This window comes from Cyprinodon tularosa, unplaced genomic scaffold, assembly GCF_016077235.1.
Source record: "Cyprinodon tularosa strain WSP-4 unplaced genomic scaffold, ASM1607723v1 ctg1112, whole genome shotgun sequence".
Lineage (NCBI taxonomy): Eukaryota > Metazoa > Chordata > Actinopteri > Cyprinodontiformes > Cyprinodontidae > Cyprinodon > Cyprinodon tularosa.
The window spans coordinates 1-69,353 of record NW_024037908.1 but is presented as its reverse complement, the minus strand read 5'-3'; the positions used below and the strand labels follow the sequence as shown (position 1 = coordinate 69,353).

The 69,353-nt window shown below is 43.1% G+C and overlaps 5 protein-coding genes across 15 annotated transcripts; 1 reads left to right on the top strand and 4 right to left on the bottom strand.

Annotated features, from left to right (window-relative positions):
- On the bottom strand, positions 1 to 12,044 carry LOC119792232. 2 transcript variants are annotated; one of them, XM_038298792.1, is made up of 8 exons: positions 11,751 to 12,044; positions 10,009 to 10,089; positions 9,811 to 9,907; positions 9,626 to 9,740; positions 9,525 to 9,546; positions 9,369 to 9,446; positions 3,566 to 3,747; positions 1 to 1,974 (listed from the first exon to the last, which is right to left on the bottom strand). In XM_038298792.1, exons 4-8 carry the CDS (start codon positions 9,737 to 9,739, stop codon positions 1,141 to 1,143), a joined length of 1,230 nt encoding a protein of 409 aa, XP_038154720.1. In that variant the 5' UTR covers position 9,740; positions 9,811 to 9,907; positions 10,009 to 10,089; positions 11,751 to 12,044; the 3' UTR covers positions 1 to 1,140. The 2 variants fall into 2 exon arrangements, with proteins under 2 accessions (XP_038154720.1, XP_038154729.1); XM_038298801.1 differs by lacking the exon at positions 11,751 to 12,044 and having other exon boundaries at positions 3,617 to 3,747; positions 10,009 to 11,194.
- Positions 12,045 to 17,922: 5,878 nt separating this feature from the next.
- Positions 17,923 to 23,414, bottom strand: tyw3 (tRNA-yW synthesizing protein 3 homolog (S. cerevisiae)). Of its 2 annotated transcripts, XM_038298784.1 has the most exons (8): positions 23,165 to 23,414; positions 20,652 to 20,732; positions 20,482 to 20,580; positions 20,341 to 20,412; positions 18,951 to 19,084; positions 18,682 to 18,875; positions 18,482 to 18,633; positions 17,923 to 18,394 (listed from the first exon to the last, which is right to left on the bottom strand). In XM_038298784.1, exons 1-6 carry the CDS (start codon positions 23,330 to 23,332, stop codon positions 18,686 to 18,688), a joined length of 744 nt encoding a protein of 247 aa, XP_038154712.1. In that variant the 5' UTR covers positions 23,333 to 23,414; the 3' UTR covers positions 17,923 to 18,394; positions 18,482 to 18,633; positions 18,682 to 18,685. The 2 variants fall into 2 exon arrangements, with proteins under 2 accessions (XP_038154712.1, XP_038154702.1); XM_038298774.1 differs by having other exon boundaries at positions 18,482 to 18,875; positions 23,165 to 23,411.
- A 231-nt stretch (positions 23,415 to 23,645) lies between these two features.
- tmem68 (transmembrane protein 68) lies at positions 23,646 to 32,917 on the top strand. The gene is made up of 9 exons (XM_038298758.1): positions 23,646 to 23,798; positions 24,260 to 24,363; positions 27,187 to 27,360; positions 27,520 to 27,619; positions 30,255 to 30,422; positions 31,087 to 31,280; positions 32,006 to 32,066; positions 32,570 to 32,709; positions 32,781 to 32,917. Exons 2-9 carry the CDS (start codon positions 24,304 to 24,306, stop codon positions 32,895 to 32,897), a joined length of 1,014 nt encoding a protein of 337 aa, XP_038154686.1. The 5' UTR covers positions 23,646 to 23,798; positions 24,260 to 24,303; the 3' UTR covers positions 32,898 to 32,917.
- Positions 32,918 to 35,159: 2,242 nt separating this feature from the next.
- cunh5orf22 (chromosome unknown C5orf22 homolog) lies at positions 35,160 to 44,203 on the bottom strand. Of its 2 annotated transcripts, XM_038298710.1 has the most exons (11): positions 44,064 to 44,203; positions 43,202 to 43,347; positions 42,608 to 42,757; positions 41,066 to 41,187; positions 39,141 to 39,421; positions 38,835 to 38,897; positions 38,636 to 38,757; positions 36,065 to 36,131; positions 35,579 to 35,718; positions 35,364 to 35,510; positions 35,160 to 35,321 (listed from the first exon to the last, which is right to left on the bottom strand). In XM_038298710.1, exons 1-11 carry the CDS (start codon positions 44,130 to 44,132, stop codon positions 35,255 to 35,257), a joined length of 1,374 nt encoding a protein of 457 aa, XP_038154638.1. In that variant the 5' UTR covers positions 44,133 to 44,203; the 3' UTR covers positions 35,160 to 35,254. The 2 variants fall into 2 exon arrangements, with proteins under 2 accessions (XP_038154638.1, XP_038154627.1); XM_038298699.1 differs by having other exon boundaries at positions 35,160 to 35,510.
- A 6,989-nt stretch (positions 44,204 to 51,192) lies between these two features.
- On the bottom strand, positions 51,193 to 56,628 carry LOC119792195 (piggyBac transposable element-derived protein 3-like). 8 transcript variants are annotated; one of them, XR_005281957.1, is made up of 5 exons: positions 54,018 to 54,262; positions 53,711 to 53,761; positions 52,215 to 52,284; positions 52,019 to 52,131; positions 51,193 to 51,946 (listed from the first exon to the last, which is right to left on the bottom strand). XR_005281957.1 is itself a non-coding variant. In XM_038298727.1 (2 exons), the coding sequence occupies exons 1-2, from the start codon at positions 55,151 to 55,153 to the stop codon at positions 54,203 to 54,205; spliced, it is 843 nt and encodes a 280-aa protein (XP_038154655.1). In that variant the 5' UTR covers positions 55,154 to 55,455; the 3' UTR covers positions 53,785 to 54,202. The 8 variants fall into 8 exon arrangements, 1 of the variants encoding a protein (XP_038154655.1); XR_005281960.1 differs by having other exon boundaries at positions 51,193 to 51,943; XR_005281961.1 differs by having other exon boundaries at positions 52,019 to 52,076.
- Positions 56,629 to 69,353: the final 12,725 nt, after the last annotated feature.

The window sequence follows — 69,353 nt, the reverse complement described above, 5'->3', positions numbered from 1 at the left end:
AAAACTTTTAAAAAGATTTTATTATACCACCAATCATTGACAATTTCAAAAGGAACCTAAATGGGCGAAAAAAAAACAAGAAAATCAATTGCAAAAAAAATCAGATTGTTACTAACCGTACTTCCGCACTCCACCAGTAGGTGGTGACATGTTCACATGAAGTCTCATAACCTGTGGGGATGTTAAAGCAATTTGGCCAAACGGTTCAATGCCTCATGAGGCTTCATCTCACCATCTCTAGTGAAGAGGGTGATTTGTTCGCAGAGTTTTTGTGATCTGTTAAGATCACATTAATTATATATAGCCATATAGGCTATACTCATACTTACACTTGGAGCTAGGGGAAAGTAGACTAGTACAAAGAGGCAGCAGAAAGTAAACAAGAAATACATACAAACCCAAATAGAACTAGAAAACAACTAGAATGACACTAAATTAAAATAAAAAAATGACCTAGAATGACTTAAATCAAAGTTTAACCGAAAACTCAATTAGAAACTTAAACAGAACCAAAAAGCCCACAAAGGGCAGAAGATGACAAAAAGAAAATCTACAACGATAGTTTTATTTCTACACGAACAATAGAATTAGAAAACTAAACATATGAAAAGATGTAAAAATGTAAATGTTGGTAGGATGAAGTATGTTTATCAACAGATAAGCAGTAGAATTATTTATTATTATCCATCTTGAGTTCATGTCTTTTGTGTTTTCTGTCTTTCTCCCTTGTCCTGTCTGTTGATTTAACTGTATGAAATAAACTAAACCAAAATGTGAGTTTTCCATCATATTGTGATGGATTGTGAACACTGCAGTTTTCCACATTTAAACTTTGTGGCACAATGAATACATTTTTTTTTTCTCTGTCTCTGATTCTTCGTGTTCCAGTGAAAAACAGATCTTTTATCAAGTTGCATGATGTTCATTTTAGGGACTGGCTGTTTTAACTGGAAGCATCCTCCCTTTGTGTGCTGGACCCATCGGGTTTGGTAGACATGGTGATAAAACATTCATTCAAGCCTTCCTTGGGTTTGTAGAACAATGTGTCTACCAATAAAATAATGTAATGAGCAAAGAGGCTCATGGCACCATGTGACTCATTAGAATGAAGCAACTGAGAGTTAAATCAGAGCCACGCAGTCAGGCCACCGTACAGCAGAGCTTCTGTTTTTCTTTAAGGTTTCTGACACCTGGCTCCACCTTCTTCTCTGACCAACGCCCTCCCTGGTTTCTTTTTGATGGGCATCTTTCTGAAACCTGGTTAACCTTCTTCCCCTCTTCACTATGGTCTTCGATTTTGACCAGTTCCGCCTTTAGGGTTCCCTCACACTCCTGAAGCTGCCCGCTATCATCCTGAGCTGTGTGGAAACCCATGAAGATGGCTGTGATTGGCTCAGAGCTCTCTGCGGAGTGGAGGATGGTGTAAGGCTGGTCTTCGGCGCACAGAGGGGAGGGCAGCCTGCTGCAGTGGGCGGGGTCACTGTACAGAGCAGTCCAACGGTTGCAGCCGCTCTCTGGTCGGATGCTTGATGTGTAGTAGCAGTAAAACTTGCTTTTGTCAACAGAAGGAAGAAATCCCGCTGTGTTGTGGCACAACTCTGTCCGACAGACTGTCCCATCGCGTCTGCTTCTGTGGGGAATAGCAGGTCCATCTTTGAAGATGCAGCCGCAGCTTCTCATCTCACACAGTCTGCTGTGGGAGTCTCTCTGGTCGTCATCATGTGGACAAAGCCCCCAATAGGCTGTTGAGCTGGGACTGTAGCTGTGCTCATCATGGGGTCTCTTCTGCCAGGTTTGCCTGAAGTTAACATTTTTCCCATCTGTCGTTCCTTGGTGGATGTAGTTACCATGATGTCCTCCCTTGGTTTTCTTTCCATCTTGATGATGACATCGACAAAAGCCTGAAAGGTAGTTTTGCTTTTCTGGTTGGCTTCTGGCTGACAGCTCGGTAAAACACCTCTGGACTCCCGAGTCCTAAGAAATATGACAAAGAACAAAGAGCTTCACCACAGGAACCTTTTCCTGGAGTCTGTTTGATATTATCTCTGTCTGCCTGTACACCTGAACAGATTGCAGATGACTGACATCTATTTGCAGTGGGATCAGCAGTTTTTCACTCAGCCCTGTTTGGGTCCTGTAGTGGAAACATGCCTTCAGAAGAGACTAAAGGAGAAAACAAGTTTCCCACTAGAACAGCAACCTGTTGCTGTTCTAGTGGTTCTAGTGGGAATATCCTCGGCTGAAACAAAAAACTTCTCATGCTTACAGTAAAGACATTTCTGTAGTTTGCAGATATTTATGGTAGAAAAACCTGTGTAAATATGTGAAACTAAAGCCTGTCTACAGGGTATGATTGTGTGCTGATTAAGATCCACTGGTTCTTCATGTTTCACACCATCAGGAAGTCTTATTGCTACATCTGTACTTCACATAGCAAATCAGTTGGGGACATAGATGCTTCTTTGCTTTAAGCTACATTAGAGTGATCATATTGTGGTTTGGTTTTATGTTTTTTGGCAGCAAATCATTTGATAATATAGTATTTTCCTCAAGGATGTGTTTGCATGGAAACATCAAACCTGCCAACGTGCTGAAGGGGATGCATGTCACACTGATGGAGTTAGCAAAAACATGCAAACTATCTCCAGCAGGTGGCTTTGACCAATTTATTTTAGTTTGTCATTAATCTGTCAGTTTTATTCACTTTAACAAGTGATGTGCTGCAGAACCGCACAGGAAGTGCATAAAACTGGTCCAAAGGTCATTAAGGTTTTTTTTTTTTGGAAAGAGGTGTAAGTAAGTAGGTATTATTTCAATATCAATGTCACATTTATTTATATAACACATTAAAAACAGGTATAAAACTGCACCAAAGTGCTTTACAGGAAAGACAACAACACCAATTAACAAAACAGAATGTGAAAAACTGCCTCAATTAAAAGCCAAAGAATAATAATAAGTTTTAAGAAGCGATTTAAAATTATCCAGGCTGTGGGCGGATTTAATTTGAAGAGGCAAATTGTTCCACAGAATTGGAGCAACAACAGAGAAAGCCTGATTTCCTCTCCTCTTAAGTCGAGTCAGAGGAACCGTCAGTAATAGTTGATTATTTGAACGTAGACTTCTCCACACAGACTGGAATTTTAAAAGGTCTCTAAGATAAGGAGGAGCTAATCCATTTAAGACCTTATAAGTTAATAAAAGAATCTTAAAATCTATTCGGTAAAAGACAGGCAGCCAATGTAAAGAGGCCATTAGGCCTTATATGGTCATGCTTCCTGGTTCCTGTAAGAAGCCGAGCCGCTGCGTTCTGGATCAATTGAAGTCGCTGCATCTGTGATTTATTCATGCCTCTATATAATGAATTGCAATAATCCAACCGGGATGTAATGAAAGCATGGATAAGTCCTTCAAAGTCCTTAAAACAAAAATAAGATTTAAGTTTTGCTAAAATCCGCAGGTGATAAAAACGTGATCTAACAACAGAGCTAACTTGATTATCTAGGTATGACAGCTTTGCAAACCAACAGTATGTGTCAGTATAGAAGAATCAGAAGCAATTTACCAGAACAGGCTGCTGACTAACAGACTGGACCCTATGGGTTAGGACCAGTACCTGCAGAGGACACCTGCTGTCTTCGTCACAGACCTGGAGCCCAGACTGGAGGCAACGTTCCTCAGCAGAAACATTTCCTCTAGAACCAGTTAACATGTTTTCAGTCACATTGATTTCCACGCCGAACAGAGCTGAAAAAAAAGGAGGTAGAGACATAGTTCAGTTAACCTGGGTTTATTTCACTCAGTTTAACATTCAGTCCAGTTTAGGGCTGCTCAGTGAAGCAGTGGGTAGCACTGCTGCATTGCGGCAAGAAGACTCTGGGTTCGATTCCCGGCCTGGGGTCTTTCTGCATGAAGTTCACATGTTCTCCCTGAGCAAGCGTGGATTCTCTCTGGGTACTCCGGCTTCCTCCCACAGTCCGAAAACATGGCTGTTAGGTTAACTGGCTCCTCTAAATTCTCCTTAGGTGTGAGTGGTTGTCTCTGTGTTGTGCTGTGATGGACTGGAGACCTGTCCAGGGTGGACCCCGCCTCTCACACGTAGACAGCTGGAGATAGACACCAGCATGCCTCACCACCCCAGCAGGAATATAGCATTATGGATTGATGGATGGATTTGTTATTTTGCTAAATGCTCCGTCTGGGCAGGAGGTGAGAAGGAAGGTCCTGAACTTCAATCTAACATCAACAAAGCAGAAGCCTGATATAGGAACCATTGTAACCTAGGCAGGTATGGCAAGCCAAAAGGATCCAAATGGGTAAAATAATTTGATTGTCAGGTTGTGTGGAGGTTTGAAGAGCAACGAAATGCAGAGGCGGAAGCTGAGGCGGTTTCTAGCAGATTTAATAAGAAGTGGTGGCAATAGAAACATAAATCCAGAAATAACTAATTAAGGAAAACAGGAACGGGAAGAAAGGGAAACCAATGGGTTAAGGAGAGAATGAAGAGAATCCAGAGACCAATAACTGCAGAGGAGGAGTATAAATGCCAAACAGAACAATGAATGCAGTAATCAGCTGATAGGAAGCAGGTGATCTTAGCCATGCTAATTCCTGAATACAGGCCCCAGCCAAACAGGGCTAAACCAACAGTTAAGGAGGTCAGAGTTTGGTACGAAGGTGCCATGGAGAAACTCCAGGGCTGCTTTGAATGCTCTGACTGGAACATTTTCAAAGATGCAGCAACCGATGACAACAAGATAAATATAAATATAGACGAGTATGAGTACAGTCCTGGAGGAATAGGGAGGTTCAGAAATCGCTAAAAGCACAGAACTCAGCTTTCAAGTCTTGTGACAGAGAGGTTCTGAGGACATCAAGAGCAAACTTGAACTAAACAGCACTCTAGGAGTGAAAGCTGTTCCACACCAGGGGGAGAAGGCTCTCTGCCACAGGTAACCTTTGAGCATGAGGAAGATCTGTCAATAACGTGAACAAACTAAAATCAATCAGATAGATCAGATTTAAACCAGTCTAGAGCTGTTCCTTTAATTCCAACAAAATATTCAAGTCTTTCTAAAAGAATATTATGATCAACTGGATCAATTGCAGCACTGAGATCCAACAGGACGAGCACAGATACAAGTCCATTATCTGAGGCCATGAGAATATCATTAGTGACTTTCACCAGAGCTGTTTCAGTGCTATGATGAGCTCTAAAGCCAGACTGAAACTCTTCAAAAAGTTCATTATGGTGGAAGTGATTGCACACTTGTTTGGCAACTACTTTCTCGAGAATTTTAGATCAGAAAGGAAGATTGGATATAGGTCTATAATTGACCAAGTCATCTGGGTCAAGAGGCGGTTTCTTAAGCAGAGGTTTAATTCCAGCAACCTTAAAAGCTTTAGGTACATATCCCTGTAACAGAGATAGATTAATCACATCTAGAATGGAGGAGGAGATCAAAGGGAATACCTCCTTAAATAACCTGGTTAAAGGGAATACCTCCTTAAAAAACCTTGTTAAAGGGAATACTTCCTTAAATAACCTGGTTGGAACTGGATCTAACATCCAAGTTGAAGGCTTAGATGAAGAAAATAGTTTTGCTAACTGTGAAAGTTCAACTGGATCAAAGCAGTCTAAACCGGGTTCAGATTCCATGACTACCTCAGATGCTGCCTCACCTTGCAGAGATAAATCAATCGTAGATAGTGGACTGCTAATTATCCTGTTTTGAATAAGATCAATTATCAATTAGAAAGAATCCCATAAAATCATTCCTGCAAAGAGCAGGTGGAATGGACGGTTCAACAGAGCTATGGCTCTGGGTGAGTCTGGCAACTGTATTAAAAAGAAATCTAGGATTATTCTTATTCTCCTCTATTAATGAGGAGAAGTATGCTGCTCTTGCTTTACAAAGGATCCTCTTATACAGCAGTAAACTATTTTTTCAGACTAGGAAGGACTCCCGCAGGCCTGTGGAGCGATATTTTCTCCCCAGTTTCCTAGCATTTTGCTTCAAAGTGCGCAGCTCTGCATTAAACCAAGGAGCAAGCTTTCTATTTTTAACGGTTTTCATTTTCAAAGGAGCTGCATTGTCTAAGGCAGTACGCAGAGAACTAGCAACCCCATCAACAAAATCATCAACCTGTGAAGGGGAATAAGCTAAGCTTTTGCACTCTGCAGCACTGCTCAGCGACACAGAGGAGAGAGAAAGTGAAGCAGATTCTTAAAAATTTATAACTGCACTATCTGATAAAGATCTACTAAAATTGAACCTTCTTTTGGGGGAGGAGAACTCTGTTAAAGTAATCCTGAAGGTTATTAGAAAGTGGTCAGAGAGGACAGGGTTGTGAGGAAATACTGTTATTTCTTCACATTCTATGCCGTATGTCAGCACAAGATCCAAAGTATGAAGATGAGAATGTGTGGGACTATTCACATTTTGAACAAAGCCAATAGTGTCTAAGATAGCATTAAAGGCTGCTCTTAAGCTATCGCCTTCAATGTCAGCATGGATGTCAAAATCTCCCACTATGATGACCCTGTCAGTATTTAATACCAAATCAGAAAGGAACTCTGAAAACTCATCTAAAAATTCAGAGTAGGGACCTGGTGGATGATACAAAGTTACAAAAAGAAGAGGTTTTCTGGCTTTGGAATTTGGATCAGGGAAATTAAGGGTTAAATATTCAAAAGAGTTGCAGGTATTAACTGTTTTGGGAGTAATCAGTAAGTCAGACTGGAAGATTGTTGCTACTCCTCCTCCTCGCCCAGAACTTCTGGGGATGTGAAAATGTAAATAGCTTGAAGGAGTTGCCTCATTTATGCTCACATAATCCTCTTGCTGCAGCCAGGTTTCTGTAAGGCAACATAAGTCAATGTGATTATCACAAATCAAGTCATCAACTAGCAGACTTTTAGAGGAAAGAGATCTTATGTTAAACAGACCGCATTTAATCGTTTTAACTTTTTCCCCAATTGGAGTTATTTTAATTTTAATTAGATTATCAGGATTTACTACTCTGGGAATCTTTGCTAATTTATTAGATTTTGTTTGTGGGCAAGACACCGTCTGGATGGAGTAAAGAGTGGGTAACAGTAGAGAAGCTGCAGAGAGGTCTGTTAAACTAGGACTCTGCTTCCTGGTCTGCACCCTGGGGGGTCAGGGTTTTGGAGGACTAATAAATGTGGCCAGATTCCTAGAAAGAAGAGCTGCACCATCCAAAGTGGGATGGATGCCGTCTCTCCGAATCAGACCAGGCTTTCCCCAGAAGGATTGCCAATTATTAATGTAGCCCACGTTGTTTTCAGGACACCACCTAGACAACCAGCGGTTGAACGACGATATGAGGCTAAACATGTCATCACTGGTCAGATCAGGGAGGGGACCAGAGAAAATTAGAGTCCCATATTGTTTTGGCAAACTTTTTTTTTTAAATTATTATTATTATAGGGAAAATAAATACTATTAGCATTACTGTACATAAGAAGGTTGCATTTTCACCTGCAGTTCCTAGACAGAATATAAAAGATATTAATAAACTAAAGCGCACAAAAACTACTGTGACCTGTTCTATGTTTCAGTTGTATTACTGATTTAGATCCAGTAGAACTTGTATACAGGCTTGATGTTTTAGAAGCAAAAAAGTGAACTTGAAAAAAAAAAAAATTATAATATTTGTTGCAATATCACTATTGAACTGGCCTAACCCCAGAAATATAAATGCATTATATCAATATGTTTTAGTAAACACAGAACCAGTCCGGCTCTCGGTCTACAGGGAACTTGCTTCTCTCGTCCTCAGATTATATGACCCCGACATCCCTGGTTTATAGCATTAACTGTAAGATAAACGTTTCTGGAAAAAAGAACACACACAGAACAACTACATAAGTAAAACATAATGGATTAAAATTAGTAATAAAAAGAAACGGTATACTTCAGGGAGAAGAGAAGAAAAAAAGCAGGGTGTGTGGGGTTTACAATTCTACATCGAAGCAACAAAATCAATAAAAGGTTGCCATTTAGAGTAGAAATTGTTCAAGTTTCCAGTTTTTGTATATATAATTTTGTCCACTTTCAGAAAGGACATGACCTCATTTATCCAGTTTGTGTTAGATGGGGATATAGTTGATTTCCAGTTAAAGAGAAGGTGGCTTCTTGCGATCACAGAGGTAAAAAACTATCACTTCCAAATCTCTTGCGGAGTATTGACTATATTGCTCTGGGAGACCAAAGATACCAGTGTGAGCTGAAGTATCAATAGTTCTTCAAAGTACATCAGACATGGTGTGAAGATAAATTTGCCAGAAATTTGTTAGGGCTGAGCAGATAAAAAACATGTGTGCACATGTGTCTAGTCTTTGAATAATGACATCTGAAATTCACTTTGAACCCTATCAAAGTCAGGCGGGCACATATAGAAGTTTTATGAATGGTTGTCAGAGCTGCCTCCCACCAGTGCTCAAGTTTTGGCAAACTTACACACCGAAGCAACACTAATTTTAGTGACCTCCGATCAGCGTAACCGGGTGTCATTACCACCAGCGTGAATAACAATCTTACTGTATTTAACCTTATCCTTAGCCAGTAGTTTCAGGTAGGATGTGATGTCGCCCGTTCTGGCCCCCGGCAAACATGTGACTATGGTCCCTGGTGTCTCTAATGCCACGTTTCTGACTATGGAGCTGCCAATCACCAGAGTGGGCTTCTCAGTGGGTGTGTCACTGAGTGGGGAAAACTGGTTAGAAACGTGAACGGGTTGGTGGTGACTAGTGGGCAGAGATCCACGACTACGCTTTCTGCGTACAGTTACCCAATCGCCTGGCTGCTCAGGCACTGCTGGAGGACAGCTACGTGGGGGGCCTACTTTAACTCCTGGATGTTCAACAGCCTGAAGCCTGGATTCTAACTCTGACACCCTCGCCTCCAAAGCTACAAAAATACTACACTTATTACACATCCCATTATCACTAAAGGAGGCAGAGGAATAACTGAACATCTGACACAGAGAGCAGGAGAGAGGAGAGGAAGAAGGAAGAGTTGGAAAAGAGTCAAGGGAGGGAGAGAGAGAAGCCATAGTGATGCTAAGCTAGTGCTAGCCTAGGCTAGCTACTCCTTACTACCAGAAATAAAACCGTGTGAAACTGACAAGTGCTCAGTAGAAAAGTGCAGCAGAAGGCGCCACGTTTTAAAGTAGTTCTGGCCAGTTAGAGTTACTTAGATACAGAGATATCAGAAAAAATAACTTCATTCAGATGGAGATAGACTGAGCAACACTGCTCAGTAGTCCAAACAGGAAGTGAACGCGATACATCTCACCAACAGCAGCAGTAGCTCCCTCTAGTGGCAGCAAGTAGTTCTTACTGTTTGCTGGAGTGTTCAGGTTGTTGGCTGATGGGCTGGGAAAGCCTGAGAGATGACTGCCGGTCGGTTCGGGTAATACTATGGGACAGAAAACAGCTGTGAGAATCTGTTCATCTGTACAACATCTGAAGGGTGAAAGAACTAGTCAGGACTTACCAGTCCAGCTGTATCGGGCCTCCTGAAAGACAACCGGATCAGTAACAGAAGGTGACTGAAGCAGTGGCTAGAGGGGGTATCTGTTAAGAAAGGCGGCCCACCTGGATGAGTTCCTCTGGACTTTTCTCCATAGCCTTCAGTCGGGTGAGGATGAGGCTTTCATTGGTGGAAACCATCGCCTCCTGCCTCTCCAGGAAGTCCAGCTCCTTTTCCATCCTGACAGCATGTAAAGGTCATGAGAACACAGTGTGGGTCCAGCTGTGACCAGGCTGCGTGTGAGCTGTACCTGTGGATTTGAGGAACAGAGCTCGGCTCTGCTGCAGATCAGACTGCTGGTGGACGGCTGAGTCCTGCATCAGCCACTGCTCTCTGAGCGCCCTCTTCTGTTCAAACCACACAACACAGGCTTCAGGGAAGGAAGGAGAATTCATACTCCTCCATCCACTGGACAACTGCTTTTATTCAGATGATTACTGAATGAGACCTTTAGGTGTTGAAGTTGAAGTTTTTCTTCTTCCAGTTTTAGTTTCTTTTGACGTATGTCCTCTTGGATGTGATGTTTCACCTGCAGCACCAGACAAGCAGAGGAAGGAGAATTTGTGTAGGACACTAATGCCAAGGGAGAGTCCACACAGAAGAACACCAGATCAGACTGGTTGTTGTTAACGGCAGAACTGGGTAGACTCAGGTCACTTGTATGTCACAGGGTGTGTTCAATTTCAGCAGATTTGTCATCTAAGGACCCGGTCTACCTGGACTGGGTCCTTGGAAGGCTGGAAGAGTTTAGTAATGGATTCAAACAGGTTCAGCCTTTTACAGCTTTCACCGCTGGTGGATGTTAAACTTCTCTAACTATTTTAATTAATTTCAGAGTGAACTATTCACATACTTGGATTTTATTAAACTGAACTTTTAACATTCACCACTGTTCGGTGCCATATCCCTTTTTCCTCTGTGCACAGAGCAGCTGGTTTGCTTGGACTTGCATTGAATCATGGGATACCCAAAGCTACTTAGGATACCTGTCCTCCAAAAGGGCTAAAAGAAGGCTGCATTTGTCGACCGAATAACGAGGAGTCTTTAAATCCAAACAGGCCTTGATGCCACGCTATGACGTAATTGGCCAAAAGATCTGGCCTTTAGAGGACGTAGCCGCTGGATTCAAACTCAGCAACAGTGTTGCTAGTGTTAACCGGATGACCACTAGAGATAGCCTGGAGCCTGGAGCCCCTCACCTTGGACAAGTCAGCCCAGTGTACCAGGGCACTGGTCCAGTTGACCCTCTGAAGCTCCTGTTCACCACCATATGACCTTTAGACGGAGTAAACTTAGAGTAAAATTAAGGTAAACGTAGAGTAGACGTAGAGTAAACAGAGTAGATGTAGAATAGACGTAGAGGAAACGCAGAGTAAACATAGGGTAGATGTAGAGTAAATGTCCTCCGGATCTCCGTACTCTGGACTCCTTCCCTCTTTTCAAATCCAGACTCAAAACTTTCCTGTTCAGACAGTCCTATCCCATCTAGTTCCTACGCATCACTTCAATATTGTTCTCTTCCTTTTCTTCCTTTGGTTTTATCTTACTTCCTGCTGTTTTGTTTTCTGTGGCATCTTATGCTTGTACTTTTTAGCTCCCTGTTTTTAATGTTTTTATCTGCCTGTACAGTGTCCTTGGGTGTTGTGATAAGGCGCTTTCGAATAAAATTTATTATTATTATTATTATTATGTAGAGTAGACGTAAAGTAGACCTAGCGTAAACTTAGAGTAAATGTAGACGTAGAGTAGACATAGAGTAAATGTAGAGTAGACATAGATTAAAAATGGAGTAAACGTAGAGTAGACGGACTTCCGGTTATGGCGTCTTACTGAGGAACAGCTGAGCTCTGAGCTCGAAACAATATCCCCAGTATTTAGATATTTGGACCACCGCTAACATATATTTCATATGAGCAAACTCCCTGGAATAAGCCAGAGACTCAATCCAACCCGCTGGATGCCTACTAAAAAACAATCTAAAAGTGAAAGCAAGCAGAAAAGAAGGGTCCGAAGGCGACGCTAGAAGTGAAGTGGAATCCAAGCTCATGGAGGAGGCTAGCGCTAGCCCCCAGACTTCTGAAACTAACCTCCTGGAAGCAATCCAAGTCTTGAAAAAACACTTTACCTTGCAGCTACGGGAGATTATGACCTCATTAAAGACACAATTGGAGGGTTACTCGAGAGACTTACCTCTGCAGAATCCCGCATTAGTGAACTGGAGGACAGCTTCGCGTCAATAACAAGTAAAGAAACATCCTCTCAAAGAAAATTAAAGGAGCTCTCTCTGAAGGTAAATGAGATTGAAAATAATTCCTGAAGATCCAATCCAAGACTTGTGGGTCTACCTGAGAAAACAGAGCAAGGGGACATTGCGGCTTTTGTACAGACCTGACTGATGGAGATCCTGGGGCGAGACGTATTTCCATCCCCCCCATCATCGAACGCGCTTACAGGCTGCAGGGCCAGAGTGCTCCAGGCGTCCCGCCATGTGTCATCATCATGAAATTTCTAAACTATCAAGATAAGATGGCTGCAGCTCGTCTGAACGGAAAGGTGATGTACTGTCATGTGATGTTCTTCCCTGACCTATCCGCTGAGGGGGTGAAGCAACGGAAACAATACGACCAGGTGAAATCTGAATATAAACTTTGGTCTGATATTCCCAGCAAAGATGAGTATTCTTCACCACGGTAATTGATTCCTTTTCCACACGAGAGGTGGAGGAATTTATATGGAAAACAAAACAACAAACTGACGGGTGACCACACTTACACTCTGGATGGTGTCAGCAAAGTTTAATAAGGATCAATATTCCATTTGATCTTTGTTGCTGGACATTACACATTTTCACCTAGATCTCCCTCATAGCGGTGGGACATAATTTCTAGATACTATGGTTGGAGTTTGCAGTTTAAGGTGGTGGTGTGAATTCTTTGTTTTCTAGGATCAGTAACATAGCCAAGTCACAGAATAGAGGGGAATCTGAGATTCAAATTTGTGGGAAATCTCAGGAAAGTTTCTTGTCTTTATAAATGTTCAGTGTTCTCAAGGTGCGAACACTGAACACTAACCCTAACCCTTCAAGTTGTAATTTGCAAGTTCCTACAGCGGAGACAAAAAGCAGAAAGTAAGGATATATGGACATTAAGTAAATGAGTGCTGAGTCCGCTGTTGATGTGATCTCCAGGAACGTGAGAGGCCTGAGGAAATTGATTAAACTCAAAAGAGTTTTGAATAGACTCAAACAATACCATTCTAAAGTGGTTTTTATCTGAGAAACGCACTTGCTTAAAAACAAAATTGTACAACTAAGAAGAAGATGGCCAGGCCAGGTTTTTTCAAGCTCCTTTTCTCCACATGCTGGGGAGGGGGGGGATATCTTTTTCATAAACCTTTACCTATTTGTATAAAAAAAGACTATCATAGATCCTGCTGGGAGATTCATAATAATCCAAACCTCTGTGATGAACCAAAAATTAATTTTGGTTAACCTGTCCTAATATAGATGATCCTGAGTTCTACAATAATTTGTTTCTCTCCATTACAGCCCTTCACAGTGAGGTGATCCTTGGTGGAGACTAACTGTACTTTAGATCCTAGTCTCAACCTATCATCAGGTTTAGATTTATTGCAGCCTAAAGGTAGACGGGTTATACAACATTTTATGTCAGAATTAAACTTAAAGGGTAACACCTTTTTTTCCCATTGGTTCTTGATTTTCCGTTATTCCATCATGTTCTACTCTCCCATATGAGTTTAGTGTCAACACCAACCTTTCAGCAGATATCCTTCATTTTTTAACATTAAATCCAAATAAGTGTCTTTATTAGGTAAAATGTTTCCTTCATGGAAACATTAATGGAACGGATCTTCTCATGTAAGCTACACAAAAAAGACAAAATTATCGTCTTTGGGTCATTTGGAGATGATGCTTCATCAGCATCATCATCATCACAGACTTTATGACTAAAATGCATCAACAGACAGGTTTGGTGTTTTCATCCTACAGAGGCCAAATGCAGCATCTCATGTCTCCTGTACTTCCATACGTCTGGATGCTCGATGGCACGTGATGCAGCCAAAGCTGTTCTGGGGCACGCTGACAGAAGGGAAGAACACAGGAGCTCTGGAACAAACTGCTCCATGAAGGTGGAGCAGAAAAGCTAAACATTCTCCTTCCTTCTGTTCCGACCTCACCTCCCTTTACCCACTCCTCAGGTGGGGGGGGGCCTTATTCTTTAAATAAAGAAGATGATACATGAGGTGCCACCATTTTTAGAATCACCTCTTGAAACAATACGTACCAACAGCAGAGACGGCTCAAAAACGGCCCTTTTATTTTGACGGGGCTGAGTTTCACCATCTGGTATAGAGCTGTCATTGAATGTATCTGAACTCTCTGGCTAATAGTGTGTCTTTAAGGGCCCAGTATTAGATGGGGGGCCAGTTGGCCCCTGGCCCCTCCTCTGCCTCATATTAATGCATTTGAACCAGCAACAGTTTTAATACATTTTTCACAATAATCCTAATTTGTTAGACGGTTCATGAACTGATTTAAAACTCTGGATGGTTTCTGTCAGAGGAGGCGACCCTCTGATGGCAGCTCAGGGTCGGAGGGGGGGGGGGGGGGGTCCTGATTCAGTCAGTCAGTCCACCAGTACAAACCAGTACAGCCAGCAGGAAAACAGCTTCACCTACAGCAGAGAATGAACACAGAGGGACGTCGTCAGTCCATCCAGTGAGAAGTGGAGCTAATCTGCTTTTAGCCGCTAATCTGTGTTAGCCATCTGCTGGTAGAGCAGATCGAACAGCAGCAGGAGATGCAGGTCAGATCCAGGTCCACTCAGATATGTTTATGCAGCTAAACAGGAAACCTGACCTGTTTTAGTAAAGACCTCAAAGCAAACAAAAGACAAAGACTTGGTGGTTGACCGGTCTGCCTACCTGGAGCCAACGGTTGGAGTCCAGCAGGGAGCCTTAGGTCCCGGCTGCAGGTGATGCTGGGCTGTAATCCAGGTGACAGACAGCCTCTCATTGGCCAATAGAACACCATGTGATCACAGACCTGATCCCAATCCAGCTTCCTGGATTTGAATGTTTTCATTTTAACTCCAAACTTTTTAACCATCAAACTTCATTTGATCAGATATGAATGAATTTAATCCCTTTGTTGGATTTGGAAGAAAAAGTACAAGAGTTTGAACTGAATGCTGCTGGAAACACAGATTATTCCAAAGATTATTCATTAACTTAATTAACACCATTAACACCCAACATTCGATCATCAGTAAAAAAATCTTGGTATAATACTTGATGTCAGGTTGAAATTTGATCGCCAGGTTAGTTCGGTTGTAAAAAACAACTTTTACAAGGTAAGATTTTTTTTTTAACTGAAAGGGAAGCTGCCACAAAAAGATCTGGAGACTTTAATCCTGCTTTTATTAATACTAGATTGGATTACTTAACTCTTTCTATGCTGGCTTGGACCGCTCACTTTCACACCGTCTGCAGTTGGTAGAGAATGCAGCTGCCCGTCTCCTTACTGGCACAGGTAAACGTGACCAGAGATCACCTGTTCTAGCCTCACTGCACTGGTTACCGGTTGTTTTTAGTATAGATTTAAACATTTTATTGTTTGTTTTTAAAGCTCTTAATGGTCTAACCCCCCAGCATTTGACTGAGCTTCTCCAAATCCATCCAGAACACTGAGATCCTCTAATCAGCTGCTAGTGGCGATGCCTAAAACCAGACTTAAAACCAGACCTAAAACCAAAGGTGATCGAGTCTTTATGGCAGATTAGATCAGCAGCTCCTCTGAGGTTTTTAAATCCTCTTTAAAATCACATTTCTTCTCCCTGGCTTTTAATCATGTCTAAGTGGACATTCGGCAAAATTGTATTTTAAATTTTTATTTTATTCTAAAATGTATTTTAATTGAAACATTTATCCTATTTTATTTTATGCGTTTATGTATTTTAGCCTTTAGTTTTTATCTTTTGTTCCTGAACTGTGATTCCTGTGCAGCTCTTTGGTCAGCCCTGGTTGTTGTAAATGTGATTTATAAATAAAGTTTGATTTGAGATAATCTGTGGTTATTGGAAGAATAATCCAGTTTATTAACCCATTACATAGATTACAGGCATGTCTGAAGACATAAAAACCTGGATGACTCTTAACTTTCTGCTTCTGAATGCAGACAAAACAGAAGTTATAGTCTTTGGACCAGAGTCTCTGAAAAAGAAACTGATTAGTCAGTCACTTCATTTGGATGGGATTAAACTGATTTCAGATAATAAAGTAAAAAATCTTGGTGTTATTTTTGATCAGGACCTGTCATTTAAATACCAGATCAAAGAGGTTTCTAGAATTTCCTTCTGTCATCTGAGGAACATTGCAAAAATGAGCAATCTCCTGTCCAGGGGTGATGCTGAGAAACTAGTCCATGCATTTGTTACTTCAAGGCTGGACTATTGTAATTCTTTACTATCAGGAAGTCCACAAACTGTAGTTAAAAGCCTTCAGCTGATCCAAAATGCTGCAGCCAGAGTTCTAATGAAAATTAAAAATCGAGATCATATCTCTCCTATCCTGGCTTCTCTTCATTGGCTTCCTGTTAAATCCAGAATAGAATTTAAAATCCTCCTTCTCACATATAAAGCCTTAAATGGCCAAGCTCCATCTGATATCAGAGATCTGATTGTTCCTTATGTTCCTAACAGAGCACTTCGATCTCAATCTGCAGGTTTACTAGTGGTTCCTAGAATTTCTAAAAGTAGAATGGGAGGCAGATCTTTTAGTTCTCAGGCTCCTCTCCTGTGGAACCAACTACCAGTTTTAGTCCGTGAGGCAGACACCCTGTCTACTTTTAAGGCTAGGCTTAAAACTTTCCTTTTTGATAAAGCTTCTAGTTAGAGTGGCTCAGGTTATCCTGATCTATCTCTATAGTTCTGCTGCTATAGGCTTAGACTGCTGGAGGACATAGGGACCCCTTTTTCATAATTCTGCTTCATTCTATCTCTATTCTCCCACTCTGCAGAATCTGTTAGTTCAATCTCTAACGTTCTGCTCTCTCTGCTTTTTCTCATAGTAGCTTCATCTGGTCTGTTCCTGTTTGGCTGTGACTCCATCCTGGAGAGAAATATCAGCTGTGCTGCTGCCATCAACACCTTTGTTTCTAGATGTTGGAGCTTGGCCTGTTTTCCAGTGTAGTCCTGTTTCTCTGACTGTGACTAACTGGATGTGCTCTCTTCATCCTCTGACATGGGAGCTGGCTCGGAGCTCGTCTGCCTGGCTGTGTGTTTCCTGGACGGGGCCGCCTGTGGAGCTGGTTGCCTTTTGTATCTATGCTTCTTTTTCTATGTCTGCTTCTGTCTCCTTGAACCCCAGTGGGCCTCAGCAGATGGCCGCTCACACTGAACCTGGTTCTGCTGGAGGTTTCTTCCTGTTCAAAGGGAGTTTTTCCTCTCCACTGTCGCTACAAGCATGCTTAGTGTGAGGGATTGCTGAAGAGTCAATGAGTCGATGCAATCAGCTGGTTTTCCTGGTGTGTTGTGAATTGGCACTATACAAATAAATTAAAATTTAGATAAACTTAATTTTAATGGCGAACGCTGAGGAAACCATGTGACATCACCATCACCTCAAAGGGCAGAATAAATGATAAGATATTCATTAAATAATATCTAATATCTTCAGCTCTGATGAAGAAAACAGCAAAGGAGAAAAGAGCGAGCAGCGCCGCAGGATCAGAGGGAGAAATAATCACCATGGAAACATTGAGGGAAAACTTAGAGCCAACAAAGGAAGGAACATCTGGACTCCATAAACCAGAACACCAACAGATCGCAGACCAGGAGGGTTCCAGGACACCTGGCAGTCCTCCCACCACAGTCTGGACCCGGCTGTCTTGTCCAGGTCCAGGTCGGGTTCTGCTCAGCGCTAGGTCACTGCAGTGCGGGTCTGAAGGTCAACTTAGAGTAGTTAACAGCATGAAGGCAGCCGCCAGGATCAGCACCTGCTAGTAAAGCCTGGTTCCTCCAGAGGAACATCTGCTGGCTACTGCAGACCTGAAGGTGGAAGCATCCAGACTCAGCTTCTCTCTGAAATATCTTCCAGAGGGAGGAGGAAGCTCAGCGCTGATTGGTTGCTGCTCATGTGAGGTCATTCAGTGAGATGATGATGCTGCGTTCCTCGTGGGAATCATTGCGGCTCATCAGAGTCATTAGCATCCCGGCTCTGCAGCCTCGGCCACCGGTGCAGAGCTTAGTCTGCAGTGGCAGCAAAGCCACTGGCCGTCATCAGGGAGCTGGACTCCATCCTTCTGGCATTTAATTCCTCTAAAATAATCACAATACTTCTGAAATAGTTTCAAAACATCCACATATTTATTTTTATTCTCTATCACTTTTAAACAGATTTTAAATTTACAACAAAACCCCAAAAAAGGAGAGGTCTATATGATCTAGATCTATGAATAAGAAACAGTGAAGTAAAACGTCCATTAAACTGAAGCCTCCATCAGCAGGTGGGTTTAAAGGAGGAGCCGGTTCTCTCTGCTGCTCTTCTGGACCCAACAGGACCAGCAGGACCGGCTGCAGGTCCAGGACCAGCAGGACCAGGACCAGCAGGACCGGCTGCAATTCCAGGACCAGCAGGACCAGGACCAGCAGGACCGACTGCGATTCCAGGACCAGCAGGACCGACTGCGATTCCAGGACCAGCAGGACCGGCTGCAGGTCCAGGACCAGCAGGACCGGCTGCAGGTCCAGGACCAGCAGGACCGGCTGCAGGTCCAGGACCAACAGGACCTGCTGCAGGTCCAGGACCAACAGGACCTGCTGCAGGTCCAGGACCAACAGGACCGGCTGCAGGTCCAGGACCAACAGGACCAGGACCAGCAGGACCGGCTGCGATTCCAGGACCAGCTGCAGGTCCAGAACCAACAGGACCAGGACCAGCAGGACCGGCTGCGATTCCAGGACCAGCAGGACCGGGTCCAATGTTCAGTCATGTCACTCCTCCTTCAGCATGTCTGTCAGGGACGGTTTGGTCTTAGAGGAACGTTAACCCTCAGCCGTTCACGTGAACAGATCCAGATCCAGGTCACCATGGAAACCCTCACCCGTTCACGTGAACAGATCCAGACAGTCATCCAGATCCAGGTCACCATGGAAACCCTCAGCCTCACGCTGCCGGCTCCTCGGGTTCTGTTCGCTCGCTCCCCGTCCTGCCGTCCTCCCGCTTCGGGGTTCACTGGGACCGTCTGGAACGGCGAGTCTCTCTGCTGACAGGGCTGACTGGAGGTTCTGGTAGAACCTGGAGAGGACGCATCAACAGACTCGGACCTGGACTCAGATTAGATGCTACGGGTTCTTTGGCTAGCGGGCTGACCTCTGTATCCGTCTCAGGTTCTCCTCCATCTTCTGATTGGCCGTCTGCGTCAGGAAGCGGATGTAGTCGTCGTCCACTAGGAGTCTGCCTTCATGGCTCAGAGGAACCTCCAGGCCGTGGGTGCTGCGGACCGCCTGCAGGGGGCGCAGCAGAGCAGAGAGCCAGGAATTACAGGAGAAACGTTTCCTTCAAATGTTTGCAATAGAAAGGCGAACATCCGCCCTGACCCCTACTTAGAGAACCACACGCATCAAGGGGCATTCAAAGACAAAAGGAAAAATTTGAATAAAAATTTTTGAGTTTAAAGTAGCAAATTTCCAAGAACATAATTCATTATTATCATTCATTGGTACTTTCAATGAGGCGGCCATCTTTCTTCTTCCATCGCTAAAGCCCCCCCCCCCCCCCCCATTAATGAGGTCAGGAGCTTCATTTAGCACTTTAACGTCTTTTATAAACTTGCTTGCTCTACAAATGAGCATCTTTACATCTTGCAAAATTGAAACTTTTTCTCCTACATTCGTTTTATTTTCATATTTATGCGCCTTTTTCCTCATAAATTAGTAATCTGGTTAAAATGAGGGTGTTCTGTCAGACCGACATACCCCGTCAGGTCAGCATACCATAGTCTATAGACCTGCTCATCCGTCTATATGAGCCCCTTTGATCCCTTTGGTTTTGTACGAAAAATAGACTTTAAACTTTCTCCAACGGTAACGCGATTCCGTTAGTCAAGTTCAGACTAACTATTTAAGGTCAGATTGGCATACGCTTCAAAACACCAAAAACTAAGTCATGAATTTGTTTTTTCTTCTACAAAACTAAAGGAATAAACGGGTACTGACTAAGTGTATGCCGGTCTGACGGGGTACCTGCAAGGTATGCCGATCTGACAGAACACTGGTTTAAACTAAAAAAATGTAAATTCCATTTTTTCCATCTTTGAAAAATGGAAGAGCAAGTAGGAATCAACTGTCTGAACGATCAGTTAACTATAAAGTCCACTATGTAGTGATGGAAGGGTCAGAGGTCACGGGTCAGAGGTCAGGACACAGAACCAATCCTGCCGTAATCATGAAAACAGCCAGAAATAAACAGACGATTAGTTAACGTCTCCTCTTTGATTTTTTTGCTATTTGATTATTTAAACTAGAAGGTTAAGGTCGTATTTAATTATTTCACTGATTTACTTGCTAACCCAGCAGGGCTCTGATTGGCTGAGGGAAATCTGCTAAGTTTACGCTGAGATCCATTTAGTCCTTCCTGCTGGCTTAGATCTGGAGGAAGTCTGGAGAAATAATCCTGGTTTTAGTTTAAACTGGGTCTAATCTGAAGCTTTATTGTTCCCTGCTTGGAGTGAAGATGGCGTCCCTCTGATGTCTCTGCTTACCGAGATGATCTTTCCTGTCCTGCCGACGGTGATCCCAGAGTTCCTGAAGCCTGAGTTGACGGCAGCCGAGTGCTGGAAGAGGAAGGACACGTCAAAAGACGCCGTGTGACTCGGATGGCTCCATGTTGAAGCACTCCTCACCACCAGCTGAGCGTCCTCCAGCCTCCGGCAGCGGACGTGGAGAACAAAGGGCTCAAACTTCAACACGGCGTCTCGGCTGGACCTGCTCAGAGCGCACATCTGGAAACAAACGCAGCTCAATGTCAGTCTGCATCCCAGCTCCTTCCCAGGAGGCCGAGACTGCTGCTCACCACGTCCTCAGAGGAGCACTTCTGGTGGGACACCAAGAGCCAGACACAGTCCTGCTTGTGGACGTCGCCGCTGCACGCCGCCTGCAGAGGAACAGCTGGAGATCAGTAGAGCTCCTCCTCTCTGCTGCTGTGGAGCCTAACATTAAAAACAGTCTTCCCACATTCTCATTAATATTGAGTTAATTTGAGGCATAAATTCCCAACATTCCTCTCAGAAAGGCTCCAATGACTGTTTCACATCAGAAGGGACGTTTATTATGTCACAGATTCACTATTAAACCAACTTCTCTATAGGGGTGTAAATAGTCATTGTTTCGTATCGATCCAACAGCCAACGATCCGATGCATCGACACGTCTGCAAGAGAATCGATTCATGTTTTTTGTTTTTCTACGGTCGATTTTTAGCCGTTTGCTCCCGGGCGTCATTCTGACTCCCGTGCTGCGGTGGCGCTAAACTTATTTTGCCCTCCTTCCTCGCTGGTTATCCTCAGGTTTTAATAGACTAGGTGGAGTACAACTTTTCTACTTCTGTTATTTGCTGTTGTTTCTCAAATAAAATGCATAACGATGTTACAGCTTTCATTGATTTATTTCAAATTTGAAACATTGTCAAGCCTGTAAGGTAAAAATAAAATGAACCAGTTAATCAGATCGAATCGTATCGCGGTGTGTTCTTGAGTATCGAAAATAATCCAATCGTTGGGTCAGAAAATTGATACTGAATCGAATCGCCATGATGGATGTAATTAACAAACTAACTTCTCTATATTAGCAGGACCTGATTAACAAACTAACTTCTCTACATTAGCAGGATGTGATTAACAAACTAACTTCTCTATATTAGCAGGATGTGATTAACAAACTAACTTCTCTATATTAGCAGGATGTGATTAACAAACTAACTTCTCTACATTAGCAGGATGTGATTAACAAACTAACTTCTCTATATAAGCAGGATGTGATTTACACCCCTACTTCTCTATATTAGTTAATCACTTCCTGCTAATTTCTCTACATTAGAAGAATGTGATTAACAAACTAACTTCTCTATATTAGCAGGAGGTCATTAACAAACTAACTTCTCTATCTTAGCAGGACCTGATTAACAAACTAACTTCTCTATCTTAGCAGGACCTGATTAACAAACTAACTTCTCTGTCTTAGCAGGACTGATTAACAAACTAACTTCTCTATCTTAGCAGGACCTGATTAACAAACTAACTTCTCTATCTTAGCAGGACCTGATTAACAAACTAACTTCTCTATATTAGCAGGAGGTGATTAACAAACTAACTTCTCTATATTAGCAGGACCTGATTAACAAACTAACTTCTCTATATTAGCAGGAGGTGATTAACAAACTAACTTCTCTATATTAGCAGGAGGTGATTAACAAACTAACTTCTCTATCTTAGCAGGACCTGATTAACAAACTAACTTCTCTACATTAGCAGGATGTGATTAACAAACTAACTTTTCTATCTTAGCAGGACCTGATTAACAAACTAACTTCTCTATATTAGCAGGAGGTGATTAACAAACTAACTTCTCTATATTAGCAGGACCTGATTAACAAACTAACTTCTCTATATTAGCAGGAGGTGATTAACAAACTAACTTTTCTATCTTAGCAGGACCTGATTAACAAACTAACTTCTCTATATTAGCAGGAGGTGATTAACAAACTAACTTCTCTATATTAGCAGGATGTGATTAACAAACTAACTTTTCTATCTTAGCAGGACCTGATTAACAAACTAACTTCTCTATATTAGCAGGAGGTGAATAACAAACTAACTTCTCTATATTAGCAGGAGGTGATTAACAAACTAACTTCTCTATATTAGCAGGAGGTGATTAACAAACTAACTTTTCTATCTTAGCAGGACCTGATTAACAAACTAACTTCTCTATCTTAGCGGGACCTGATTAACAAACTAACTTCTCTATCTTAGCAGGACCTGATTAACAAACTAACTTCTCTATATTAGCGGGATGTGATTAACAAACTAACTTCTCTATATTAGCAGGATGTGATTAACAAACTAACTTCTCTATATTAGCAGGATGTGATTAACAAACTAACTTCTCTATATTAGCAGGATGTGATTAACAAACTAACTTCTCTATATTAGCAGGATGTGATTAACAAACTAACTTCTCTATATTAGCAGGATGTGATTAACAAACTAACTTCTCTATCTTAGCAGGACCTGATTAACAAACTAACTTCTCTATATTAGCAGGAGGTGATTAACAAACTAACTTCTCTATATTAGCAGGATGTGATTAACAAACTAACTTCTCTATATTAGCAGGATGTGATTAACAAACTAACTTCTCTATATTAGCGGTGCTTTGATCAGACAACAGAGTTGTACTTATAGCGTCCAGCAGGTGTCGTCGTTTCTCATGTGTCGGACTGGGCCCAGTTCAGCCCAGTTGGGTCGAACTGGTTCTTTAGTTCGTGGATGTTTGAAAGGAGCGTGAGGTAAATGAGCGCGTGCCTGACCCCATCAATGACGATGATCCTTCCGGAACAGGAGCTGGTGGTGAAGAACTGCTCGCAGCCGTTGAGCAGAGAAACCACCGACCGGATGTCCTCATCCACGCTGCCTTTACGGCTCAGGTCCAGTCGGTCCTGGTTCTGGCTCTTGGACCGGCTGAAGGATGCCTCCATTACTGCTGCTTCTTCTTCATGGGTTCTGGAGCGCGATAGTCGGTGTTTAGATGCACTGCCGCCACCTAGTTGTTTAGTCCTAATAACTAACGCTCCTCCTCCTCCTCCTCATCATCATCGTCATCATCATATTGGAACAGAGGCACCCACTCTGGAGCCTTATTCTTCCCATAAGAAAAAAACCCTCCAGAGTTTAGCTGGTTTAGCTGTAAAGCAGTAAAATAATTTCTACTTTTTTCTAAATGTTACATCAGCAACAAACTGACAGCTGATGTTGCTCCTAAGCACTACCAGTAGATGGCGCTATGCAGCTGTGACTTGCTGGCAATTCCCCAATAAAGAGAAGAAGAAGCAGGAGGAGGAGGAAGCGGAAGAAGAAGAAGAAGCAAAGGAGGACTGGGATTTTCTGCCTTTTATCAATGATGGCTGAGCGGCTCCTTTGATCCCTAACATCTGAGTGACGCAGGTGAGGATGACGATGATGAAGGTTTCTGTTTGATGCAGATGGAGCCGATCCGCTCCTCCCAGCTGGCTCTAACTAGTACTCTGTTGCTAACTAGTACTCTCCAAGCTAACTAGCGCTCTGCTGCTAACTAGTACTCTGCTGCTAACTAGTACTCTTAGTTAATATTAAATCAAGGTTAACTTGAATCTATCTATCTATCTATCTATCTATCTATCTATCTATCTATCTATCTATCTATCTATCTATCTATCTATCTATCTATCTATCTATCTATCTATCTATCTATCATCTATCTATCATCTATCTATCTATCTATCTATCTATCTATGAAACATTATTTTTCACCCTATCTGTTTATTTTAGGTATTTATTTCTGTGGTGAATCTCTGACTGAAGCTTCTTTCAGGGTGAGCTGAATGTCTGATCTGATCCGGTTCTGACCCGGTTCTACTTTGCTCCAGGTCACACATGTCTCCACGGTGAGGTCCGGATCAGGCTCAGCAGGATGTCCGGCACTGGGAACCAGTCCTGTCTAATGGGAGCAGAGAACACGGCGTCCTTCCTGGTACAGAGAACGGTTTCTTTTAAACGGTTCTGATCCGCTGATTGAAGACGGTTCTGATCCGCAGACGGTGGAGGATCCAGCTCTCTGGTTCCTCTTCCAACCGTCGATGGATCACATTGTTTCTGCATCTCTGAAGGTTCTGAGGATGAAACCCAGAAGCCCAGCCCTCCAGCAGAGGCTCAGGGTTCTGGGAACGGGTTTGGTTCTGTTGGTTCCGGGTCTGGATGGAATCCAGGAGGAGATCAGCCTGTGGTTCAGCTCAGGTGGTTCTGGCTAGAATCTCTATGGGGTTCTGCTCAGTCCAGTTTGCAGACGGGTCAAACACAGAACCAGCGTGGTCACTGGACCGGCACCGGTTCCTCTGCTAGTCTGGGTCGGTACCAAAGCAGCGGGTCAGCAGAGGGAAGCATGAAGTGGTCTGATATTAGCTGGTAGAACCAGAACCAGCAGAGGACCCACCCACTCTGGGACCAGTCCGGTTCTGTTCTCCTCAGTCCAGTCTGGGTCCGTCTGGTTCCACCCGATGAGTGGAACATCTGCAGCCAATCAGGATGATCTGACTCCATCCTCTCAGCCCCTCCCTCTCACACTTCTTCCTTCCACTAAACTTTCTCCAGTCATGCTGCTCCGTGTCCTCCCTCCCTGAGGACGCTGTCCCTGTCTGTCCCACTGTCTGTCCCTCTGTCCCACTGTCCGACCCGCTGTCTGTCCCTCTGTCCATTTGTCTGTCCCACTGTCTGTCCCTCTGTCCCACTGTCTGTCTCGCTGTCTGTCCATCTCTCTGTCTCGCTGTCTGTCCCGCTGTCCCACTGTCTGTCTCGCTGTCTGTCCATCTCTCTGTCTCGCTGTCTGTCCCTCTGTCCATTTGTCTGTCCCACTGTCCGTCCCGCTGTCTGTCCCTCTGTCCATTTCTCTGTCCCACTGTCCGACCCACTGTCTGTCCCTCTGTCCATTTGTCTGTCCCACTGTCCGTCCCGCTGTCTGTCCCTCTGTCCCACTGTCTGTCTCGCTGTCTGTCCGTCTCGCTGTCTGTCCCGCTGTCTGTCCCACTGTCTGTCTCGCTGTCTGTCCCTCTGTCCATTTGTCTGTCCCACTGTCCGACCCGCTGTCTGTCCCTCTGTCCCACTGTCCGACCCGCTGTCTGTCCCTCTGTCCATCTCTCTGTCTCGCTGTCTGTCTCGCTGTCTGTCCATCTCTCTGTCTCGCTGTCTGTCCTGCTGTCTGTCCCACTGTCTTTCTCGCTGTCTGTCCCTCTGTCTGTCTCGCTGTCTGTCCATCTGTCTCCTGCTGACCTGTCAGTCAGGGATCTGAACCAGCAAACACCAGGAGGATTCTTTCAGGTTTTTTTCAGCGTTTAGCTCAAAGGTTCCAGGTCAGCTTTGATCTTGGTTCCGTGTATAAAGGAACCAGAACCGTGGAGCCATCCGGTTCTGTCCTAGAACGTTGGACGCTATCCAGGGTGTTTCCTTCAGACTTTGACTAGGCCGCTCCTGATGCTTCGGGTCCGAGTCATACTCTGTTCATCTCGGTGTTCTGCAGAATCAGAACCGGGTTTCTCCCTTAATGTGTTCTGTTAGGAAGTTCTGGCTGACCCGGCCCGTTCTGGTCCCGCCCTGCTTTGAACGGACCCGACCCGTTCTTCTTCTGTGATCTCTTTATTCGACGATTAGCTCCAAAGGTTTGGGGCTTCTTAAAGGGTAACTCACCCCTAAACTGTCTCTGCTGACCTTTAATTGGGTCTATTGCGGCTGTTTCAGTGCTTCTTTCTACATTTTCATGTCAGTTTTTTCAGTTATGTGGATGTGGTCTTTAGGCGGGCTCAGTGCTGCCCTCTAAAGGCTGAACAACAGCTATTGCAGAAAAGTCAGAAGCCCAGGCTGTATATCGCTAACGGCGTAGCTCTGAATGACGCCACTATTGTCCTGAGGAAAGATATTTATTAATATCTGATGACTATTAGAGTCTGAGATGTTCTTCAGATGAAGGCTAGTTGATGGAGATGTTCTTCATTACAGACCTTTTTCCAGGAGATCCTGCTTGGATCTGCACTGCAGCATATTTCCTACTGAGGCCTCATGGCTGTTTGCTGATATCTGAATGTTTGAGCCTCAGAGAGATAAAAAGGGAGAGTTCTGACTCCAAACACACCTTAATGGCTGCTGCTGTGTGCAACAGTCAACAAGAACAAGAGTTATCAGAATAACTGAGGCCTGTGATCAGAGACGATCATATAATCTGCTTCAGATATCGAACAGTTTATGACATAATGGAACTGAATGATTCAGATTAGCTAGAATGAATAGAAGGGGTAGAGCGGAGCCGCCTGTGACCCGGCTGCCTGTCACAGCTCCAGTCCGCCGCACGGATGACATCATACTCACTCCGCGGATGTCTGGGGGACAGTGATTGGCCTCCATGTTCTGAATGCTGGCGTACCATAAAGAATAAATGATGAACAGTTTAGTTTGTGCCTTCAAGTCGTTGCCCATAGGAAGACGATACTGGATATAACCTAACGGAATATCTTCAGAACGGCTCCCAATGACACTAAACTCAGATGGGTGAGTAGAACATGATGGAATAACGGAAAATCAAGGACCAATGGAAAAAAAAAAGGTGTTTCCCTTTAAATGAGCATCAGCATCAGCATGAGGGTGAAGGAAGGGGGCGTGGCCTTCTAGCCACAGTTGGATGGTAACGGATCTCAGCATGAACCATTATAATAAGGGTTGCTATGGAAACAAAGTTTGTAACTCGCTCTGCTTGGCGGGGGACGTCCCTCTGCAGACATCGGTGGTCCAGAGTTTCTCTTTCTTCCCACAGGCGTGTTTATTCCATGTGTGGGAGGACTGGGTGGGCCTGGAGCAGCTGGAGGACTACCTGAGCTTCCTGGAATACCTGCTGTGGGTCTTCACGCCTCTGGCCGTGGTTTTCCTGCTTCCCTTCCTGATCGTCATCCTGCTCTACCTTTCCATCCTCTTCCTGCACGTCTACAAGGTGAGGACAGATCCACAGATGTCCACCAGATGGTCTGAATAAAGGCTCTGCAGGCCATCAGAGATCAGCCTCACTAAAGGCCAAAGGTCATATCCTTCACAGGAGGTGGGGGTGGGGGGGCACTGCTTTATGTCTGATGTATTTCTCTGCTTTCATCAGAGGAAGAATCAGCTGAAGGAGGCCTACAGCAACAACCTGTGGGATGGAGCCAGGAAAACCCTCGCCACCCTGTGGGATGGACACGGGGCCATATGGCACGGTGAGACGGAGCCACTCCGGGCCCCTCTGGGCCCCCATAGAGCCACACCGGGTCCCTCTGGGTCCCCACCTCTGGGTCCCCATAGAGCCACACCGGGCCCCTCTGGGTCCCCATAGAGCCACACCGGGTCCCTCTGGGCCCCCACCTCTGGGTCCCCATAGAGCCACACCGGGCCCCTCTGGGTCCCCATAGAGCCACACCGGGTCCCTCTGGGTCCCCATAGAGCCACACCGGGTCCCTCTGGGCCCCCATAGAGTCACACCGGGTCCCTCTGGGCCCCCACCTCTGGGTCCCCACCTCTGGGTCCCCATAGAGCCATACCGGGCCCCTCTGGGTCCCCATAGAGCCACACCGGGTCCCTCTGGGTCCCCACCTCTGGGTCCCCACAGAGCTATACCGGGCCCCTCTGGGTCCCCATAGAGCCACACCGGGTCCCTCTGGGCCCCCATAGAGCCACACCGGGTCCCTCTGGGTCCCCATAGAGCCACACCGGGTCCCTCTGGGCCCCCATAGAGCCACACCGGGTCCCTCTGGGTCCCCATAGAGCCACACTGGGTCCCTCTGGGCCCCCATAGAGTCAGCTTAGAGAGGATGAAGGTGGGACGGAGCCACACCGGGCCCCTCTGGGACCCCATAGAGCCACACCGGGCCCCTCTGGGTCCCCATAGAGCCACACCGGGTCCCTCTGGGCCCCCATAGAGCCACACCGGGTCCCTCTGGGCCCCCATAGAGCCACACCGGGTCCCTCTGGGTCCCCATAGAGCCACACCGGGTCCCTCTGGGCCCCCATAGAGCCACACCGGGGTCCCTCTGGGCCCCCATAGAGCCACACCGGGTCCCTCTGGGCCCCCATAGAGCCACACCGGGTCCCTCTGGGTCCCCATAGAGCCACACCGGGCCCCTCTGGGACCCCATAGAGCCACACCGGGCCCCTCTGGGTCCCCATAGAGCCACACCGGGTCCCTCTGGGCCCCCATAGAGCCACACCGGGTCCCTCTGGGTCCCCATAGAGCCACACCGGGTCCCTCTGGGCCCCCATAGAGCCACACCGGGTCCCTCTGGGCCCCCATAGAGCCACACCGGGTCCCTCTGGGCCCCCATAGAGCCACACCGGGTCCCTCTGGGTCCCGATAGAGCCACACTAGGTCCCTCTGGGTCCCCATAGAGCCACACCGGGCCCCTCTGGGTCCCCATAGAGTCAGCTTAGAGAGGATGAAGGTGGGACGGAGCCACACCGGGCCCCTCTGGGACCCCATAGAGCCACACCGCGTCCCTCTGGGTCCCCATAGAGCCACACCGGGTCCCTCTGGGTCCCCATAGAGCCACACTGGGTCCCTCTGGGCCCCCATAGAGCCACACCGGGTCCCTCTGGGTCCCCATAGAGCCACACCGGGTCCCTCTGGGTCCCCATAGAGCCACACTGGGTCCCTCTGGGCCCCCATAGAGCCACACCGGGTCCCTCTGGGTCCCCATAGAGCCACACCGGGTCCCTCTGGGCCCCCATAGAGCCACACCGGGTCCCTCTGGGTCCCCATAGAGCCACACTGGGTCCCTCTGGGCCCCCATAGAGCCACACCGGGTCCCTCTGGGCCCCCATAGAGCCACACTGGGTCCCTCTGGGCCCCCATAGAGCCACACTGGGTCCCTCTGGGCCCCCATAGAGCCACACTGGGTCCCTCTGGGTCCCCATAGAGCCACACTGGGTCCCTCTGGGCCCCCATAGAGTCAGCTTAGAGAGGATGAAGGTGAGATAATGAGGGACGACTGGAGCCTCCAGCAGTGGAACCAGCTGAGGACATTAAAACAGGTTCACTGTTTCTTTACTGATGGATTTGTTCCACACTGACACCTGCTGGACATTTAAAGTCACTACAGGCAGCCTCTCCGATTGGACGACCCAGAATATGATCTAAGCCATTGTTTACTATAATTTTCATTGGAAAATATGTTATGATGATATTTTTAGATTAAATCCATAAATGTGAACATGTGAATAAGGATGTTTGTGGAGTAGGATTTATTTATTAACTAGAGTAAAAGCAGCAAACTAAGAGTCAGTTTAAATTCAGATCATTTGATTGATGTAACTATTTCTGATACAATAAATGGGATTAATGATGATTGATCAATTATTGAAATAACCCCCCAAACAGCAGGCCTAATTCAGACGTTGGTTTTTTGGCTAAATCTGGGATTTATCCCACTTTAGTCCAATATGAGACGATCTAAAAAATGACGACTTTTCCTCTTTTGTGAATATTGTCTTTTCAGCCTTTTTTTGTTCGGTGGGAATCATTTATTATTCCAGTAAGCAATTAATCGTTAACTGGAGTATATAGGAGTAAATCCTCCTATAGCTGACGGAGCGACTCAGAGCAGCAATTATATCCAGATGGTAAAAAAAAACATTTAGCATTTAAGATCAAAAATGTGTTTCATGTCGATCTGCTCTATAATCAAGAACAAAGTTTTAATTTCACCTGATTTAATTCTGAAAGATTTTCCTTCTTTTATAAAGGGGGGGGGAGTCCGTTCAGGTTAGTGATGCAGGGTTAGGGTTGAAGGTCAGGGTTAGATAAAGTTGTGCTCGTCATGGATGCGTCTCCATTAATGCATCCTGTGACCTTTGCTGCAGGTTATGAGATCCATGGAATGGAGAAGATCCCCAGCAAAGGAGCCGCTCTGATCGTGTATTACCACGGAGCCATTCCCATCGACTACTACTACTTCCTGGCCAACGTCATCCTACAGAAAGGACGCACCTGCCATTCTGTAGCCGACCACTTCCTCTTCAAGATACCAGGTCCTGCAATTAGGCGTCCCGCAGCTGTGGGCGTCCCGCAGCTGTGGGCGTCCCGCAGCTGTGGGCGTCCAGCAGCTGTGGGCGTCCAGCAGCTGTGGGCGTCCAGCAGCTGTGGGCGTCCCGCAGCTGTGGGCGTCCCGCAGCTGTGGGCGTCCAGCAGCTGTGGGCGTCCCGCAGCTGTGGGCGTCCAGCAGCTGTGGGCGTCCAGCAGCTGTGGGCGTCCAGCAGCTGTGGGCGTCCAGCAGCTGTGGGCGTCCAGCAGCTGTGGGCGTCCCACAGCTGTGGGCGTCCCAGCAGCTTTAGGCGTCCCGCAGCTGTGGGCGTCCAGCAGCTTTAGGCGTCCCACAGCTGTGGGCGTCCAGCAGCTTTAGGCGTCCCACAGCTGTGGGCGTCCCACAGCTGTGGGCGTCCAGCAGCTAAAGTATGAAGGACAGATAAAATACACCATAAATGATCTGATGCTCTGATCAGGATCCAGACTGGATCAGACGCTGCAGTGATGATGCTTTCCTCATAGATCAGGGCGTTCTAGATCAGATGTACATGACAGGCAGATTACTTTGGCAGACAGACTAAATCAGATGCTGGTGATGGGAGGAAGCAGCGTTCTGATAATTCCTCCTTCCTGACGGCATTTTGTTTCCATTTTGCTTTCTTCTCCCAGGTTTCAAGTTGCTTTTGGAGGTTTTCTCAGTGATCCACGGTCCTCAGGAAGAGTGCGTCCGCGCCCTGAGGAACGGCCACCTGCTGGGCATTTCTCCCGGAGGGGTGCGAGAGGCTCTGTTTAGCGACGAGACCTATCCCCTGATCTGGGGCAAACGGAACGGCTTCGCCCAGGTAGCCATCGACTCTAAAGTGGTGAGTGACGGTTACCTGAATAACTGGTCGCTATGGTGACGGAAGATGATGCAGATTATTACCTCAACAACATCGACAGTAAACATCAGAACGCTCCTATTTATAGTCCTGCTAAAATCAAAACACTGACCGACCGACACTCTACTGACCACCAACGCTCTGCCGACCGCCGACGCTCTGCCGACCGCCGACGCTCTGCCGACCGCCGACGCTCTACTGACCCACCGACGCTCTGCTGACCCACCGACGCTCTGCTGACCCACCGACGCTCTGCCGACCCACCGACGCTCTGCCGACCCACCGACGCTCTGCCGACCCACCGACGCTCTGCCGACCCACCGACGCTCTGCCGACCCACCGACGCTCTGCCGACCGACCGACGCTCTGCCGACCCCCGACGCTCTGCCGACCGCCGACGCTCTGCCGACCGACCGACGCTCTGCCGACCGACCGACGCTCTGCCGACCGACCGACGCTCTGCCGACCGACCGACGCTCTGCCGACCGACCGACGCTCTACTGACTGTCCTCCAGCTCCACCCTGCTAAGACTATAAAAACCATTCTAAGCTTCTTCTCCTTCTGCATTTCTATTTTTCACATTTGTGTATAATTATTGATAAAAGTGAGACACAATCTGTTGATTCAGTAATTTTGGTCACTTTAATCGTCGATGCATGAATGAAGGGTTGATGATGATGTAACTGCTCTGGTCTTTTTCTTCCAGCCAATAATCCCAATGTTCACCCAGAATCTGCGGGAGGGCTTCAGGTCTCTGGGGACACTCAGTAAGTGAGGAAGGTTTGGTCTGAATGTTCTGTTCTATGCTAACACACCGTAGCTCTCAGGTATGACGATGATCCAGCCTTACGTTGATGAAAGGCTTCCTATAGCTGTTGGGTTGCTGGTTTGAGCCCCAGCCTTTTCCTTTTCTTTCTGGCAAGACCAGTCATCCCAGCATCTACTGCTGGTCAGAGGGCCTGGTCTTTGCATACGGCAGCCTTGTAGCTCTGTAGCCCAGTTTAGGCAACTGGACGAGGCGTTTCTAGAGACGTTTCTCCTCTCATCCAAATGTTGGAGCTTTTCAAGCTAGCTCTGCGTCCCTCTGTCCATATGCTCCATGGCGGGTCAGCTAACCCCAGAATAGCTTTAGCCAGTAGCCTGTGTGTCCATAGCCGCTCTGCTCGGTGCGTCTGTTCCCTCCTGGTTAATAGTGGGACTCCAGCCGCTCCTGCTCTGATGTTACCTTTCTATGTCTGCATCTCTTTATCACCCTCTGCTGTTCCGTCAGGGCTGTTCCGCTGGCTGTACGAAAGGTTTCGTCTGCCTGCGGCTCCAGTTTATGGTGGATTTCCAGTGAAGTTCAGAACCTTCCTCGGTGATCCCATCCCATACGACCCAAACGTCGGTGCTGCTGAGCTAGCACAGAGAGTAAGGGCCTGCTGTGGACTTGGTTATGGATGAAGGTCATCATCATGCTCATCGTGCATTTGGCTGTGCAGGTGCAGCAGGCGGTCCAGTCTCTGATAGACGAGCACCAGCAGATCCCCGGGAGCATCTGGAGGGCCTTGATGGAGAGATTCCACACTAAACCCAAAGAGCAGCAGCATCAGGACTAAAGATGGCAGAAGCGTCAGAAACCAGCGGTGGCCTTACCTCAGACGTGTGAAGCACCATGCACGCTGTCCTGTTGGGGCTCTATCGGTCATTTGTTGATTCCTTTGATTAAATCTAAAAGATGAAGTTATCAGTATAATTTAATGTGTAAATAAGTCTTTGAAATGTATTTATGAACAGTACATGCATGAGCCAGAAACATGAGGACACCTTCCTGTGGTGGAGCCATCCTCTGCTGCTCTGATCGGACTGTAGATCCACTCTGACTCTCGGTGCAGGAAAACTTTATTGCTATTTTTACTGAAGGTCTGGAGCATAAAGAAGCAAGTTTAGATGAAGGTACCATAAACTGATGTTTGTCGTGTTCCAGCTCACTGAACTAACCGTCTGTGGTGTCATTGCTGCTCCTGCAGCCATTCTTCTCATCACTGAGCGTTTATAAAAATACCGGCACAGGATCTGCTTTTCTGTTTTCCTCCTTGCTCTGATGCACAAACCTAATTTATTCCTTTAGCTGCTGTCTTATTATAAATTATATTATGTGGTTCAAAGTGCTGTTGGAAACCAAACTACACACATTCCTTTGAAAACTGCCTTTGAATATTGTAAACTGCTGTTTTCATATTCTGTTATAAACCTTTTTTTTGTTTCGTTTTTTACCCATTGGGGGTTTAAGGGAAGATTAAAAAATGTAAATGACAGAAATCTTGAGACATATTTATATATTTCACAAATAAATGTAGAAATGACAAACCAACGATGCTGACCCAGAGGTGATTGATTGGTGGAACCACCAGCCTTTGAAGAACAGGCTAATCCCAGTTTAACCATTTCCACCCTGATACATGCCGTCAGCAGTGAAACGTTGGCTCATGGAGCTGTAACAGGAAAACATGCATTGTTTTAAGAAAGTCACATGACCAATAAAGGAGCTGTTTCTAACTGACTGATGCACTAAACTGGGTCCATAATTTTCTCTGGTCCCCTCCCTGATCTGACCAGTGATGACATGTTTAGCCTCATGTCATCATTCAACCGCTGGTTGTCTAGGTGGCGTCCTGAAAACAACGTGGGCTACATTAATAATTGGCAATCCTTTTGGGGAAAGCCTGGTCTGATTCGGAGAGACGGCATCCATCCCACTTTGGATGGTGCAGCTCTTCTTTCTAGGAATCTGGCCACATTTATTAGTCCTCCAAAACCCTGACCCCCCAGGGTGCAGACCAGGAAGCAGAGTCCTAGTTTAACAGACCTCTCTGCAGCTTCTCTACTGTTTACACTTTACTCCATCCAGACCAAAATCTAATAAATTAGCAAAGATTCCCAAAGGAGTAAATCCTGATAATCAAAATTAAAATAACTCCAATTGGGGAAAAAGTTAAAACGATTAAATGCGGTCTGTTTAACATCAGATCTCTTTCCTCTAAAAGTCTACTAGTTCATGACTTGATTTGTGATAATCACATTGACTTGTGTTGCCTTACAGAAACCTGGCTGCAGCAAGAGGATTATGTGAGCATAAATGAGGCAACTCCTTCAAGCTATTTAAATTTTCACATCCCCAGAAGTTCTGGGCGAGGAGGAGGAGTAGCAACAATCTTCCAGTCTGACTTACTGATTACTCCCAAAACAGTTAATACCTACAACTCTTTGAACATTTAACCCTTAATTTCCCTGATCCAAGTTGCAAAGCCAGAAAACCTCTTCTTTTTGTAACTTTGTATCGTCCACCAGGTCCTTACTCTGAATGTTTAGATGAGTTTTCAGAGTTCCTTTCTGATTTGGTATTAAATACTGACAGGGTCATCATAGTGGGAGATTTTAACATCCATGACATCACATGAGACCATGGTCTCATTGGTTGGAGAAGCCTTGTGAGTTAACCATGTGATGTGGTGCGTTGCTAACCAAACGAGGGAGGAAAAATACAAATCTTAAATTGTGGTTTATCTACTTACACTAAACAATTTAACAGCTACCCATGTGTTTGTATTGATAGTTATCTAAGGCCATATTTGGATCAACTTGCTGCTCCACCTGTTAAAAGCCACATTTCCATTTCATGTCCATCATCCCATCTATCTTGAATATTAAGACAAAATTGTTGAAATTGTCAGAGATCTTAAATATCAGATAACTTTGTGTTGCTGTTGTATTGGACCTCCCAGACTGGTGGTTTCTGCTTTAGGGTTATACTGGATGGATTCTTAAAACTACATTTATTTACAGCAGACTGTCGGTAAATCAGAGAAAATGACACTGAATCTGTTAAAACAAACTTCCTTTATCAGTTGGCTAGTTTGACCAAAGAAAGGCTGAAGTGAACACCAATAGTTCATGGTACCAGGTTCTGACCCAGTTATGTTGGAGCTGCTAAACCACTGCCATCTCTAAAAGATGCGTCGTTCTGTGAGCTGCTTTCAGATGTCCTTGGCTGGCAGTCCTCAGCGTCTTTGCTGCTTTCAGATGTCCTTGGCTGGCAGTCCTCAGCGTCTTCGCTGCTTTCATAGTCTTTCTGCACATCCAGGTCACCATACAGACCCTCCAGAACAGCCAGAACCCGTTCCTGGACCGAGTCCACCTGCTCAGCTGGGCAGTATTCATCCAGACTGGACCTGTCAGTACAGACAGATGTTTACACTCAGGCCTTCCTACTCGCTACGCTCAGATCAGGGATCCTCACCTGGACATGGTGACCAGTGTGGGTGACGGCAGACGCCTGAGGACCAGCTGCACGGCAGAGATCAGTCCATCGATCTCCTCCTCTGTGCTGATATGATGCGGCAGCTCCATCGAGTCACAGGTGAGTCCTGCCTGGTGAACCTGAGTCACGGCAGGAAAGTTTAGTTTCTAAACTTTAGACTGTTTACAAAGAGCCTTTTATAGCAGCTCGACATTTTCAGATCTTTAGTTCAATTCAACTTAAACATCTCAGATTTTATAGATTTATTTTAAACAAGGGGATCATTTCAAGCATTTCTATCTGCCGCTTGGCTGATTACATCTCACGAGGAATGAAGAAGTTCATCCTGTCAGAAAACCGAAGTGAACTGGACGCCGCGGCAGACTGTACTGGGATCCAGCAGGAAACCAGTGAAAAACACTTTCCATGTCCAAAACCCAGGTGGGAAGGTGAGAAACAGCAGCTTCAGGCTAACAGGAGACTCACCATCTCATAGTCAGGTGAAGAATTTCTTGCCTTCAAACAGGAGACCAGCTGAGTTAAGGAGGACATCCTGAAAGACGAGGAAAAGCAACGAAGCTGATTGTTACTCAGACATGCATGAATGAAAAGAAACACCTCTGATGATCAGAGGAGACGTTGCATCATGCCGGCCCTCTGAGCTGCGGATCTATAAATGCAGGTTAGTGTTCCGGTCCAGACGTTTATTTATTGACCTTCCTTCTGAAGGATCGATTAGAGGCCCAGTCCAAACCTCCTGGTTCATGTTTTCAAAATTCTAGATCAAGTGTGTCAGTGAAAATGGGCCTGGTTAATAGGGGCAGATCTATTCAGCCCATTTCTATAATAAATGTGGGTTAAACTCTTGATCAGCAGGTGTGTTTCTGATCTATGAGCATCTGTTTCTGATTTAATGAAGAGAGTTCGAACCTTAAAGCTGATATTTGTTGGTTTTCTGTTTGGATGACGATCCACTGCTACCTTTAGGCATAAACACGCCTAAGCTCATACATCAGGGAGGAGTTTATGAGAACATGAAACCTAACAGAACTCTGGGAAAACTAATGCCATCTGCAGATATCAACATCCAAATATGTGATCGATGGTGAATCAGTGTGGATCCCTGGTTGGATGAAGAATCTGAATTGTTAGCCGTCAGCAGGCTTCCAGTGTTTGTGGAGAGAAATCAGTTTTGTGTTGTTTTATCCAGTAAATATCTGCTATAAGCTCAAGATTGGAAGCAGCTGAGAAGAAAGAGGTTAAAGTGGATTTCAGCCAGCGTTGCTTTTGGCAGCCATCTTAGATTTAGTCTTACTCTTAGTCTAGTCTTACTCTTAGTCTTCAGGACAAAACTATTGTTGCTTTAGTCATTACGATAGTTTTAGTCGGTTTTAGTCGACTAAAACTTAAAAAAGGTTTCAGTCTAGTTTTATGTTGCAAAAAAAGTGAACCTTTACAATTTGGAATACCAACCAGATTCTGCAGCTCTATCCTAGATGCTACAATAACTGGGTATAGAATTCTGCCGTTCAGTTCATCACTGCTGTTGGGGAGAAAACATTGATTTATAGGATTAGAATAAACTTTATGAATTAATTCCCTACTTTATAAAAATAATGTCTCACAAAAGCTGTGAAAGTAGCAGATCTAGTTCAACACATCATATCGGTTAATATAGCAGATCTAGTTCAATACATCCTATTGGTTAATATAGCAGATCTAGTTCAATACATCCTATTGGTTCATATAGCAGACAGACAAGCTGAGAAAATGTCCAATAAAGGAATCATTTTAGACATCCAAGGTTTCCGTCCAAAAACTTCCCGATCTGCTACAAAATCTTCATTAAACACAGATCTATAAAATCTGCATTAAACACAGATCTATAAAATCTGCATTAAACACAGATTTATAAAATCTGCATTAAACACAGATCTATAAAATCTGCATTAAACACAGATCTATAAAATCTGCATTAAACACAGATCTATAAAATCTGCATTACTGCAAAGAAGCAAAGAACAAAAACATTCTTTTTTTTTGTCAAACAATGAAATCCCCTCTCTGCGTTTAGCCCCTCCCCTTGGGGAGCAGTGTGGGTTGAGGGTCTTGCTCAGGGACCCACTAATTTCACTCCCCCACTGATTTCACTCCCCCACTAATTTCACTCCCCCACTAATTTCACCCCCCCACTAGTTCCTGCTGCTCGCGGCTCAAAGGAGATTTAAATTCACAGGCTTTGATATTAAAAATAAAAACAGAAAACCTACATAATTTAGTTGTATTGCCATGGCAACCCAGACCTAAACTGAATGAATATTCTACTAAAATGTTGAAATATTTAAAGGAAACAGAGGAAATGTTTAAATGAAAATATGAGGAAACATTTCCATCATATTTAAATAGAAACAAGAACAATGAGAGAGAAATATTCAAAGATTTATGAACCTTTTCATCTTTATCCAGAAAAAAACAGAATGCATTAAATATTAGCTTTGAATAAAACTTAGAGATTCCTTTAGGTAGAAATGAAAGAATGTTTCGCATCACCTGTTGTGAGCTGGAAGGAATAAAATCTTGATTGTTAGACTAAAGGATTTCTGCACCAGCACAGCTGGAGGAGCAGAGTTAGTCAACAGTTCAGCTCACTGATCATTCTGGGTTATTCTGCAGCTGCTGCCATGATCCATCTGTGGTCATACAGAACGGACATCGCTGCACGCCACGTGGGTGGAGTCACCAAACAAGCAGCTGCACGGCTAAAACTGCTTAGCTTGGATAGAATTACCACCTGCTAACTTTTTTTTATTTAGTCTCATCTGATCTATGAGGCGTCTAGTTTTTATCATCAAAGATCCACATTTAGCTTTTCTGGTTTCGTTATAGTCATGAAAAAAGGAGTGTCAACTAAATTATTTTAGAAAACAACACTGATGGAAGCTCTTTGGTATCAACAGAAACCTGAGCTACAAAAACTGATGAAATTTAAAGGAAGGTCCAACGGAAACAGCATAAGAATGAAAACAGAATTGATCAAATGTCATCCAGGGACGTTACCCCGGCTTCGCTGCCCATCGAGCAACCATCTCTTCTCCATCGTCTTCCAGCAGATCAGCAAACGCTGCCTCCAGGTCTTCTAACTGACGAATACGACGGTCAACACAGTCCTCCAGCTCCGCCTTCAGACACACATAACATCTCCTGTTAGTCAGCGGCGAGGAAGAAGCTTCCCTTTTCCAGAGGACTCGTTTCTGACCTCATCAGCACCAACGCTGGGTTCTCTGAAGGCGTACAGCTCCTTCAGAAGGGAAAACTCCTCCTGCAGATCAGGACAGACATCAGCTTAGTTGGAACAGAAACTACAGCAGGATGCAGACAGACAGACAGACAGACAGACAGACAGACGGACGTTCCTTTGTAGCAACATTTAAACAGATTAAACCAACAACTTATCATTTAAAAACACAAAAAAATAAACAAAAGTGATTAATTAATGAGTGATATCTTAGATACAAGCTAAGATATAAACACAGCCTGACTGACGGTTGGATAGATGAGATACCTGAGTGTACATTTCTTTAAATGGGTTTTTACAGGAGAAGAAATCTAGATCAATGTCCAGGATGTATAGATTGGCTTCACCAAGAAAGGTAGTTAATCTCCCAACAACAGAACTGGTTTGTCCTTCATCTACACGGTGGGTTCCATTGCTGCTCAGCCCTTCCTGGCAGCTGCTGCCCTCTTCTGGCAACAATGTGGAAGTTGCTGCTGAGGAGAGTTGCCCATCCTCACTCAGATCCGTCCGAAGCTTTTTGCTCAGCGACTCGTTCTTTGTGTCAAGCTCTGAAATCAGAAGTCAGAAAAGATGATAAAATAAACGAAAAGCTCTGAAAGTCATAAGAAGAGCAGAAATCAGGCAGGAAAATTAAAAGGTTGAATAGGCATTGATCAAGTTTCCTATATTTAATTTAATAATCAACCAACTATTTCTTAAAAACTAACTTAGTTTCACAGAGTCGGTGGTTGTTAAAGAAAGAAACCTCAAAATCTTTTTTTCTAACAACAAACATGAATCAGAGCAAAAGAAGAAGTTTTGTTGTTTTACACATTTGTTAAAAAACAGAAACAAGCAGCTTAGAGGTCAACCGATAAGGCTGATATCGATACTGGGTGCTTTAAAAAATCTATTCTACAGATGAGCATTTAAGATAAAAACAGACTGGCTAATCGGAGGCGTTTAGAGTCTGATATTTTTTAAGATTCTGTCACAAAAACACCTGGAAAGCTGGATTTGTCATATTTACAAAAAACCGAAAAGTTCTTTCCTTCAATGACCTTAAAAGATTTTACTTTACTTATAATTGAATAATGAAGTTAGAGCCTTTTAAAAATGGAGTTTCATGAAAACATTAACTTCTGAATGTATGAGTTCAGCCTGCATGTCAGTATGAAATGTATTATTATGATTTTCCTTTTAAATTATGTTTATTTCACAGAACTAAAATGCTAATATGTTCATCAAACCTACAGCATAATTCGTCGGCTCTCCTTAACACACTAACAGCATGTTTCCACGATAACCTTTGGACTAAAGTGTAATTTCACCAAATCACAGCTTAGCGTAAACTGTTCATGCTAAAGCTAACGGCAGCTGTGAGCGTTTTTGTGGGGAAGGGCAGCACAGAGCAGCTTAGCGCTTAGCGACGAGCAGCTTAGCGACGAGCAGCTTAGCGCTTAGCGACGTGCAGCTTAGCGCTTAGCGACGAGCAAAGGAGGAGAGTCCGAAGTTTCTTTCCTCTTGCAGGAAAAATGGGATTTTTTCATTGGCAGATTTTTGGGTGATGTTGATTCATGAAGCAGACGCTAAAATCGGCCCATTAATAGGCTCACCAACTAATTGGTTGGGCTCTAATGAAGATGACATTAATATCTTTGGAAAAACATCATTTGGAAAAAACTAATGCAGATTGTAAAGATTTTTTTATGAGAACAGAGAAGAATAGTGAAACTTTTTGCAGAAGAAGAAAACCATGGATAAAAAATATCTCAAAAAACCATCAGAAACCACCGATTGAAATGAGGAAGAAATAGGAGGAAACTGGAGTCAGTGTCTGTGAGCGAACTGTTAGAAAGCGCCTAAAGGAAATTATTCCATCCAGGAAAGCTAAAGGAAAGCATCATTAATACCTGAACAGAAATAAAGTAGGTTAGAACGGGCTGAGGAGAAGCAATGGTGGACTGAGGATGACTGGATGAAAGTCATTCATCTCCAGTCTGCACTGGGCGAGGCGATGATGCTGGAACTGATGAGCCTTCTAAAGAGGACCGCCTGAGGAGGACCTGCTGATGTTCAGTCTCTGATGCTCTGGGCTGCAGGTCAGCTAAAGATGGCCGCCATTACATCTTCAATCAATGAGCAACTTCACATTCAGGTTTTGGACACTTTTCTTATTAAAATAAATGTTTCTGGAGTGAAACTGGTTCTACCTGGAGCTGGTTGGACAGGATGAACTCCGACTACGTTTAGTCTGAGAAGCTTTGAGTCCTGCAGCTGCTCATCACAAACATACAGACCGTCACTAAGGAAGTAGTTGTCAGAACTGGTCACCCTGCGAAAGGAGAAGAGGACAAGGACAAGAGGACATGGACAAGAGGACATGGATCAGCAGGTTGATAAAGGTCCAAATGAAAACGTCTGGATGTGAACCTGCCTGCTTCTAATGGCGCTAATCCAAGAAGACTGCAGATCACTAACTAGACATTTTAAAGAGACATAGCAACATTTGGCTACGGCTACAAAACAGACCCAATCTAAAAACAATATCTAGAGTAAACACAGAAAAATACTCCCTGGATCCATCTGGGGAATATCTTTTTATGGCCTTTATGATTTATGTCCTTATATGGTTGCTATAACGACCACCATGGGGGAGGGGGGGGAGGGGGTGGGGGGCAAAGCGCCACATGCTAGCTATGCTTCACCTAAAATCTTTGTTCAATGTTTTCAGTGTTTTTATGATTTTAGTGTCGTTTTTGTATAACTTGCTTTCTATCGTTTTGAGTCATGATGGGAAAGATGAACTAAACTAAACTAACATCTTAACACATTTTCTTGGTATTGATTACGAGGAAGATTATGAACTGTGTTAAAATGTCACAACATAAGAACGTTAAGAAAATACTTGAGAGATTTGATGAGCAAAAGTCCAGAGGAACAGAAATTAAACAACACTGATGAGGATCTGAGTGAAAATACAGAGGCAGTTTAATCTATTCAGCAATTTGCACAAAACCAGACTTAAGTTTAGTAGTGAGCAAACTATCACATTTATCACAAGACCTACCACAGAAAAGTGGAGCACAGTTGAGCATGTTTTAAGATATCTAAGAGGTACACAAGACGAAAACTGTGTAAGAAAAAAGGGTGAAAATTATAAATTGATTCATGCAAATAGTGACGCGATAGACGGAGAACTACAGGTTACTGGTTTAACCGAAATAAAAATGGACCAAAAGACACGACTTTAGCTGCAGCTGTACAGCAATGTTTATTTCTACAGCAATTGTTAGAAAACATTGATGGAGAAAAGTATGAATCGGGAGTGTTTGGGTCTGGGTCAGGGTCAGGGTTAGAGGTTAGGACAGTCAGGGAGGTTTTTCTTTAGCAAGAAAATCCTGTGTTTAGATTATGATGCAAACATTGTGGAATAATGATGATATTTTGCAGAAACAAAACCAGCAACAAAGTTTAAGTTAATGAAATTTAACACGTTTGTTTGGTGATGAATTTTGTATTGAAATGAAATAATAGAAATGTGAGAGCTAGTGGGGATGTTGAGATTTATAAATATTGTGCTTTCATTTATATTTGATTTCTTTATTTTATTTTATTTTGGAACCAAACAATTAGTGACTGAATTAACGGACCTCAGTCTGAAGGAAACTGTTGAAGTGAAGCAGAATCCTGTCGTCTGTTTCTCTGCTGACGCTAACAGGTCAGTGAAATATTTCTGTCTGTTTTTTTCCTACCTGATGGTGTTGGTGGACGAGTCTCGGCCGACGTTGAACATGTGCTCTCCTTCTTTGATCTGCTGAGCCCAGTAAGGGTGAAGCCACGCCACGTGGCCTAAATGACCCGCATACACCATGGGCAGGATCCAGTTCTCTATACTCAGCTCGCTACACAGAAAAGCAACAGAAATAATGAAAAATGGCTTTCAGAGTTCTATGTTCATCCGGCGATCAAATGGATTAAGTGAGCTATACAGGGTAGAGATAGGCCCAGATACTAATAACATAGAGCAGCTAGATTATGTAGACTAGATCAGAACATCACTGCCTCTAGTGAAGCAGGGTCACAGATATTAGCTGACTTGCTAAGGAAGTGAATCGATGCGGCTGATTCCTTTAACATCGTTTTATAGAAGGTGGGATAGAAATGTGTGTTTATGTGTCATGAGGAGCTGAAGGAGGGATTAAGGACTCTAAGCATCAGCCCATTTCTGCAGCAGAGCAGAGCTGGACTCAGATCTTCCTACATAGATGTTACCTCCTGCAGCCCATTAAACCCAAAGACCTCCTGAAGGAGACTGGAGAAAGTCTGATAGAAGCGACAACTTCTACCTGAGGAGCTTCTCCTTATCGAACACCGTGTCAGCAGGCATGTTGACGGGGATGAGCAGGTCAGGGTGGGAGTCCAGATGGAGCATCTTGATGTTACTGAGAGGCAGATGTCTTGATGCGACGGCTCTGTAGATGTGATAAACCACCTGCAACAATATAGTGTTTATTCTACCATCAGTTTTCCTGCAGTCAGCAAAGCTGGGCTAACAGCTAACATCATCATTAACTCAGGAAACCATTAAGATTCTGTTTATCAGGCTCTGATTCCTCAACTGCTAAACAGGCATGTTGTCGTGTTCTTTCACAGTAACCTTCCTACATTTATAACATAACTTTGGTTTATTTGGAACCATCTTGGACATGATGCTGTGCTTTGGGCTTTATTTATGTGAGACGATCTATTCATGGAAGAATGGCTTCATGCTACATGAGGGTCATAATGTTTGCTTGATTTCAGCATCAGCAAACGCAGAAATCTGGATTCCAGATCAAACTCTGGTTCAGTTGCTTTGAAACTTCTGCGCTCAGCTTGTTTATCTTTATTTACTTTATGAGTTGAAAAACATTTCTAACAGGTTTTTAGGCTAGAAAGTCCACCTCCAAACATCCTCTGTTCATCAGGATAATCCCACTAAAATCTGCTCCAGACCTCCTTTGTTTTGTGTGATTATAAAGTTTGTTGCTGATAAACTTTAATTTAATCACTTCAGGTGAAAATTAAAGCCGCTGCCTGCGATGCAGACCTCAGAGTTTCCGCTGGCTGAAGGTTTTTCCTTTTAGTTTTAAATGTTTTTTCTTTCATTCAGTGAATAAATAACTGAAGTGACTTATTGTTTAAATGTTGGATTTCTGCTTCTCTCACATGATGGTGATCCTCCACTATCCGCACAGGCAGCTTCTCGTAGGACCTTTTCCGCAGCAGGGAGAACATCCCGGAGGTTTCTGATCTGAGCGGAGCTAACAGGAAAGCACCGCGAACCAAACCGGTCCTGCAGTGTTTTTATGGCCGGTAAGAAACACAATTGGTACAGAAAGGTTCCTATCCTGCCTTCTAATTAAAGGTCTTTAAACGAAAAGTTCGTTCAGCAGAATTAATCAATGGATCATTATTTATACATAAAACTATCAACTGGTAGTGATTTTATGAATTTAGCGTTAATCAGTAAAAAATAAAAACAATAATCTTTCTTTCTTTCTTTCTTTCTTTCTTTCTTTCTTTCTTTCTTTCTTTCTTTCTTTCTTTCTTTCTTTCTTTCTTTCTTTCTTTCTTTCTTTCTTTCTTTCTTTCTTTCTTTCTTATTATAAAATAAACCAATAGTGTACAAAGACTCGTTGAGGTACAAACATTACAACATCGGTAGAGAAAAGAATAGACAGAAATATGGGGCTAAAAGCAAGGCACGATTTAAAACAAAAGAAAAGTAAAAATACTGGCAGTTTTTGGCAATGAAGTGTAATACGATTTAAATTAATTAAGAAAATAAATTCAAAACAAGGAGTAGAACCTCTTCATTTACAGCAATGTTTATGATATTTGACAAGCAAAAAAACAATCTTAACCATATCTGAAATTTTACCATCAAGGTCATCAACATAATACAACACCCGTTTGATTGTTATTTCTTGGATGTCCTCACTTTTAAGGGACAACCAATTTTTGATGTCTCTCCATAGTTTAAGAGAAAAGGGACAGGAAAAAAAAAAGATGATTAAGGGATTCATCCAGAAATTCACAAAAGGCACAGCATGTTAAATCACATTTAAATCTTTTCTACAAAACTTCTGCCGCTGTGTAAATATTGAGTCTCTTTAACCTTTGGTGAAACCGGCCATTTAACAAACTTAGAGAATGCCTTCTCAAATAAGCAAATTAGTTGTAAAAAAAATAGTAATCATTGAATAATTTAGATTTATTTATTTATTTTTTTAAATAGGGTTAGTAATAATTTAGATTTAAAGGGAGTCACAAGTAAAGCATTATTACATTTTTGATCAGTCACAAAATATTCTCCAATTTTCAATTTGGGTAAAGATGGAGAAACATTTGAATATTTTAAGGTGTGTTGAATGAGATTATCAGACTTCAGGAATAGCTTTGCATACTTTTAGGTATTCATTACAAGTACAGCATAGATTAAATGTATTAGTAAACTCTCTATGATTTAGGAAAACACCGTGACTGTCCATTAAAGTTTTAAATAAAATACCTCTTTCATACAATTCAGTTTTAAAAATAGATTTTCTATTTATCAATATTGCTCTGTTATTCCACACTACAGATCCATAAGGTTTGAAATTATGAGTAAATATCATCTTCCAAAATTTTAAAACGTATTTATGAAAATTAGACAGTGAAATGTTAATCTTGCTTAATTCAAAAGCACATTTAAGCAAGAAATCCAAGCCACCAAGTGTCTTAAATATAGATTTAGGGATATGAAACCAGATTGAATTGGAATGAGACAAAAAGATCTTTAGACAATTTATCCTAAACCAATCAGAGTCTCAAAATCTAAGGCTCTACTACCACCCTTATCCTAATCTTTAACAAGATGTGATCGATGTAGATGGTGAGTTCTATTCCTCCAGATAAATTGAAAGATTATTGAATTAGCTTTCCTGATATTTTTGTCAGAAATAAAAGCAGAATGGCATAGATGAATTAATTTAGAAACTCTTCAGCAGTGGACGAAAGAGTTCGTCCAAAAATGGTCAGGTCTCTAGTTAACCAATGACTTAAGGATCTCTTCATGCCAATCAAACAACTACCAACATTTTCTCCCTCTCTTCTAATAACGTTTTTTGAAATCAATATTCCCAGATATTTAACTTTGGACTTAACTGTAATAGAGGCAACAGACGAGTCAGAGCTGGAATGGAGAAGTTTACATTTTTCAATATTGACAGACAGTCCAGACGCTCTGGAAAACTTTAAAATAGATTTAAGCGCAATTTCTACCATTGTTTTATCACTTTGAAAAATTGTTGTGTCATCAGCAAATTGACTTATTTTGAATTCCCTATCAAAAATGTTAATACCATGTAAATTTGAATTTTTCATGATTAGTAATGTAAGCATTGAGTTGTTAGTATAAATGATTTAGGTGAAATTGGGCAGCTCTGGCATATTTCTCTTGACATAGAAAAAACTTGGTGTCATACTCATTCCCAAGGAAACTGAACTACTTTAATCACTGTAGAATAATTTAATTATATTACAAAATTTTTCCCCAAAGCCAAAATCTTTTAAGGTTTTAATTATAAAGCAATGTTGAGTCAAAGGCCTTAAAGAAATCCAGGAATAAAATAAAACTGTCCGGATCAATAAATAACAATAATCAATCATATAAAAAATCTGTCTAGAATGATGATGGATATTTCTTCCCTTTAAATAAACTGACTGGCATTCATTAATAATCAATCCTAATCCACTATTTAAGCGACTGGCATAAAATAGAGCTAAAATTTTGTAATCTGTGTCATGATGGGTCTAATGTGTTTGGTCCACATGCAGAAGCACTCACAGAGATAGATAAAGGTTTAACAGTTTATCAGTAAAAACAGTTACAAAGACACTGAAAACTGTTTTCCAGCTTGGGGAGGTTCCAGCGATCGGAAGAGATCAAAGTGGTGAGTTCAAGTTCGGTTGGAAAACTGGCCGACGTCAGAATGAAAGCTTTACCAGGACTCACTATTGGAGCTTGGGGAGTTCCTGTTTGTGGAGCTTAGCACCAATATGGAGATTACTTTGCTGGAGGTTAGACAAGCAGACTGCGGTGGCCCTGAGGAGCAGCGGAGCAGACTGTCACCAGTTTTCCTCATGTGGACGGCGTTCTGATAAGGTGAATTTGTTTCCTTTTCTCAGAGGGACGAGAGGGTCCCTTCCAAGGCTTGAAGGACCAGGCTTATCCAGTGGATCTGTAAAAACCCTTCCGGAGATTCACAAAGAAACAAGATTAGGACTAGAGGTCTCAGAAAAGGAGCTCAAAGTTAGACTCAGCAAACTCAGAGGGGCTAGAGTACCCAATACTGGCAAACACTCTGGCGAGGAGATGGTGACAGTCTGCCGCTCTTACACTCCTCAGACTGTAATGACCAACGAGCTGCAGGTGTGAGTAGTTGAGAGCAGGAAGAGGCTCTCCAGGCCAACAGAGGAACAATGGCACCATCTGGTGGATGCACAGAGGCACTGAAAAAGAACAAAGAACAACCCCTTTAATCTGGAACCATAACAATCTGTACATAAAAAAGTGATGGGTCTCCAGTTGTCTAGTAATAAAGGGTATTTGTTGCCTTTGAGGATCAGAGTTATCAAACCTTGTTTCATAGTTGACCCGTCTAGGACTGGAGATTTACACTTTGCCATTTGATGTAATGCTACTTCAGTCCAGGGTGCAGACCAGGAAGCAGAGTTGTAGTTTAACACACATCTCTGCAGCTTCTCTACTGTTACCCACTCTTTACTCCATCCAGACAGTGTCTTGCCCACAACCAAAATCTAATAAATTAGCAAAGATTCCCAAAGGAGTAAATCATGATAATCTAATTAAAATCAAAATAACTTCAATTGGGGAAAAAGTTAAAACAATTAAATGCGGTCTGTTTAACATAAGATCGCTTTCCTCTAAAAGTCTGCTAGTTAATGACTTGATTTGTGATAATCACATTGACTTGTTTTGCCTTACAGAAACCTGGCTGCAGCAAGAGGATTATGTGAGCATAAATGAGGCAACTCCTTCAAGCTATTTAAATTTTCACATACCCAGAAGTTCTGGGCGAGGAGGAGGAGTAGCAACAATCTTCCAGTCTGACTTACTGATTACTCCCAAAACAGTTAATACCTACAACTCTTTTGAACATTTAACCCTTAATTACCCTGATCCAAATTTCAAGGCAAGAAAACCTCTTCTTTTTGTAACTTTGTATCATCCACCAGGTCCTTAGTCTGAATTTTTAGATGAGTTTTCAGAGTTCCTTTCTGATTTGGTATTAAATACTGACAGGGTCATCATAGTGGGAGATTTTAACATCCATGCTGACATTGAAGGCGATAGTTTAAGAGCAGCCTTTAATGTTATCTTAGCCACTATTGGCTTTGTTCAAAATGTGAATAGTCCCACACATTCTCATCTTCATACTTTGGATCTTGTGCTGACATACGGCATAGAATGTGAAGAAATAACAGTATTTCCTCACAACCCTGTCCTCTCTGACCACTTTCTAATAACCTTCAGGATTACTTTACCAGAGTTCTCATCCCCCAAAAGAAGGTTCAAATTTAGTAGATCTTTATCAGATAGTGCAGTTATAAATTTTTAAGAATCTGCTTCACTTTCTCTCTCCTCTGTGTCGCTGAGCAGTGCTGCAGAGTGCAAAAGCATAGCTTATTCCCCTTCACAGGTTGATGATTTTGTTGATGGGGTTGCTAGTTCTCTGCGTACTGCCTTAGACAACGCAGCTCCTTTGAAAATGAAAACCATTAAAAATAGAAAGCTTGCTCCTTGGTTTAATGAAGAGCTGGGTACTTTGAAGCAAAATGCTAGGAAACTGGAGAGAAGATATCGCTCCACAGGCCTGCGGGAGTCCTTCCAAGTCTGGAAAAATGGTTTACTGCTGTATAAGAGGACCCTTTGTAAAGCAATAGCAGCATACTTCTCCTCATTAATAGAGGAGAATAAGAATAATCCTAGATTTCTTTTTAATACAGTTGCCAAACTCACCCAGAGCCATAGCTCTGTTGAACCGTCCATTCCACCTGCTCTTAGCAGCAATGATTTTATGGGATTCTTTATAAATAAGATTGATCTTATTAAAAATAAGATCATAAGCACTCCTCTATCCGCGATTGTACCTCAGGTAGTCATGGAATTGTAGGGAATTAATGTGCACCAATGATTAAAATATATACATGTCTTTCACATTAAATAAAGTCTTGCTTTAAAGGTCTAAAAAAGTTTGGTATGTAGTAGAAAAGAGACAGAGGGTCTGGCATGCTGCTCGAAGTGCAACTTTAGATCAGAGCAAGATGCTGCTCTAGGTGCTTTAAGTGCAACTTTAGATCAAACCAAGACAGTGAGTCTAGCACGTTGTGCTAAAAGTGGCTTCTGCACTGAGGCTAAGTTAAGGGAGCACAGATGTCCAGCAAACAGACAGCCGAGCCCAAATAAGGCCTATGCATGAGACATATGCTTGGAAGAATAGAGACACAGGAGGTTTAAGTAACAAGATTATGCCAACCAAGTTAATCAGAAGTTTCTATAATCATGAATCACTGAATGAAAACTTTGCTCTGAAATAATAATGACTGGAATATGATGTGTTTTTGATTTAATGGCAACATATGTTATTATGACTTATAAGAAATATAATCATGACCTGTAATAAAGTTTTTTTTGATTAAATATATAAAAAAAATATGTTTTGAAAAGGACTTTCCTCCGGTAGGATAAAATTAATTAGATTTAACCGAAGAAAATGTATCTAAAATAGTGAAAAGAAAGGAGGAGCTTGGGGGAGGAGCCCCCAACAGCCCGAAATGTATAAAAGAGAAGCTGTTTCGTTGTACACTGTAAAAAAAACGGCCTCATTTTACGGTAAAAAACTGGCAGCTGAGTTGCCAGAAGTTTACCGTCTTTATACGGTAAAATTCTGGCAACTGTTAAAGAAAAATGATTATTTTTAGTCTTTAAGTGTTAATCTTATGGCATGTGTAAAAGGTATGTTGTATACTCTCCTTGTGAACATATTTCTTATTTTGAACAAGTTTGTGAAGATAACCTTTCCTTGAACCAGATTACTAGATTTAAGTTTGTTCTTGAGAATTTATGGTGAGGCCCCCCGCATTCCACACCGAGTCTGTGAGAGCTTATCTTGTGTTTTATGACCCTGAGAGTTCTAGATGACAGGACAAGCTTTCCGCCTTTTCTTGTTAAAACAAAGAAGCAAATGACCCCAGATGTTTGCAGTAAATTTGGGGAAGCTCTAGGCAGTGTCAGAGATGCCGTCTGGTTGGAGGACCGAGGGCCAGCCCCTTTTTGAATGGATTAGTTACAAGAGGATAAAGCTTTCTATATAGAAGTTACAGATCAGATTTTGCTCTTGCAAACTCTCCAAAGATGTCTTGTACGTCTTTGCTTTATTTCCTTCTCTCCATTCATGTCAGGTAATGGAATGTATGTCTCTGTTGTTCTGCAGTTTCTGGTGTAGGTTTGTGCATTGTCTTATTTCTAAGTGTATGCATTGTCTTATATTGGATTAAACTCTGTAATTCTGTGATGTCAACACGCCTTGCTGATTTTCATAGTGACCACACGCAGCTCGCCGAGTGGACCTGGGGAAGGGAAGAAAATGAAAAGCCAACCTTTTTCCAAAGTTAACTATGTTAGAATATTTTCTTCCTTTACACAACCAAAACTGCCAGTTTTTTACCGTATTTCTAAAATAGGGTAAAATTCTGGCAACCAAAGCTGCCAGTTTTTTACCGTATTTCTAAAATACGGTAAAATTCTGGCAACCACAGCTGCCAGTTTTTTACCGTATTTGCTAAATGCAGGATTTTACCGTATTTCTAAAATACGGTAAAATTCTGGCAACCACAGCTGCCAGTTTTTTACCGTATTTGCTAAATGCAGGATTTTACCGTATTTTTAATATACGGTAAAATTCTGGCAACCACAGCTGCCAGTTTTTTACCGTATTTGCTAAATGCAGGGTTTCACCGTATTTTTAAAATACGGTAAAATTCTGGCAACCACAGCTGCCAGTTTTTTACCGTATTTGCTAAATGCAGGATTTTACCGTATTTTTAATATACGGTAAAATTCTGGCAACCACAGCTGCCAGTTTTTTACCGTATTTGCTAAATGCAGAATTTTACCGTATTTTTAAAATACGGTAAAATTCTGGCAACCACAGCTGCCAGTTTTTTACCGTATTTGCTAAATGCAGGATTTTACCATATTTTTAAAATACGGTAAAATTCTGGCAACCACAGCTGCCAGTTTTTTACCGTATTTGCTAAATGCAGGATTTTACCGTATTTTTAATATACGGTAAAATTCTGGCAACCACAGCTGCCAGTTTATTACCGTATTTTGTAAATGCAGGATTCTACCGTATTTTTAAAATACGGTAAAATACCGTACTTCCTAAAATATTTAAAAAAAAATAAAATGTGGTTTTGCCGTAGTAAATACGGTCATGCTGACTGAGGCATAATATCTCCATGAGTGAAAAACACATCCAGACTGGATGATATATTGACATTTTATTGTAAACCCTCCCCCCCAAAAAAAACTTATGGTAAATTACTGGTCTCTGTTCCTACCAGAATTTTACCATACAAATTATAGTACAACACACAAGGAAGTGTAACTTGTCAAGCATTTCTATACAGAAAGTTATAAAGAAAATAATTTCTAATTAAACAAAAATACAGATTACGAGTAATCCACTTAAAGAAACAATTTCTATTTAAAAAGTCAAGTTAAAAAAAGAACTGATTCTATTTTCTGTCCAGTTTCCTCACGGTATTACTGAGATCTGGAAAACAGAAACAAAACAAACAGTATGTGTCCACATAAGAGATAACATATTGTAGAAGACAAAATGGTGATAAAAGGATTCTTGTTCTGGGTTGAGAGTCACAAGTCGCTGAGATCAGACGTTGCTCAGGATGGTTGTAGTCTTCCCAGTCACAGGTTGAAATTGAGACTCGCATGTTGTCAATCGGGTGTTTCCTCTCTGCTGGAAAACAAAAAGAAAAAGTTAGAAAGATGCACTACATGAACATCTTATTCGCTTAAATGTTTGTTTCACCTTTGTTGACTTGCATATGGACACAGGTACTTCAACCAGGTGGTGCGATCATTTCTGACTGAAAATTCAGTAGTTAAACCTTTGTTTGTTGTCAACAGGTGTGATCCTCTGGTCTGCAACCAGACAAAATACACAAACAAAAAACAAATAAAAACAAATATAACTGTTTTAGGCAATTTATGAAATAGATACTCACCATTTATCTGAGTCTCATGAAGGCCAATAGGTTGTCTTCAACCATTTATGTAAGTTACATTTCCTGCAAGCTAGCAGAAACAAAGCTGTAAATGTGAACACTTTTCATACAGGCAAACAAATTGATACAGCTGAGACAATTTATGCTATAGGTTAGTTTTTCTCAGTCACTTTTGGTGCATTTCTCAAGTCATTGTTGGCATTTACAAAACAGTAAGCGCATTTCTCAAAACAATTTGTAGAAACAGGAAAAATAGCATTTGTTTGCTTTCAAAATCCTTAGTTCAGCTCTTAAAATTCTGTCTGTTAACATATCAGTGACTCAAAATAATAAGTTATAGTCTCTCTATGTACAGATAAGACAGTCAAATTGATTAGTCATGAGAAGAGACTACAAAAGGATCATTTACGCCAGTGTTTCTCAACCCTGCTCCTCACCACCCCCTGCTCTGCATGTTTTAGATGTGCCTCTACTCCAGAACAGCTGATTCAAATGATTGGATGACAATCAAGTACTGCAGAAGCTTGTTAATCATCCAGAGATACAATTCAGGTGTGTGGCAGAAGGGAAATACCTAAGCCTGCAGGACAGGGTGACGCTGAAGACCAGGATTGAGAAACACTGATTTACGCTTTTGCTATAATTTATTCATGGACCATGCCTTGGTGATTCAGAAAGAAAAAGACAGAAATGCAGAGAACAAAAAAAGTAGAAAAGGAGCCACAGGACAATCTCCTCAAGGAAAACTGTACAGTGCTGTAGAAATTACATTACATTTTAATTTCCATAGTCACTTTGTTCCTTAACTCCACTGAGGATCTTTTTTCCTCAGTGGGGTTAAGGAATGAACAGTAGGGTGGGAGGACCTCCATCAGCGTCATGTTGTGGGTCTCAGCCATGTCCTGATGTTGGACTGATGGAAACTGGCAGATGTCCTCAGCCTCTTCTGACTCTTCTTCTGCTTTCCTCCCAACTATTTCCTCCTCAGCCTCACTCCTCTTCTTCTCTCTGGCTGTTCACTCTGTCCAGATACTTGTTCATCAGTTCTCAGACATGTAACATTGTGTTGTGTTCTGACTATATAGAGCATAATGTTGCCAACTGATGGTTCACAAGATGCACCTCCAATCTGTTTCAGAAAACTGGTTGATCGTTGGTTGAGCTAATGGTTCATACACTGACCTGTTAGAGAAACTCAGGACTCACTTGGGAGCAATTTACCAATTCAGGACAGATTTAGAAAATAATAGAATATAAATTAATTAATATATGATTCACATTATGACAACTTTAAGACTTATGCATGTTAAGACTTACACAATGAACTGATGCTATTTTGGAAGTTGAGAATTCAACACAGACACGTTGTTGTCCTGTTGTCCTCATTTTCTGTATACACCCTTTATCCTCCGGGTCAAAATGACCCGTCTTCACTAAACCCCCAATATAAGCAGCTTAATTGAATTTTAAATTCTACCTTGTATATTGTCACTCACCACAAAATGTGTGAATACTTGAGTTTTCCCTCTCCACTTGAATTTCTATAGCTTAAGAAAAAAAATGTGCAAAATGAGTTTCGAATGCATTTTTATTCATCACAGTGACTAATTTTCTTTTACTTTTCTCCAGTGAACAAGAGGATGTACAATACAAAAATATGAAAAATAACATAACCCATTCAACTAATTGGCACATGTAGGGCAGTATGCAAGTGCACAGTCTTTGCAGATATATTTCTTACACCTGCAGCACACAGTATGTGTTTTACAGTCTGAGGGCAGAACTGACATCTCTTCCTCTTACTTGGCTTAGCTGGGGAAGTGGCTGTGGTAGATGGATCCTCAGGTTGATCAGGAGCTGCTGCACTCTGAATAGCTTTCACAACTGCTGCTGAGGCTTCTGTGCGGGGGACATGCTTCCTTCTTTCAATGAGTGGAGTTACAAGTGCCTTTCCTAGCTGCTCCAGGAACACCCTCCTCTTGTTGTGCTTATGAGACATCCAGGTTGGGTTGATCTCTATCCAAATCACAAAGGCAATCGTAGGAGGACACATCAATGATGTTGTGGAAGATGACCAGGGGCCAGCGGGCAGTCATTCTTCTGCAGCTATATGCTCCAATCACCTTATCTAGGTTGTCCACACCTCCTTTGTTTCGGTTGAATTCCAGGATAATGATTGGCTTCCTGTCCTCACGGTCACTAGTGTCGCCGTCTTTGTGCAGTGTGCTCAGAAGAACTACATTCTTGTTTTTCTTTGGGAGGTAGGAAACTAGAGTGGTGGTGGGTGTGAAGGCAAACTTTGAGGAGAAGACCTCTCTCTCCTTTGACCCAAGCAGTGCAGGTGGGAGCTCAGGCTTGTTCTTTCGAACTGTACCAACCATGGTGATCTTCCTCTTCAGGAGCTGCTGTCCGAGTTCATAAGAGTTGAAGAAATTGTCACATGTCACATTGTGACCCCTCAGTCCCTCTGTCACATCAAGCACAACTCGCAACCCCTGGTTCTTCTCTGGGCATCCACTGGTTGACTTCCCAGTATAGACTTGCATTTTCCAAGCATAGCTTGATTCGGAAGCCACCCATGACTTGATCCCATATTTTGCTGGCTTGCTGGGCATATACTGCTGGAAAGGACAACAACCTTTGGACAAAAGACATTAGCATCAGTGATTAGTATCAGTGTCACAGAAAACAGTCAAAGAAATCAATAGTGAAAATCACTTTTATTACAAATATGAAAACAGATTACCTCTAAATGGAACCAGTTGCTCATCCACTGTTACATCAGGCTCTGGATTGTAGAGGTAGGGTAACCGCTCCACCCACTTGTCCCATACCTCTCTTATGGCTGCAAGTTTGTCTGTCATACATCTTGCTGGTCTTGATTCACGGTCATCAAATCGCATCAGTCTTGAGTAGGTGTGAAAGAGTTTGAGTGGCATTGTGGCTCGGAAAATTGGCCTTCCACTCTCTGCTTACTTCTGCTACTGATTGATCTGAGACACAACTAAAACTTTGTAACATTTTATGGTTTGTAAATAACTCTGTGACCTTGATTTCAACTCCATTTGCCTCACGGGTCATTTTGACCTGAAGACCATCTTTGTACCTTTTTTTGTACAGCTTACATGGAAATGAGACTAAAAGCAACACTGAACTTTTTCTATTGTCTGGGCCAATCTAGGAAAAGTCTTAAAATCTCAAGTTAAAAAAATTACATTTAGGGGATTTTGGGGGGGGGGGGGGGGGGGGGGGGGGTTAACACAGTGGCGGGTCATTTTGACCCGAGGACAACAGGAGGGTTAACATATTTTGATCAAGACGATAAAAGCAAATTACAATTATAAAAGCATAGAAGTGTACATAACCAGCTACATGATGTACAAAAGCAAAACTTGCAAAAATAATTTTTTGATGTGCAGAAGTGACACAGTAATTTGAAGATTGAATAGGTAGTTTTAGGAATTTCAATTCTGTTCTGAGAGATGCACCCAAACTGAGAAAAGCTGTAAAATATTAATATTTAAATTCTCTTATTTTAAAATCCTTCAACTGTCATGGACCCAGTGACTTTAGTGCAAGTATTTTGGGGGTGAGAGTCAAGACGTCAAAGGAAAATATTAAATAATATCTCTGATGCCAAGCTTTATACTTCTAAGTATTACCAAAGTATTGAAACAAAAGCTAACATGTTCTTCAGAGATTTAACTTGCATGCATGAACATTTCACACTCAAAGTAATTCAAATTAATTATTGAACCAAACTTGGAAAAAGTTGCTTCTGCCATTAACAATAACTTTAAGCACATGTAGTCTAAAGTAGACCAGAAATATAATCTATGCAGCCGTTCCTACAGAAACATTAATGGAAGTGTTGCATCTGTGAAGATTAAATGTTCCGTATAGTAAAAATATATAGCTGCAGTGCATATACATAAACAGCATGGCTCAGAAACTACACATTTCTTTGTCAGTTGGTTAAAGTTAGCTAACTTCAGTTAAAACCGTGAAAGGGACTCACCTGTGATGTGTTGCCCTTCTCCTCCTGAACGTGCAAAAATAGCAGAAATTTGATTTCAAAGACAGTAGCAGCATCTTGACAAGGACCAGGCCTACTGGGCTCTCAGCACCCTAGTTAGCAACCTTAGTTAGCACAGTGACTTTACTGTGTTGAGTTCAGGACACCACTACAGGAACAGAGTTAAAAGAATCTTGCTGCTGATGCTGAAGGATCAAGCAGCAATGCAAACTAGATAATTATTTGTTTACATGACAAATAACAGTCTCCATTTACTGTAAACCCTGCTATTTATCACAATAACAAAATGAAAAACTCTCTAGACAAGGGGTCCCCAAACTACAGCCTGTGTCATTTGGTCTGGCAATGCTGGATCCGGCCAGCCTCCTCATACCAGAGAGCATTCAGTGTATTTTTTTCATATATTGTATTTTCTGGTTTGTGGATTTTTCTTCAACCACCAGGGGGCTCTTGAGCAGATGTTAACTTTCCCTCAAATATATACTAGTCAGTCCCAGTCACCGTTTCACTCACGGTTTTTTCCATTTCCATTCTGGCTAAAAATGTATCTAAAAGCGACCGCGAATGTGTCGTAGTCAGCAATAAATTTACTGACTTTTTTTACAGTGTATTATCAGTTGTTCTCCGGAGATCACCTCAGTGTGTATGCTCTGTGTTTTTCAATAAAACACTCTGGACCTGGAAGACCGCGACTTCTGCCTGTTTTTTAGATTTTTGGTTGAAGACTTTTCTGCCTTTTGACAACTTTGAATTTTTATAAAACTTAGCTTTAATTTTTAAGTCGTTGGGAAGAGAACATCCACGAAAGAATCTGAACCGGGTTTAGACTGCTTTGATCCAGTTGAACTTTCTGAATTAGCAAAATTATTGTCTTCATCTAAGCCTTCAACTTGTATGTTAGATCCAGTTCCAACCAGGTTATTTAAGGAGGAATTCCCTTTGATCTGCTCCTCCATTTTAGATGTGATTAATCTATCTCTGTTACAGGGATATGTACCTAAAGCTTTTAAGGTTGCTGTAATTAAACCTCTGCTTAAGAAACCGTCTCTTGACCCAGATGACTTGGTTAATTATAGACCTATATCCAATCTTCCTTTCTTATCCAAAATTCTTGAGAAAGTAGTTGCCAAACAAGTTTGCGATCACTTACACCATAATGAACTTTTTGAAGAGTTTCAGTCTGGCTTTAGAGCTCATCATAGCACTGAAACAGCTCTGGTGAAAGTCACTAATGATATTCTCATGGCCTCAGATAATGGACTTGTATCTGTGCTCGTCCTGTTAGATCTTAGTGCTGCATTTGATACAGTTGACCATAATATTCTTTTAGAAAGACTTGAATATTTTGTTGGAATTAAAGGAACAGCACTAGACTGGTTTAAATCTTATCTATCTGATCGAATTCAGTTTGTTCATGTTAATGACAAATCTTCCACATGCTCACAGGTTATCTGTGGAGTACCACAGGGATCAGTGCTAGGACCAATTCTCTTTACTTTATACATGCTCCCAATCGGTAGAGTTATTAGACAGCATGGGATTAATTTCCACTGTTATGCTGATGATACCCAGCTATATCTGTCTATAAATCCAGATGAAGCTAACCCATTACATAGATTACAGGCATGTCTTGAAGACATAAAAACCTGGATGACTCTTAACTTTCTGCTTCTGAATGCAGACAAAACAGAAGTTATAGTCTTTGGACCAGATTCTCTGAAAAAGAAACTGATTAGCCAGTCACTTCATTTGGATGGGATTAAACTGATTTCAGATAATAAAGTAAAAAATCTTGGTGTTATTTGTGATCAGGACCTGTCATTTAAATCCCATATCAAAGAGGTTTCTAGAATATCCTTCTTTCATCTGAGGAATATTGCAAAAATGAGCAATCTCCTGTCCAGGGGTGATGCTGAGAAACTAGTCCATGCATTTGTTACTTCAAGGCTGGACTATTGTAATTCTTTACTATCAGGAAGTCCACAAACTGTAGTTAAAAGCCTTCAGCTGATCCAAAATGCTGCAGCCAGAGTTCTAATGAAAATTAAAAAGAGAGATCATATCTCGCCTATCCTGGCTTCTCTTCATTGGCTTCCTGTTAAATCAAGAATAGAATTTAAAATCCTCCTTCTCACATATAAAGCCTTAAATGGCCAAGCTCCATCTTATATCAGAGATCTGATTGTTCCTTATGTTCCTAACAGAGCACTTCGCTCTCAATCTGCAGGTTTACTAGTGGTTCCTAGAATTTCTAAAAGTAGAATGGGAGGCAGATCTTTTAGTCATCAGGCTCCTCACCTGTGGAACCAACTACCAGTTTTAGTCCGTGAGGCAGACACCCTGTCTACTTTTAAGGCTAGGCTTAAAACTTTCCTTTTTGATAAAGCTTATAGTTAGGGTGGCTCAAGTTATCCTGAGCTATCTCTATAGTTCTGCTGCTATAGGCTTAGACTTTTGGAGGACATAGGGACCCCCATTTCATCATTCTGCTTCATTCTCTCTCTGTTCTCCTATTCTGCAGAATCTGTTAGTTCAATCTCTAACCTTCTGCTCTCTCTGCTTTTCCTCAGAGTAGCTTTGCCTCGTCTGTTCCTGTTTGGCTGTGACGTCATCCTGGAAAGAAAGATCAGCTGTGCTGCTTCCATCAACACCCTTGTTTATAGATGTTGGAGATCGGCCTGTTTTCCAGTGTGGTCCTGTTTCTCTGACCGTGACTGAGTGGATGTGCTCTCTTCATCCTCTGTAATGGGAGCTGGCTCGGAGCTCGTCTGCCTGGCTGTGTGTTTCCTGGACGGGGCCACCTTCTACAGCTGCTTTTTGTGTCTCTGCTTCCGTCTCCTTGAACCCCAGTCGGCCTCGGCAGATGGCCGCTCACACTGAGCCTGGTTCTGCTGGAGGTTTCTTCCTGTCAAAAGGGAGTTTTTCCTCTCCACTGTCGCTACAAGCATGCTTAGTGTGAGGGATTGTATTTGAGTCAATGAGTCAATGCAATCAACTGGTTTTCCTTAGATAGAAAACTTTGTATCAATTTGACTGTATGATCTGGTTGATCTGTAAAGTGCCTTGAGATGACATGTGTTGTGAATTTGGCGCTATATAAATAAACTGAATTGAATTGAAAGCTCTTTGATTCTTAAGTCATCTTCCATAAGATTTTTAAAATCCCGATCAATTTTTATAACAGATGTCTGAATTTCATCGAAAAAAGACTAGAAATTGTATTCTGAATACTTGGAACAATAAAGATTGCTATAAAAATTTTTAATTGTTGCACGTATTAATTCCAAATCTTCAGTAACACTACCTTTAATAATTAGTTTCTGGATCTTCTTTTTGGACCGTCTCTGCTTCTCAAGATAGAAAAAATATGAAGAGTTCTTTTCAAGGTCTTCAATCCACCGAGCCCTGGGGCGAATTAAAGCCCACCCTTGCTTTATCTATAAAAACTTCATCTAGTTGAGATTTGAAAACATCAAGTTGACTCAGCTCCTCAGAGGATAAAACTGATTTTGAACATTAAGAGTTAATATTACCAATAAGTTGGGATTGTTTCTGTCTCCTCAGTTTTGAAGCAAGTTTACCTGTCTTTATTGCTGTAGTCCTAACATTAAATTTGAACCACTCCCACTTATTTAAGGGTGACATTTCCATTACTGAGATATCCTCAATAAAGTTCAGGACTGCTGCACAAAAAGTTTTATTATTAAGTAGATTACTATTAAACCTCCAAGCTACATTTGAAGGTGGTTTAGATTTATCTAGAGAGAGAAGCAAGGTGACTGAACAATGATCTGTTAGTGGAGCTGCTGAGATTTAACAGCTCAAAATATTATCTAACATATTATAAGGGATTAACCAGTAATCTAGCCTAGAGCTCTGGCCATTTCCAGAGGGATTGAACCAGGAGTATTGTTTGGTGTTGGGATTTCTAATTCTTCAGCAGTCTGTCAAATTTGTAGTAGAGGTTAAGTTTAAAAAAAAATATTGTTGTACATATGGTGTGGCCCCCAGGAATGGAGACGTTCAATTGATCCATCTAGAGTTACATTAAAATCTCCACCTAAAACAACCTGATCAGTGGAATATTTTGTTTTCCAGTGTTTTATCATCTCTCCTGTGTCTGCAAAAAAATTTAGTATTCATCGCCTTTGTCGTGATTTTATGTTAAATTCTATTCCCCTAACCCTGGGAATTTATATTTCTGATACTTTAAGATGTTTATTGCCCTCACCGGTAGGGGGGTGGGGGGGGTGGGGGGGGAATATCTTATTCAGATACTTTTTTGACTGTTATGTACTGTTTATGGCACACAGCCCTACTAACTGTGTGTTAGAACAATAAATGAAAGAGTGATTCGAGGACTAATCATGGTCCAGCTGTTAATTCTGCACATAAATGGAATAAATTCACCACAACTTTTTTTCTAAATATAAGAGTTTATTAACAAAAATCATTCAGCTCCACGTCAACCTTATTCCAGTTTAACACTCAACTAAAACTTAACTAAACTAAACTATTATGTACAAAGAGGAAGGGGAAAATGGTTGAAAACCAGATTACAGTTTAAGATGGATTCTGTGTTTGAAACCAAAGTTTATCTAGAAGAATTTGGGATACGATCAAATTAGCTTTTCACAAATTTTAAAGAAGTTGGAATGTTTTCAGACTAATTCACAATGCAAATCCATGAGGTGAATAAAACATTATTTGGCCAAATAATGTTTTATTGAATGATTTGCTTAATCAGGAACCAGTAACATTTAGTTAAATTATTCTTTAACCTCTTTGAAATAGCTAGCAGCAAATAGACATCAGGATTCCAATAAATGACTCTTGGTCAGACTTGCTAATGGAAATGTAATGAACATCTGAGGAACACATGAACACTAATGTTATATCAGTGTTTAAACTCTTAGTGGAATAAAGCTTGTCCAAGCTTCAGCAGCAGCTCAGCACATATTCCTGTAGCGTAGCATAGCATGCAGTCCATTCTTTAGGGTCAATTAGCATTGTCTTTACTCAGCAGTAAACACACAATGTGATTAGCATCATCAAAAGACATGTTTGTTCTGTCCCGAAATATGCCAGACCTGCAAACCTTTTTCCATGTCAATTTGGAAAGCTTTAGTTTAATGCATTTGCAGCTCTGCAGTCAGGGCACAGCAGGGTTTCTTTGTCTCAGTCGTTCATCAGGCAGTCCTTCTCTCCAGTCTGGCTCTATAAGTTCTGAAACAATAGAAATGTGTTGCAAAAGGTCTGTTTTGCAGCACTTTTGTTCTGAAAGGTTCTGACTTATCCTTGATGATTCTGGAGATCTGGTTTCCCTGGGGCCCACATCTTCACTATGGTGGAGATCCAGCTGAGGCGGACCCCAGCTTCCTGGACAAGGGAGAAGTCCTAGGAGCAGAAGTCCCCCAGCTGTTATTCACCAAAACTGTGTGTTCTCCTCTGGTCATCCTGTCAAGATGAAATACGGACACTGGTTCCCAATGTCCAAACAGTATGATCATGGCATATGGCGCAACATTTTATTATTATATCCATATACACACACCAGAATTATCTTATTTTGATCAATATCTACTATCACTGTTACCCAGTGGCCATTTGTATCACTGATATGCTCCCACAAGAACCTGGGAACTTATGAAACACAATCATAACCCCTGCAGAATGCAAAGTACCATGACTGAAATAAATTTGGTCACCCCATTGAGGTTTCAAGAATTTAGCCTCCTCATTGGATGAATGAGTTTCCTGAAAAAAAAAACCCCAAAAAACAATTTGCCTTTTGCTCTTTGCAATAAAGAAAAGTAGCCTTACATTTGACATTGTTTTTTTAAACCCCTAGCATTAAGTGAAAGTAAACACAACATGAAATAAACACAGTAGTTGTGCAAAAACTAAGCTTAGGAATGATGAGCAGGAATGAGATAACAGCCAATAACAATTATTTTTAAAAAGTGCAAAAGCCCTTTTAACAAATACAACCAGAGTATGAAACACCAGTGGCAGTAAAAAAAAAAGAAACACAGCGGTGTTTATAGTCAGGGTCCTCTCTTCGATTATCAATAAGGACGAACCTTTCCTTCAAGTATGCATGTTTGCCACAGATCCTGGCTTCCTGAACCAGGGACCATAGTTTAACCTGGGCGATCCTCTCCTCCTTGGAAAAGTCCTCTTTGAAGCTAATGTGCATTGCTTTCAAACTTTAGCATTTTTGGATTTCTTCCAGACCTTATCTCGCATGGTTCACATCCCGAACTGAACGATGGCGGCCCTGGGACGGTTGTTGGCCAAAGTGGCGTCAGCTTTTTCCCCAACCTGTGAACTTTGTCGACCGTATCCCGCAGCCAATCCACGGAGACAGGAATGATCCCGGTGAGGATCCCGATGATTGAATTCTGTATGTTTTCAGAATTTTTCTTGGGCAGTCCAGTCACCCTCAGGTTACAGCATCTCTTGTAACGAGCATGTTCCTTACAGGAGATCCTCAGTGCTGTGTTTTGTTTTTTGAGAGGGTTAACTGTAGCTTGAAGCTCTGTTATGGCTTTCTTATTTACATTAATGGCGACAGTATTTGCTTCAATACGTTTTTCAATACCTTTCAAAATTTCAATCTGATTGTCCATCTTTGTGTTAAGGTCTCCTATCACATGAAGGATATCGTTCGCCGTGTTGTGCCATATGCCATGATCATACTTTTTGGACATTGGGAAGCAGTGTCCATATTTCATCCTGATAGGATGACCAGAGGAGAGAACGCAGCTTTGGCGGATTACAGCTGGGGGAATTCTGCAGCACCCCCTTTTCAGCCAAAGTCACAGGCAAGTCACATGGGAGCCACCAGAGGTGTGAAAACCTACCCCCCTCCCTGTGAAGCCAGAGAAAACCATAGAGCACACAGGATTCTGCCTCTTTTGTCTCTTTTTGCTCTTTCTCCCTCTTCTGATCCAGCCTGCTTCTGCTCCTGCGCTCAAAGCTGGGGCCCACTGTGGCCCACAGTGGAGATGCAGGCCCCAGGGGAACCAGATCCCCAGAACCATCAGGGATAAGTCGAACTCTTCAGAACCTAACTTTTGACCATGATTAGTGCTCGAATCACTCTTTCATCTATTGTTCTAACACACAGTTAGTAGGACTGTGTGTCATAAACAGTATATAACAGCTGAAATAATATCTGATTAAATAAGATATTTCACCACCCCTACAGGGGAGGGCAATAACCATCTTAAAGTATCAGAAACATAAATTCCCAGCGGGCTGGGAATAGAATTTAACTATAGAATCCCAACAGCCGAGTCCTCCTTACATTCAGTCTCCTGTAGCTTCATTTTCTTCTTATTTTTATTCTTAATGGGTGTATGATCCCAGTTTACCTTCTGATATCTACAAGAACGATCAGTCGCAGCCCCGACCAACTCCATTTCTTCAATAATATCTTCGTCGCAAGCCTCTTGAATAGCCGCCCGGTTGTAGTTGTGGTCAGACATACGTGCCTTCATATACAAATTCACAGATGGTGAAAGAAAAACAAACAAAAAAAACACTGAAAGGCTGAAATAGTTTCAAAAAGTTGTTAAACTAGGGACAAAAAACACTGAGGTGCTTTAAAGCAGGGGCTAAAGCACAAAAATAGGGTTAAGTATTGGCTAAAAAGTCTTCCTGGTTAAAACTACATTCCTACTAATCAGAACTGTATATATAGATATCCTAAATTGCATTTTTGCCAGCAAAAGTAAAATTTCAGGCTGCCAAAAATATAATTGTTCTAGTAAGCATACTTTAAAATACCAACATTTCAGATATCTCAAATAAAATTCTTCCTATCTAAAATCAACATTTCAGATATTTGAAATGTAATTCTTACTAGTACAAATGACGTCATATTTCTCATTCATGTGTATTGGGTTTTTACTTCTAGATCTCTAAAATAACATTCTTCCTATCTAAAACTGAATTAGGACGAGGACGAACTCTAATTTCAGATCTCTATAGAGTTACCGTCAGGACTCCTGTCTGTCTGTTTGTGTTTTCTGTTTGTCTCCCTTCCTCCACCAGGAGGCGCCTGGTTCTGCTCTGCCTCCACACATCTGCTGATGGTTACTTCGTTAACGGAGTGTTCTTAATGCGACTGCCACTACCTCGACACCAGAGTGTTTGCCAGTTTTGGGTACTCTAGGTAAGCTGAGTTTAGCTGAGTCAAACTGAGTTCTTGTCAACCTGAGTTTTAACATTGTTTGTCTTTTGCCTCTCGGCAGGAAGTCATCCTGCTTACAGTTTTTTTGGACTTTCTCTCTCTGGAAGGATGAGCTGAGCTACAAACTGAGCTGGGGTTCAAACAGGAGGTTTGGATCCACTTTCCCCAAGAGATCGTTTGAGCTTCGCACTGAGAAAGGGCCGTTCAAGTACCGCAGGAAATCTGAGTGTCAGGACTCAGTCTCTGCTGGCCTGCTTTTTCCCTCTGCTCTCTCCACAGCTGACGGCAATTGACGGATGGGTGGGGTGCGCGCCCTCGCCGTGTGTTCAGCGCTGCACTATAAGATCTGCACTCTGACAGCAGGAGGACGCCAGAGTATTAACCGTTGTTGGTTCTGCTTGCCTTTTACCCCCGAGGCTCAGGCGAAGCAGAGCAGCCTTCCGCCTCAGCTCGTTTCTGGCCCAGCTGATCCCTCGTCTCTGGCTCCTGGAAACCCACTCGGCTTCGTGGACCGCCGAACCGGGCCGTGGAAGGACCACCCCCGGATCCGTCTGGTTCCCCTGCTGTCTCAGGATTTGGCCAGCACCGCTCGGACCCAGCCTGCGCCCTCCTCCACCGGTCAGCTGTCGGAACCTCTCCGCCTGCAGAGCTAAGTTCACTCAGTTCCCCCCCCCGGCCGTTCCCAAGCCTAAGTGGTAAGCCGGCGCGTCTCACCTTCTTCTTCTCCCTCTGCTCTTACCTTCCTCCGCTAATTGTTTCCTCTCCTTAATCCCTAGATTGTTCGTGTTCCGCTCGAGAGATTCGCCTCGCGAACTCCTCTTCTGGTGGTCGTTTCCTAGAGGAGTTACGGATTATTATTTCCTTTAAGAATAAACGTTTTTCCGTGACCTGTTTTTCCTGAGTGTTCTGCATGTGGGTCAGACATATCAGACCAACCATGACAGAAGAATACTCTGGCCAAACAGACCCAGCAGACACTTTAGGCAGGGCGTTAGACGCCCTACAGGATAAGATTCGGCAGGATCGGCAGGATCAGTTTCTTTCAGCATTCGCCGTTGGTTCGGGTTAGGGTTAGAGGCCTGGAGATTGAGGTCCTATTTGTCCCTTTTGTTTTCTTGACTAATGGCCCATTGGTGTCCCAAATGGCAGGAAGGCCAACTGTGCCATCCGGGTAGTTCTCAAACAGTGCCAGGGGGGTTCTAAGTGGGCCAAAGGTGCGCAATGCAATAAATAGCAGACGCACTAGATGGCGGTCTTGCCTTTGGTTTCTGGCGGGACAGGAGTCGCTCCGGAGTCGGACTTTTTTGTGGATTTAGTTTTTAACTCTTTGCGTTCTGGAGGTTTTTTTCTTGGGTTTTTAACCATTTAAATGCCAAACAGTGAGTTTTGGTGGGACAATAGGGTGGAAAACGGTGCCATATGTCTGTAAAAAGTACCTTTGCGGTGTTATCGGAGCGTTTGGCGAGGGGTGAGGTGGGACAAATGGGTCACCGATCGGACACAGGGGCTCACCGCTTGTGTTTTTTGGGCTTTTGAGTGCCAGTGTGGGCTAAGGTGGGCCAAAGGGGTGTTGTGCTGGACACTAGGTGGGTTCTGGAGGACCTGGGGCTGTTCCACGGAGGTCGGTGCGGGCCCAGAGTGCTCCTTCTCTGGGGAGAGGAGCTCCACTCGCTCCCCTGGTTCTGGAGCCTGGTTCTAATGCTGAATGTTCAATCTTTGCTATTTAAAAGTTCAAGTCATTGATGCTCTTACAAACCCTGACAGTGCTGTGCGACCTTCTGTCCGTTTAATACACACTTGTGTCCCCAGCATGGATCTCCATGGGCCCGGTCCCTGGTTCTGGGAGAGGAGCTCCATGGGCCCGGTCCCTGGTTCTCCAGGGGTCAAAGGTCAAGTGCTGTGCGACCTTCTGTCCGTTTAATGCACACTTGTGTCCCCAGTATGGATCTCCGTGGGCCCGTTCCCTGGTTCTGGACCATGGGCCCGGTCCATGGGTTTGTGGCGGGCCCTTGGTGATCCATGGGCCCCTGGTTCTGGACCCATGCCCTGCCAATTGTCGGCACCCAGTGATGCCGACTTCTGTCCTTACTAGTGAGGCGTCTGTCAGGGTTTGTGAGACTTTTGGGTGTGAATATTAATGACAAATGGTACCCACCATCAATGTTTGTGGCGGGCCCTTGCTGATCCATGGGCCCGGTCCATGGGCCTGTGGCGGACCTTGGTGCTTCATCTCTGGGGAGAGGAGCTCCATGGGCCCGGTCCCTGGTTCCGGAGCCTGGTTCTGGACCCATGCCCTGCCAATTGTCGGCACCCAGTGATGCAGACTTCTGTCCAATTAAGGTCCATGGTTCTGTGGCGGGCCCTTGGTGCTCTTTCTCTGGGGAGAGGAGCTCCATGGGCCCGGTCCCTGGTTCCGGAGCCTGGTTCTGGACCATGGGCCCGGTCTATGGGCCTGTGGCGGGCCCTTGGTGCTTCATCTCTGGGGAGAGGAGCTCCATGGGCCCGGTCCATGGGCCTGTGGCGGGCCCTTGGTGCTCTTTCTCTGGGGAGAGGAGCTCAGTGGGCCCGGTCCCTGGTTCTGGAGCCTGGTTCGGGACCCAGGTCATGCTCACAACTGTCCCCAGGTCCCCACACATGTCCCTGGGTTGTTCAGAACCGGGCCCCAGGGTGTTAAAGCTTTGAAAAAAATCAAAGTTTAAGAAATTCGCTTTATGGTGCTGACTTTTGTCCCAGTGCTTCAATATGTCCAGGTGTCCATTCATTGAGGAGTTGAAGCAGCTAAGTTTGTGGTTTGGAAAAATTTAGAAACAAAGTTCTTTTAGGCCTTCAGCGGAGCGTTAAGCGGGGGAGGGGTGGGACAAATGGGACCAAAGAGGGCCAGATGTGAGAAATAAGTACTTTTGCGGCGTTATCGGAGCGTTTGGCGAGGGGTGTGGTGGGACAAATGGGATCATTAGGGTTAAGGTCAGGGACATGTCCAGTTGTTGATAATACCCCTGTGTCCATTAGGGTTAGGGACATGTCCAGTTATGATAATACTCCTGTGTCCCTCACTTATGTCCGTGCCCCTGGTGAGGCAAAGTGACCGTTTGTCCCATTCAAAAGTAATACGGGATGTCCCCATTCATTTATGCCCAGCCATGTCTCATCACTCGGTCAGTACCTCCTTATGTCGTGCCCCTGGTGAGGCAAAGTGACCGTTTGTCCCATTCAAAAGTAATACGGGATGTCCCCATTCATTTATGCCCAGCCATGTCTCATCACTCGGTCAGTACCTCCTTATGTCGTGCCCCTGGTGAGGCAAAGTTACCGTTTGTCCCATTCAAAAGTATGGCGAGTTGGCCCATTCATTTATGCCCAGCCATGTCTCATCACCCGGTCAGTACCTCCTTATGTCCGGGCCCCTGGTAAGGTTGATGCCGACTTCTGTCCCATTCAAAAGTATGGCGAGTTGGCCCATTCATTTATGCCTAGCCATGTCTCAACCCCGATCCACACTAATGTCCCATCGCCAAATGCCTCATCTCGTCCCGAGTTCCTCGGTCCACACTAATGTCCAATAGGAAGTAATGCGGGGTGTCCCCAGCCAATCGTCCTATACTGAGTTATACAAAGTGTCCAGGTGCCCTCTGGTGGTCAATCGGGGAATATACCGATTCGGTACCCTAACCAGTCACTTTTTGAGAGACTTTGCCCACTTTGGGGGTCCGCCCCGGGCTCAGGGTGGGCGTGAAAAATCGGGTGACCCGGGCATAAGGGTCACGAGGCTTTGCCCTATTTTTAGGGCCCGGTCCCCGGAGCCTGGGGCCTCCGGTTTGGCCCCAGGGATTTTTCAAAAAAGGCATTCAAGTGCTACCTTATGTCCGAAAACTTCGCCATTCCCCTATTGTGGGTTAGGGTTAGGGATATAGGATGAAAACCAGAAAATCCGATCGGGCACTCTCAATAACTCAAAAAGTAAAAGAGGTATGGGGCCCATACTTGGGTCAGAGGGACCCATGGTGGGGACCCACATTCTATTAGAGTTTGGTGGGCGTGGCCCCTTTCCTTGACATAGCTGCCATTGACTCCCATACAACCGAAAAAATCGGGCACTCTCTGTAAGTCAAAAAGTATAAGTGCCAATCTCACCAAACTTGGTGTGTATACTCCCCCTGGGCCTTCCCAACTTTCCACCAAGTTTGGTGGTCCTAGCCCCTCCCCTTCCTATAGCTGCCATAGACTCCGATTCATTTTTGAAGTTTCGCTAGGAGCGTCGGGTTAGGTGTAGGAATAGTATCACGATGACATCCCCCTAAATCAGTCCATTGACCAAAAAAGGTATGGTTCAGGGAGTCAAAGGCAAGGCACAGGCCGACGCATATCACTCAAGAGCTCATCTCCCTTTTGTTTAGCCCAGGGAGGAAGTACACAGCAAAAACATTCTAAATAAATAAAAAAAGTTGGATGGAGTTACAGAATAGGATAGCATGGAGGCCCTTTAACAGGTCCCAATATTATCCAAATTCCTCCATATGATTGAAATCAGAGTAAATGATGAAGGTAAGCGTTGATCATATAGTGGAGGTAGAAAGGATACTACAAATGGTCTAACTAAGTAAAATGAATTTTTGGAACACATCATCAGTAGTGGACCTCAAGATCATCGGGTGTTTCGGCCATTATCACTAGACACCCTCACTCGAGGACGGCCCAGACAGGGATGATCAGTCCCTGCTGTGTGTCCAATAGCCAATTAAGTTCAGGTAAAATAATCATTACAAAAGAAAGGGTTAGGGTTAGGTGTAGGAATAGTATCACGATGACATCCCCCTAAATCAGTCCATTGACCGAAAAAGGTATGGTTCAGGGAGTCAAAGGCAAGGCACAGGCCGACGCATATCACTCAAGAGCTCATCTCCCT

Bases quoted from the DNA above. Each gene is read 5' to 3' on its own strand.
- LOC119792232 (XM_038298792.1), bottom strand. From the start codon at position 9,739: ATGGAAAAGGAGCTGGACTTCCTGGAGAGGCAGGAGGCGATGGTTTCC. The intron at 9,547-9,625 runs GTGGGCCGCCTT...GTTGTCTTTCAG, and splicing joins GTCCAGAGGAACTCATCCAG to GAGGCCCGATACAGCTGGAC. The intron at 3,748-9,368 runs GTAAGAACTACT...CTTTTTTTTCAG, and splicing joins CCTGAACACTCCAGCAAACA to CTCTGTTCGGCGTGGAAATC.
- tyw3 (XM_038298784.1), bottom strand. From the start codon at position 23,332: ATGGAGGCATCCTTCAGCCGGTCCAAGAGCCAGAACCAGGACCGACTG. The intron at 20,733-23,164 runs GTCAGGCACGCG...GTTCCTCTGCAG, and splicing joins GGATCATCGTCATTGATGGG to GCGGCGTGCAGCGGCGACGT. The intron at 20,413-20,481 runs GTGAGGAGTGCT...TTCCTCTTCCAG, and splicing joins TGGAGGACGCTCAGCTGGTG to CACTCGGCTGCCGTCAACTC.
- tmem68 (XM_038298758.1), top strand. From the start codon at position 24,304: ATGTCCGGCACTGGGAACCAGTCCTGTCTAATGGGAGCAGAGAACACG. The intron at 27,361-27,519 runs GTGAGGACAGAT...TGCTTTCATCAG, and splicing joins TCTTCCTGCACGTCTACAAG to AGGAAGAATCAGCTGAAGGA. The intron at 27,620-30,254 runs GTGAGACGGAGC...CCTTTGCTGCAG, and splicing joins ACACGGGGCCATATGGCACG to GTTATGAGATCCATGGAATG.
- cunh5orf22 (XM_038298699.1), bottom strand. From the start codon at position 44,132: ATGTTCTCCCTGCTGCGGAAAAGGTCCTACGAGAAGCTGCCTGTGCGG. The intron at 42,758-43,201 runs GTAGAAGTTGTC...TTTTCTGTGTAG, and splicing joins GATAAGGAGAAGCTCCTCAG to CGAGCTGAGTATAGAGAACT. The intron at 39,422-41,065 runs GTAGAACCAGTT...TTCTGATTTCAG, and splicing joins TCCTGTCCAACCAGCTCCAG to AGCTTGACACAAAGAACGAG.
- LOC119792195 (XM_038298727.1), bottom strand. From the start codon at position 55,153: ATGCCACTCAAACTCTTTCACACCTACTCAAGACTGATGCGATTTGAT. The intron at 54,853-54,960 runs GTAATCTGTTTT...TTTTGTCCAAAG, and splicing joins GCAACTGGTTCCATTTAGAG to GTTGTTGTCCTTTCCAGCAG.